At 41.1% G+C, this 72,089-nt stretch overlaps 1 protein-coding gene and 2 long non-coding RNA genes across 3 annotated transcripts in view; 2 read left to right on the forward strand and 1 right to left on the reverse strand.

Annotated features, from left to right (window-relative positions):
* Positions 1-36,255: 36,255 nt before the first annotated feature.
* On the reverse strand, positions 36,256-37,468 carry LOC143136668 (uncharacterized). Its single transcript, XR_012989392.1, has 3 exons — positions 37,208-37,468; positions 36,679-36,733; positions 36,256-36,391 (listed from the first exon to the last, which is right to left on the reverse strand). It is a non-coding gene; the product is annotated as an uncharacterized LOC143136668 (long non-coding RNA).
* Positions 37,469-39,188: 1,720 nt separating this feature from the next.
* Positions 39,189-40,830, forward strand: LOC143136669 (uncharacterized). The gene is made up of 3 exons (XR_012989393.1): positions 39,189-39,577; positions 40,180-40,309; positions 40,545-40,830. It is a non-coding gene; the product is annotated as an uncharacterized LOC143136669 (long non-coding RNA).
* Positions 40,831-69,853: 29,023 nt separating this feature from the next.
* Positions 69,854-72,089, forward strand: part of LOC143136469 (lysozyme g-like) — a 23,468-nt gene continuing 21,232 nt past the window's right edge. The window contains exon 1 of the mRNA XM_076297194.1: positions 69,854-70,224. Within this exon, the coding sequence (XP_076153309.1) occupies positions 69,854-70,224 (371 nt within the window). The remainder of the gene's footprint in view (positions 70,225-72,089) is intronic.

The raw sequence follows: 72,089 nt of genomic DNA on the forward strand, positions 1-72,089 counted from the left end.
CTACCAAGCATACGCGTAGTCACAGCCGGGCCAATTAGACAGCTTTCCTTCGTTTACGTTCACCATCTAAAAAAGACGCACAATTCAACACTGCGCTGAGAGCTCAAGAATCCGTCAAATCGTGAACAGCCGGCAGCTCCGTAATTGTCAGGTGTGATGAAATGCGTCCATATTCCACTTTTTATGTCATAAACTATGGAAAGGCTTTGCAGTAGGATTGTCCGCACAGCTCGTTAGTTTCAAAAAACCAGCGCCGTGTATACGGGTCCTCATGGGGGATTCCGAAGTAAACATACTCAGAAATTTTGTTCACACATACCTGTTTAGTGTCTGGAAAATATCAGGAGTTGATTGACCCAAAGGTCAGGGAGACAGGAAGAGTGTGTTTGTGTGTGAGACAGACAGGAAGAAGGAAGGGGAGGGGTTGTACTGTTTGTTATGTTTGTACTGTTTATACAGTACAACCCTTGTTGTCCCAACCATGCGTGTGTGTGTGTGTGTCTGTGTGTGTGTCTGTGTGTGTGTGTGCAGGCGCGAATCAATGCATAGCCTAGATGGCTGCAGCCTAGGGGCCCCACATGTGCCAGCCTGCCAGGGGGGCCCCCATTGGCCATACAAAAATAAATAATTGATTCAAATTTACATAAGAGAATAAAACTAAACTAGGCTACAGTTAAAGAAGATATGAGAGCGGGGCTCAAAAACAAAAAGGCTCTACTGTAAGATCTAAAGAACAGCGAGATCAACATGTCCTGCAAAAAAAGGCTGCTGCCGTGTTTGAGTAGCCTAAACCACATGAGAAAAACAGCCTAGAGAACTGTCACACAAGGGATGCTAACAATGCCCATAAACCACATAATCACAATATCGTCAAAGTCGATATTGAACAAAGTCAATAGTCGGAACATTAAAATCCATGTAAACTTAGTGTCACAGTTGATGGAGATAATGTTAAAACTCTGACAACACTAGCCATATGCCAACGACAGCAGCAATGTTCATGCACCACATTCAGCTCGGAAGAGCACCGCAACTTTCCAGTAATGGGCTAACTTTTTTTTTTTTTGCTTCATATTTTTAATGACTTTTCCTCAATTGAAGGGTACAACAGAGTTAGCATGAAATTTGTACAATAATATGTTTTCAATGTCCTGTACAAATATTTTGTACATTGATGTTCCTTGGGGTCAGTTTGACCCCAGCTGTATGAAACATAAGATACATGAATATTTGACACATTATGGATATTATTATTGTAATAGTATGAGAACATATTGTTATTATCATTATTACATACACAAGTACATATTACATATGTCATTTTGGCAGGACTGTATAAGTCAAAAGGGGAAGCAACAGCAAGCCTTTAGGCTGCTGACACTGGATGGGCAATATTGCCAGCCAGGGTTCCAAGGTTCATAAAGGGGTGTTGGGGGGGTGGGATTGTTTTGTAGGGCTTTTGATGGTGGTTATTACACTCTTGTTAAGTACCTATTACAAAAAAAATGGGTAACAATATGAATTATAATCATTTTCTGAGGGTTTATTTAGCTGGGGTCAAATTGACCCCAAGGATAAAGCATGTCGGTAAGATTTGAGGGTAACACAAAGGTTAAATACAAGTTTATTGAAATACACATGAGATACAGTCCAATGTGAAATTGTTGTTATATTGTTGTTTGTATCTTTGAATGTGTGTATATTGAGTCTAGGGGATGTGACCAGCATATCTTATGTAAACCATTCTAAAAACACAAATATACTCAAACACAAATATCCACAACAATAACCCTTCAAGGCTGAATAAATACTAAAAATAAGTATGGCAGCCCACCTTACAAATCAGGCCAGATCGCCAAAGTGCAATTAGCAAGACAAGCACTCCACCCATGGACACGCAAATCAGTGACACATATGTGGTCATCTTCCTGGCTTCTTGAGATGGGTCCTGTGTGACTGTATACGGAAAAGATCAGACTAAATATCAGATGTGCTCCGTGGCCATGCAGCTGTTAAACACACATGGCTCTCTTTCAAAGCTTTTTGCTAATAACAAAAAACAAACCAAGCAAATAATGTTGCAAATGCTGCAATGCTGCAAACTCAGTTGTTCATTGCTATTGGTTTTTAGTGAAGGAAGAAGGTGTCAAAGGTATAAGCATCATCATGCTAGAATTGAGCACATCAGCTCAGTGAAGTAAAGAAAAAGACAGAATATTCGGCCATTTAGCCAACCCAAAACTCATGTGTATGATTAACCACTGGGGGCATGCCAAGTTTCATGGAATTTCTTCAAGGGGGGGGGGGGGAGGGTTACTGGTAGAGCATGATAAGATGAGCTACAAGGCAGGACTGTCTCACACACACACATAAACACACACATGCACGCATACACACACACGCACGCACACAGACTCACATCCACACGCAAAGACGCACACGCATGCACACACACACACATCCATACGCACAGACACACACACACACAAACACACACACTCACACACACTCATACACACACATGCACACACACGCATACACACACAGGCACGCACATACTACCGCACATACCACCGGTATCAGCAATTATAACAGCCGGTTTCACAGCTCTGTGGCTTGTGTATTCATGGTAAAAGGAGTTTCACGTGAAATCTAATTCCCATCTCTTCTTGATGGCGAAATAAACCTGAGAATGTTTAGATAGAAACTTTAATTGCCACACAAGGTATTTTTTGTAGCTCAGACCGGTGGGGGGGGGGGGGGTAGAGTTGCATGTTTATTGGACATGCTTGGGTTTTACTGCAGGTACGTTAATCTTACACCAGCTTAATGTCATATACATAAGTAAACTAATGGTAACGTTAGCTAGGGCTCCACGATTATGACCAAAATGATAATCACGATTATTTTGATCAATATTGAGATCACGATTATTTATCACGATTATTAATTAATTTTAGTGACAAAAATATTTTTTTCCCTAAACATATTGGACTTGCTATCTGGCTCACCCAAATTCTTCCCCTCACATTTACTACTGCAACTTCCAAACTTCCAAACAACTTCCAAACAAATGTTTTGTGCGTGCTACTTTGTTAATATTTGGGAAAACGCCCACCGGGAATCCTCCCAACGCTCCCCATTAGCCACTTAAGCTCTGCTTGTTCATGAGTTTACTGTAATCGTTAGTCCAGGGGTGTCCAAACTTTTTGACTGAAGGGCCACATTGGGTTTTGAAAATTGGCCAGCGGGCCACACACAAATAATAATAATAATAATAATAATAATAATGTTTTGTATTATTTAAATGACAAAATAATTTTGTTGTAGAAAATTAATTTCTTAAGAAATACTGTTCATTTGATGCTGTTTAATTAATTTATAAATGGTGCACTGTCACTTTAAGACTCTTTGCCAGCTACACTCAAATATAGCCTATGGCTAGTGCTGTGCCTATGGCTGTGCCCTCTCACAGTTTATAAATGGTTATAGTCGGGTCATAATGTGAGGTTCTGTGACCATCCTCTGGCAACAATGTTTTGATGATTGATTTGACCTCTATGGACCCTTTAGAAAAGATTTAGCCCCCATGTCCCTCCCAAAAATCCCGGCATTTTTTGCTAGAGAGCCAAATTCAAAATGGCTCCTGGCGCCATCTCTAAAAAATAACTTTTGATCTGGATGACCTAGAATCATGTATGAAGGCACTTTTTCATACAAGTCAACCATGAGGATTTCAAATCTGACATCATTTTAATCATCAAACCTAGTTTTGACATTGAAATTCAAAGATGACCGGCATTCAGTAGAGTGAAAATAGCCAGATAGCCAGCTGGGGGGACTGCCCCCTTAGGGCCTGCCGTCCTGCCCTGAACCATTCTTCGTCAGGCCCCTCACCAGAGACCAGTTTGTCATGGGAGGCCCTACCAGGAGAACAAGGCTCCAGACAACATAGCTCTCGGGTCATAGGGACACACAAACCCCTCCACCACGGTAAGGTGACGGTTCCCGGAGAGTTTTTTTTTTTGTTTTGTTTTGTTTTTAATGCACATCGGAGGTACCACCTGCTGCATTATGTGGAGAGGTAGTTATCGTCACCAATAACGGCAACACCCGAAACAACACAAAACACGTATCAGTCTGAATCAGAGCAGTCTGAGTCACTGCTTTCTGAATCATCGGATTCAGATGACTCCACCCTCCTCTGTACAACATCATCCTCCTCTCTCTCAACTTCCTCGTCCTCTTCAACCGGCCCTGGTGCAGGTAGGTGTGTGGGGAGAGCAGGCCGAGTGTGGCGGACAGGACGACAGCGACCACCCACCAACTCCCAACCATGTCCGAGTGCCGACGGGTGGTCCTTCAGTGTGGGGTGGCGCACTAGATACGCCAAGTAGTTGGCACGGAGGCAGTGTTGGTGTAAGCTGTCTGCATCTGGAGGGAGACGGATAAAAGACTTTCTCTTCATGGTCTTCCACTTGGAAGCACGGGCTTCAGCCATGGTGCTACTCTTCTTGTCTCCATAGATCACCTGTCTCGTGAACGCAAAGAGCTCTTGTACTACCTCCTCTTCAAGGTGAAGGCTGTCTCCACACCGGGAGAGTTGCTGCCGTGCCACAGAGCTCTTTGCCACCTTCTCATACACTGATGATTTTCCTTTTCCATAGAACCCTGAGTTGCCTGTAAAACAGTGTAACTGCACAATGCAGTCTGCCATCTCTTCTGTCAACAGGTCACGACAGAGGACTGTCTCTTTGTTTCTCTTTATGCATAGCATGCCAGGAAGCTGCCGTGAGATGTCTGATGCTGCGAAGTAGACATCGGTATCAGCAGCATCAATAACAACAGGGCCACTATAACCTGACTGCCGTAGACCATCATAAACAGTGAAGAGGATGGTGTCAGCTTCAGACTGCTCAATGGTGTAGTCTTCCATCAGTTGTTGGGTTGACAGGTTCATGCATATGGGGCCAACAGAGTAGACAATCTCTACCTTCACTCTCTGTGCCAGGTCAGTCAGGTGGCTGCATATTCATTTTTGCAACCGTTTCTTGTTGCTGACATTACACAGTAGCGTTTTGAAAGCCTTGGCAGATGGGAAGGTGTCATCCAATTTCATGTATATGTTTGGTACATGTGCATTACCCTGTTTGCGCAGGTCTCGCTCGTCATCTTTTATTGAGTATGTTGTATCGTAGGGATCATTGACACAGATGATGCGGTGAGCATGAGAATGGCGAGCAAGGATGATGGATGACACCATTTGGACATAGCCCAACCACTTGTATGGGGTGCCGTCCTGTGTCTGCTGATGGAGTTGCCATCCTCCAGATCATGCCCATGTCAATTAGAGCAACATAGGGTTCTTTAATCGCAATAGGTTGGAGGGAGAGCAACAGAACAGGTGCATGGAGGGATTTACTCTTGCTGAACACCCGGTCCTGCAAGAACATGTTCAACTTTTCCTCTCCAGCAGAATGGGCGGATTTAAAGTCCGCAACAAGCTCATCAGAGGCAGGCATGGCTGATTGTAGGGTGCGAAGTGTGGGTGAGGCCGGATTAAATGGGAATGAGTCAAACTCAAAAGAATGACTGAGGCAACAAGCAGCAGCACTAAACAAGCATCATGTGCTAGGGAAAAGGGAAACAGTTAAGTCCTGCTGACATGAATCAAGAAAACTGGGTATGATGTGCACAACATAAAATGAACAAATGTAGTTTGAGTGCATTATTCACTGGCCTTTTGTTATTATGACCGCCGCGCAGCGAAGCGGCGGTCATATAGGTTTAGTCAGATTTTTTTTTTTTTTTCTTTTTCGCATGCCCAAATTTCTGTCAATGAGTCCCGGGACACTGAAAGACCGGGGTAGACGAAACTTGGTGGGCATGTAACCCCATATGGATAGCATGGAACCATCGTTTTTCGTTTTGATCTGTAGCCCCCCCGCTGGACTGCACCCCCCGAAAGGAGGGTAGGGCAGACACAGTTTTCTGTGAATATCTCGAGAACCGTAAGGTTTAGGAGGACCATTTTTTTTTTGTAAGTTGATCTCAAGTGGCCATGTCAACCCATTCCATAACCACTCATTTCATGTATAGCGCCACCTAGTTAAACACAAAAAAGTAAAAATGAGGTGTTGTAATCGCAGGTATCTGTGACCTAACATAGTCAAAACTGCACGAAATTGGAAGTGTAGGATCATTATGACACCCTCTGAATGCACGCCAAGTTTCGTGGAATTCCGTTCATGGGGGGCCACACAATAAATTAATTTATGTTACTATACACCAACTGGCCTGTAGGTGGCCGGAGACAGTTTTCTGTGAATATCTCGAGAACCGTAGGGCCTAGGAGGTCCACCTTTTTTTTGTATGTTGATCTCAAGGGGCCATGTCAACCCATCCCATTACCACTTATTTCATGTATAGCGCCACCTAGTTAAAAATTAAAAAGCAAAAATGTAGGTGTTTTCATCACAATATCTCTGGCTGACATGGTCAAAACTGCACGAAATTGAAAGTGTAGGATCATTATGACACCCTCCGAATGCATGCCAAGTTTTGTGTACTTTCGTTCATGGGGGGCCTTACAATAAAATAATTTATGTGTACATTTAGTGACGTACACCAACAAGGATTCCCGGGACACTGAAAGACCGGGGTACACAAAACTTGGTGGGCATTTACCCCCACATGGATAGCATGGAACCGTCATTTTTCGTTTTGATCTGTAGCCCCCCCGCTGGACTGGACCCCCTGAAAGGAGGGTAGGGCAGACACAGTTCTCTGTGAATATCTTGAGAACTGTAGGGCCTAGGATGACCATTTTTTTCTGTATGTTTGCCTCCAGGGGTCATGTTAACCCATTTCATGTGCACACATGTGCACAGATACACACACACACACACATACATTCACAGTAATCATACGTATGACACATACTCACACAGTAGACATATGTACGCTTGCATGCACAGGCACATACGCAGGCACAAACACAAGCACGCACGCACACACACACACACACACACACACACACACTCACACACACACACACACACATAACATAAACATAACACAAACAATCAAGAATTTCTCAGAATTATAAACAGGCAAGATGGAGGTGGGGTTGTATAAAATGAATTTTACATGTGAAATCTATGAACTAATCATGTTTTGGTACTTGTTGTCTAGCAGATACCAGTGAGAATTGAGTGTGGATAATGCAATTTAGTGAGACAGTTAGAATCATATAGGCCTTTCAGCGTGATTTCTTTTTGTGGAAAAAATGTGTGGACTGGGCGGCGGTCATATTTTGTACCGCTCTGCGGTACATCTAGTTATTATTTTATTTGTTTTGCTTTTTAACAAAAGTTAAGTTTTCTATGTACTAGATCAGTGGTTCTCAACCTGTGGGTCGAGACCCCTTTTTTTTTTTTTGGGGGGGGGGGTGATAATGTAAGGACTCTCAAAGTAAAAGACCATCACTGCATCCAAAGTAATTATCAAAAAATAAACTAAAACATTGGCCAAATTGTCAAATAATACATTGGCCAAATTGTCAAATAATATAAGAAAAGGTAAACATTGTGAAAATAGCCCATCTACAAGCCCACTACGCCTCACAATGCGAGGCATTGTGGGCTTGTAGATCAGCTATTTTCTCAATATCTGTATTTGTGGAACGGTCACACAAATTGGGGGGTCCCCAGTCCAAATATGATTGTTTGATGAGGTTGAGAACCACTGTACTAGATGGCAGCCATCTTGAATTTCGTGGTCAAAACAATCCTTATGGTTGACTTGTATGAAAAAGTTGAAAAAGCTGGCTATCTGGCTATTTTCACTCTACTGAATGCCGGTCATCTTTGAATTTCAATGTCAAAACTAGGTTTGATGATTAAAATGATGTCAGATTTGAAATCCTCATGGTTGACTTGTATGAAAAAGTGCCTTCATACATGATTCTTGGTCATCCAGATCAAAAGTTATTTTTTAGAGATGGCGCCGGGCGCCATTTTGAATTTGGCTCTCTAGCAAAAAATGCCGGGATTTTTGGGAGGGACATGGGGACTAAATCTTTTCTAAAGGGTCCATAGAGGTCAAAACAATCATCAAAACATTGTTGCCAGAGGATGGTCACAGAACCTCACATTATGACCCGACTATTAGTAGTGGGAACTACTGTCGCCATCGCCCTCTCTCCCACGCTCAAATGCATAGACAGTAAAAGTCAAATGCGTCCCCAATTAAATGGACTAGCATAACATAGTTAGATCTGCTGCAATGGAGATACTATGTATCTCGATGTGACAAGCTGTTTTGACATTGACATTGTAAACGTTCTCTAAGAAGAGTGTAAAGCAGTTTGCAGTAGCCTAAAGTTAACCACAACGTCGTCTATCGCTGGAAAAAAATAGCGAGCGGCCTATGATAAACTAATAAATGCTCGGCGGGCCGGATTAAAGTGCATGGCTGGCCGCAGTTTGGACACCCCTGGTTTAGTCATTCGTTGATATGTAAAACACTGACGTGTAGGCTACATTTTCATTATTGTTCACTCGTTTTGAGTAGGCTGTGTCTTGAAACGCATATGCATTGTAGGTTGCACATGTAGCTTATAAAATACATGAATAAAATTCACGGATCCCGTCGTTAGCTCAACTCTTATTACAGTATAGGCTATCGGAGGAAGCAAACAAGGACTAAAAGTTAACGTTATAAAAAAGGCATGTGTGGTTTACGTCATGTGATGTGTTTCACGGTATGAGTTGAGAGCCCTGCTTTGCTTATATTTTTGGTTAACTTAACTTGCCTGAAATCCGAAATATTTTCGAACAATGGATGATCGAGGGACAAGCTCTTGGCCTTCTGCTGTGCCAAACATTTGATTTTGATCGTCGTTTATTGTATAGTCTAACTAGCCTACTAATAGTTAACATAATGTCACTAGTCCACAGTGCATCAGGCTGAGCAGTGCAGGGAACAGCTGTCATTGGTTGGCTGCATGCAGGCACATGGTCAGACAGGTTTAAGGAGCGCTTGATTTGTTTTGTAGCGGAGCGTTCTATGGGTTGCCAGGTTGGTTCTATGGGTAGAGCACGCATTTGAAATCGCTCGATCACGCAAATTTGATCGTGGGAAGCAAAAATCGTGATTGTGATTAAAATTCGATTAATTGTGCAGCCCTAACGTTAGCATTGTTTGAGTGATGGAGGTTAGTTTGATTGTTGGTGTAACATTATTTGTGAAACATAAACATGGTAATTGATGTTAATCAATAAATAATTGATAACAACACTGGAACTGGCTCTTTCGACTGTCCTCCCATTATTTTCTGACCATACTGACAGGAACTAAGTTAATTAGCCACAACACTAAAGTTTGCTAATGCGATGGTTTGCTGATGGAAGATACTTGTCTATGATGCATCTTAAACACCGGGCTGGGACATTTCTGCTTGCTAAATAGGTTTTTCTGCTGTTGACTCACTCACAGTCCTTAGTGGCCCTGTCAGTGCTTTGTAAAATGTTGCATTAAGTCCACAAAAAGTCTACACAAAATAAATGTTATGTGAGCATCTGAGTTAACGTTCATTCCCAAACACCCACTAGACTAGTATTCCCTAGTTTCAGTCTTCAATTTATTGCATTTCAAGCAAGGAAGAGCTAGCCTACAAATCTAGACGCGCCCCTAGCAAATTACATTTGCTGCCAGGGCTAGTCTAGCAACTCTCCGTTGGCTTGTGAGCTCCAGAAATCGAAACTCAATCAGGCCAATGAAATCGTGTATAGAGTCGTTAGGTGGGCTTAACATAATGATTGATGGCAGAGTTGCAACGGTTTGGCTTGAATTCCCTGCTACTTGAAAACAAATAAGATGCATGTTGCTGTTGGCGAACAGTGTGACACGAGTTAAGCTTTTATTAAGTTGGCAAACGTTTGAACTAGCCAACTAGCTCCGCTGGTGGGAAACACATGGGACTCATAGCGCTGCCGCTGTCCTATTGCGTGCAGAGGGAATTTGAAAGACAACTGATTATCCCGCCCCTCGGACTGAGCACTGCGAACGGTGAGTGCCCAGACCCTACATTTTAATGTGGGTCTGGCTCGTCAGGCTAAGGAAGAGCATGGTTTAGGCTACAAAGGCTAAAAGTAAAGTAACTGATACTTGTAAAATGTTTTGTTTGCATAAAGGGAGTCTGTGAGGGACCGGCGTGTCACCCCAAGTATGGGGATGTGTAGGCTCACTGGCTTTAGATGGTGGAGGTGGAAAACACGGAAACCAGAGCTCAACGTTGTATCCAAAACAATATCAAATTTTATTTATACTTAACTCAGAATAACTCAGAAAGAAAAATAATAAAAAATAAATCAAAATAGCACAATGCTTTTAGCTCCAAACAGTAGCCCAGCAAACAAAATACTTTGCACCTAGCCTCACAGCAAGCTAGTACTCACCCTCTCTCCCTAATGCAGAATGAGGCCCTCTTAAATAGGCCAAAGTATTAGGCTAAATTGGCCCCTTCAGGACTAATTGGACCATACCAACTATCAGGGTATTATTTTTAGGCTAAGGCCATAAATAATCTATTAACTAAATACAAAATAAACATTACATGAAAACAAACTATTCTTATTATATCAACCGTGTTATACCACATTTACACCACCTATTTACAACACATATATACATGTACACAGGGGTGTTTGGTTGCTAGTAATGTTTTGTATGTATACATACATACAAAACATTGCAAAACATTACTAGCAACCAAACACCCCTGTGTACAATGCTTTGCCCCCTCTGCCCTGGGACGGGGAGAAATACTGCCCCTACAGTGGCGCGCGCATCCGCATAGGCACAGTCAAACTGGACCGCGAACCAGGAAATGTGTGAGTAACAGTATGTATGAGTTAACCAGGACAGAAACAGGGAGTAAATGGGACATGAAATAGTGGGTACCGTACAAACACATGCACACACAGACGCACAGACACACACGCATGCACACACACAGGCACACACACTCACACACATGCAAGTTAAGTATACATGCATGCACACATGCACAAATGCACTTGTGTAGGGATGGGATGGAGTAGGAGATGGAGACAGATTGACAAGTGTGATTTATTTTCACGGAGAGGATGTACAGGACTGAGCGGCTGTCATATTGTGTACCGTTATGCAGTATATCTAGTTTTCTATGCGCCAGCTAGTAGATTGTAGCTGTCATCAACTTCAGACTGTAATGCTGTTTTCAATGTGTACAAATATTTTCAATAAACAAATACAACTACATGTTTTTGTTTTCACCGAGTGCAGCGCAAATATTAAATCACTCAGGGCAATAAGCCCTATTGAAGGCTGATACTCCTCATATTTAATCTATAATGCAGTCACACCACACAAAGAGGGTGGCCAATGATTTTAGAACATGTGTTCACAATGCTCTGGAGGTGTTTCTTATTTTTGACTGAGAGGGAGTGAAACCAGCACATGGATGAAAAGGTCAGTATACTTTCAATAAAGGAGGTGTAAAAATGCTGAGAATCTTCCTGTTCACTTCGAAGGAGTGAAGTTTCCTCAAGAATTACTGCCTGTTTTAATAATCACCTCTTTAAAAAAACGCAGTTTGTCATCAATGACAGTGCCCAAGTATTTATATTCATGTACAACTTCCACAGGTTCCCCATGGATTGTAGTTGCAGTCCTGCTTCCTCCATGCTTAGTGAAGTCTATGAACATCTCCAGTGTTTCCCATACATTGACTTATTTGTGGCAGCCCACCACAATATCAACATTGACCACCACACAATGATTTTCCAGGTTGTACTAAATTGTGCTTAAATCTGGTTAGCATCATAACCACGCTACGCTAATTTGTTAAAAACTGTTGCATTCAAGTTAATTGACTTGTCGCTAAGCGCCACCCTTAGAACGCTGATGAGCCAATGACAGTCCAGCCTCTTCGGGACACGGACATCAGCTCAGACAACTCCATAGGAAACAACAGGGAGGAGGCATAAAATGACAAATTAATGTTTATTTATGGAGTTTATTAACACAAAGAACCCCGACGGATAACCATGGTCAAACGTTTTGCATGGAGGACGTGTAATACTAATAGCCGGTACCCCGAGAGGCTAGAAAACGGGGTATATTTTCATCAACAGTAGCCTACAGGACGTCTCTCGCGTTTGCAACAGCTTGACGCAATGTAGGTTACTAAGCCAACAACGTGGGCACATATCTTAGTATCAATCTTCCACTAGCTAGCTAGCTAGCATTAACGTCAGTGGTTTTTGCACGGTGATTTGCATGGCTAGGCTACTCGCCACAACTGCTTGTCACCTTGTATGTATTTTAAAGTTTTGAATACACCCCTCCATAGCATAATTAAGTCCCTTTTGATAGCTTCTGGAGGAAAGTAAATCCTTTATCGACCAAAACGTCCTCAAAGCCTGCTTTCATATACTGTCAGTTGCCTTTGTCCACAATGTATTTCTAATCAGCGACAGGTCAATTCTGCAAACCTACCACCACAAATATAATTTAATTCTGTGGGAAACACTGATCTCCTTGGTCTTTGTAACATTTAGCTCCAAAAAGGAGCTATCACACCATTCCACAAACTCACTGAGGACAGGCCTGTGATCTTGGACAGAACCATATAGCAGGGAGAGAAGAACAGTATCGTCAGCAAACTTCACTAGATGACGATCAGCATGGTGGCTTCTACAGTCATCTGTGTACAAGATGAAAAGTAGTGGTGAGAGGACACAACGCTGGGGTGAGCCAGTGGATGTGTATCTGATGTCAGAGAACCTCTTGTTGACCAGCACCTTCTGTGTTCTTTGGGTCAGAAAGTTTGTAATCCACAGAATTAGCTGATGATCCAGGTTGAAACAGTCTATAAGTTTTTTAGCCATCATGTGAGGTTGAATGGTGTTAAAGGCAGATGAGAAATCCGTGAATAGGAGCCGGGCAAAAGAATTTGGGGCTTTCTACATGTTCATGGATGGCATTCAATATGTAGATTTTGGCATCATCCACCCCTCTTTTGGCACAATATGCAAACTGAAGAGGATCCATCTTTGAAGCTGTGGCGCTGATAATTTGAGCTTTCACAATCTTCTCAAAGGCCTTCATAACAAGGGAGGTGAGGGCTATGGGTCTTCGGTCATTCAGGACTTTAAGGCTGCTCTTCTTGGGAATGGGAATGATTGTAGAGTGTTTCCATGACTGTGGGACATTGGCAGTAGATGTCAGAGAACCTCCTGGCCTCCAGAGACCTCTGGAATATCTGCTGGAAAACTCCTCCAAGCTGCTCAGCACAGTATTTCAGTGTGTAACCGCAGATGTGATCTGGACCAGGAGCTTTCTTGATCTGTGTCCTCTTCAAACAATCCACCACAGACTCAACAGTGATGATGATGGGGTCACTCAGGGTCAAGCTACTGATGATATCCGCCAACTGAGACTGGTGATCTTTTTCAAAACTGGTGTAAAAAGAGGTAAGCTCATTGGGGAGGGATTCATCACTGTTGCCAGCCACATACACAGGTCTGAAGTCAGGCACAGTGTTGACTGCTGTCATTGTCTTAGTACCCTGCCAGGCCTCCTGGAGATTACCATGTGTGAATTTCTCTTCGATCTTGCTTTTATACGCTGCTTTAGCTTTTTTGATGGCCTGCTTCACCTCTCTGTTAACTTGTTTTTTTCTCCAACATAGATCCAGTGTAGAACAGTCGTTTATTTTTGTTCAGGATAGCCTTAAGTTATTTAGTGACCCAGGGTTTATTATTGGGAAATATGGTGATTTATTTCGTGGGGATAATATTATCTACACAAAAAGATATATAAGATGAAACACTGTCAACCTGCTCATTTAGGGTGAAATCAGGTTGTAAAAATATGTCCAAAGATGTACACTCAAAACATGCCCTTAGTTCATCAATACTTCGCTCAGTCCACTGTTTTATAGATTTAACCACTTTCTCTCTTCTCTTGACAACTGGTGCGTATTCAGGTGCAAGGAGGATAGAGTTATGATCAGCAGTTTCCAGAGGGAGGGGTAGAGATTTATAAGCCTCTGATATAGAACCATAGCACTTATCAAGTACTCTGTCAAAACGTGTGATGTATTGCTGGAATTTTTTCAATGATTTGTCTATAGGGCAGTGGTTAAAATCTCCCAAAATAAATTTGGGTGAGTCAAGGGAAATCAGCTCCATTCTATTCACAGTGTTCATGATGGCGTCAGAGGCTGTGTTCGCATTGGCTTTGGGGTGAATATAAACAAGAATAAAAAAGTTGGGGAAACTCTCTTGGTAGATAAAAAGGAGTGACACGGCCAGGAGCTCTATATCAGGCATGGACAGACTCTCGCGAATGATAGCTGTAGAGCACCAGCGGTTGTTGATATAAAGACAAACTCCGCCTCTGTGTGCTTTTCCAGTGCTACATTTGTCTCTATCGAGCCTTAACGGAGTGTTGAAGCTATGCTGATATCAAGCCATGTTTCCGTGAACACCAGGATGGAAGCATTCTTATATTCATGCGTGTAGTTAATATTTGCTTGAAGCTCGTCTATCTTATTCCTTAAGGAACGGACGTTACTAAGGATGACAGAGGGTAGCACTCTGTGTTTACTTTCTCTTTTGAGTTTAGTTCTGACACCAGCTTTCCTACCCCGTTTCCTTAGTCGTCTTCTATGATTGTCAGCTTGAGTTAACTCCGTTGGAATATCCCATAGGCTTATCCATGAACATGTCAGCAAGTCAGCTTGCAGGTTTCTCCGGTTCAATTCCCTTGTGTATCTGACACGACGTCGCCTAGCAACAATGACATATTGGGTGCGAACTTGACAGCGTATTTTGCCGACATCAGACGCACAAAGTGGGCAGAGTCAGGTTGAAGTTAATTAATATAAGATAGACAGATAGAATTTAACACTGGTTGCATGTGATTGGTTTATTCCATTTCACTTCACCAGAGAGGTCTTGCCCATTTCAGGGCCCCTTAAAGCAACACCAAAGAGTTTTTTGTACCTTAAAATAATGTTTCCAAAATCGTTTCAGTGGTTCATCAACTTGTAACAGGGTGAACGGCGATTCTGCATTCGCTTCACGGCCCTCTATCGGCTATAACCGCACTATGTAAGTTTGCCAGATTGGGTAGCGGGTATCTGTAGTTCGATGGAATGAGACATAAGAAACTACAAATTTGACTTGCATCTGATGTCGCAATACATCGTACTTTTATAAGTCATGCAAAATATTCTACCTTGTCTGTGGACATCGTTATTTGCAAAGCTGGTGCTGGATAAACAAATAGCGTGCATGCGACAGAGGGAAAGTTCTTTGGTGTTACTTTAACTTACAACATCCCACAACTTATTTGCATAACAATAAATCATTTCATTTTTTTGAGACTAACCCTGATTGCATTGTGCTGCTGCTGAGAGATAGGTCACAGGTCACTGGTCAGTTGGTAGAGACCAGTGTGGTGGTCCTCCTGACTCAGAGTGCTGTCTTTATAACACTGTCATTCATCATCCAGAGAAGTTCACCTGGGTACCCCCCTCTTGCAATAGGAGGCGATCAGACAGGATGTGGTTTTTGCAGTGAGGTGCGCCTTTTTTATGTTGTTTTGTATTGGCAGTAAGCGTTTTGCGCGTTTCGTGCTCCTGCTGCACCTTGTGTTTTCGGGGAAGCGCCCTAAGTGCCTCGAATGAAAAAATTGATCGCTCCCTTACAGTGGTACATTCCACATCTTTCATTAAAGAAGTAATCACACTGATAAGGAGCTATATTGAAAAGATATCAGAGGAACAGCATTCAGAAACATAAAGGAAACATCAGCCAAGGGGACAGCTTATCTGACAGGGCTATAACAGAAAGGGTCTCCACTCACCAGTCACGTTTAATAACACATCCACACGCTGAAGAGCAGATGCATTATAGTAGCATGTATAAACCCCTTCATCGGACAAACGGATATGGCTCAGAAGCATTGAGCAGTTCATATTATCCTTCTTCAGGTAAAGTTGACTGCGATTGAGGTATGACTCATGTATGTGGCATTTCTTGATAGTGATGCAGTTCACAACAATTAAATTGAATTGCCAAACCAGATAAAAAGGTGCTGTTCTGATGTCTGGGCAGGCACAGGGTAGGACCACGTTTTCACCAATGCTTGCCCTCACCAGCATGGTGTCAGTCTCGCTGGCTGTAAATAAAACACACAGATTTATGTATAAAACGCTTAATATAATTGTGTCAAAGACAAAACAGAGATGCTTTGTCTGTATAGGCTAAAATGTTACCAAATTCCAAGCAAAGTATACACAGATTATTATGACCGCCGCTAGCGAAGCGGTCATATAGGGATTGTCAAAGTTTTTTTTTTTTTTTTTTTCGTCATCTACTTCCTGAATTTTTGGTCAACGATACCCGGGACACCGAACCACCGGGGCACATGAAATTTGGTGGGTATGTAGCCCCACTAGACTTTTACGGAAAAATTTCGTTTCGTCCCCGGGGGCCACTCCACCCCCGTGCTGGGCCCCCCGAACCGCAAAAAAAGCAGTTTTTCCTAAATAACTACCTGAACCGTGGCACTGAGGATGAAGAATCTTTTATGGTATGTTGGTCTCAAGGGCCCACATCAACCTGGCCCATAATCACTCATTTGTGATTTGCACCCCCCCGGTAAAAAATGAAAATGCAATATTATTCTGCTTTAATCGCCCCTATCTTCAGTTAAGATGTTCAGAACTGCACCAAATTTTATGTGTATGATTGACCTGGCATTCTCTGGGGGTATGCCAAGTTTTGTAGAATTTCATCCATGGGGGGGTCTAACAAAATTAGGTTATGTGTACATTTAGTGACTGTACACTCATTGGCCTGTAGATGGCGGTGCACACATATACACATGCACACACACACAGGCACCCACATACTATCGGTATTAGAACGGCCGATACATAATTACAAATTCAGTAGGATTAAAAGAAAGCCATAATAAATATTCATCACCATCATCATGGCTGCATTTCCAGTATTGGCGATAAGTAGTCGTTTGTCCACTAGATGGCGCATCGTTGCAGTGAGACGTAATTTTGTTGGAAGTTAAAAGTGGGTTGAAAAAAACAATGGACGCTTCCTACAAGGACTGTAATTTACCGCAGAGAACGTCTAATAAGGATAGGACGATGTTCACATGAAATGTAATTCCCATTTCTTCTTGAAGCCGACATAAATCTGAGGATGTTTATCGGACATGCTTGGTTTTTACTGCAGGTACGTTAATCATATAATATCAATAAGGACCTAGGTAATGTTACAGTTAGCGTTGGTTGAGTGATGGAGGCCAATTTGATTGATTGCATTTGTAGAAAACTAGAAATGCGGATATACCAAGCAAATTGATAGCAGCACTGTAATTGTATCTTTCGACTGTCATTTGCTGCACGTGCTACAAAAATCATTCTGTGCAATGGAAGATTTACCAACGTTACTGATACAGTTTTGCCTATACATGCGTGAGACTAAGACGCCTGTTTATTTCGTTTTAAGTGCGTGCAGGGTGGGGGAAATCGATGTGCTTTGATTCCAGCTTGGTAGTTGTAGTCTGTGAAATTAAAAAGCACGTGTGTGTGAAGTATCCAAACAATGACACCTTCATTTCATTATGGTTGCTTTAGCAACACACCTTAAGCTACTGTGTAGTGGGTCCCATTTAGAAGTGGCTACTTCATTCGCGCTTTCCTTAACTCATGGAGCTGCATGAATTTTATTACAACTTTTCGCCACAATATGGCAGTTTAAAGGAATACGCCACCCCTAGGTGAAATTGGGTCTCTCCCCGCAGTCCCTAGAGTTGGATGAGTGAGCCAAAGCGTTTTATAGCCGACCCAGCCATTGTCCTAATCTAGAAACGGCCCGGTTAGCTTTATCTTAGCGTAGTCGCTGTAATCCGGCGCTGCCAGCTAGCATGTCGTTGCAAAAGTGAATCAAATAACTCAAGATTTTTTATAATTATTTCTCATAACCTGTACATTCACATCGAGTACAAATATCAATGCAAATTAACACGAAGGGATTTACTAGACCAATTTAGATTTGGAACTATTTTCGGGCATAGCACCGGCAAAGCACCGCTGCCAGGCGCAAAGACATCACGCAGCATCTGTAAACCCTCAACTTCCGGCAATACACCAGCATGACTACCAAGTTCTCTGCTACTAGGCTGACACTGACAGGTGGGCTTTCTCTAAGAGTTCTAATGCCGATGAATATGGAAGATTACACGATAGACGAAGATGATGACTTCGACTACCAAGATCCAAGACCCTACCTTTTCGAACCTGAGTTCACTGAAGAGGAGTTGCGAGCTTTGGATCTGTGAAGAGAGGACGTTGCGACTGGTCAAAGCGAGTCGGGTCAAAGCGAGTCGGATGAGCGAACGAGAGCAAACACGAACAGGTGGTGTGAGTGTGGAGTGTGCCAACCCATGCCGACTGACAGGTAACGGTAAAAGGTAAAGTCGTCATATTGTCAATAGGGTGAAACGGCAGCCTAATGAAGTTATACAATAAAACTGGAAGCGACAATGTGAGTCAGACTAACGTTTCAGTTATAACGTTAGCAACGTATAACCTAAAGAAGGATAGAAATTATACTTACAGGCATGGATGATGAACACTGTTCTGCCTCTGTACTGAAAATGGATGGGACGGCCGTATCCTTCAGATGTAACAGCATTTTTCTCGTAGCATAGGCCTACTGCATTTTCTCTTTGTAGTCCTCCGGTTTGAAATGCTCCTCGCAAACACGATACTGATTGATTTTATCCACTGGAGTTGTTGCAGGAATGCCGAGGGCAGCAAGCCAAAGATTTCTTCGTTCCACTGGGTTTGGAATTCTGTGAAACATTATGTTCGTGTCCTCTGCTTGTTACCGCAGCCCTTCACACAGCAAGTAGCCATTTTTCCCCAGTAGATGTGAAACCAAAGTCCTTCGGTGAAACTAACTTCAAAATACTAACACTGGTGTATTGCGTGAAGTTGAGGGTTTTCAGATGCTGCGTGATGTCTTTGCGCCTGGCAGCGGTGCTTTGCCGGTGCTATGCCTGAAAATAGTTCCAAATCTAAATTGGTCAAGTAAATCCCTTCGTGTTAATTTGCATTGATATTTGTACTCGATGTGAATGTACAGGTTACGAGAAATAATTATAAAAAATCTTGAGTTATTTGATTCACTTTTGCAACGACATGCTAGCTGGCAGCGCCGGATTACAGCGACTACGCTAAGCTAAAGCTAACCGGGCCGTTTCTAGATTAGGACAATGGCTGGGTCAGCTATAAAACGCTTTGGCTCACTCATCCAACTCTAGGGACTGCGGGGAGAGACCCGATTTCACCTAGGGGTGGCATATTCCTTTAAGTCCGCTTGATACTGTAAGGCGTAAGCCATTGGTTTCCAAAGGAGATTTTATTTGTGTCGCTAGCATAGCCTATTGACAATTTATGTTGTAAATAGGCCTACCTTATAAGCCTACCTGTAGCTTAGGGAAGCTAACAGCTTTCTATTAGGATCTAGTTTGTTAGTTACAGTTTTGTCATAACTCCCTGATGCATTTTTGCATTTAGAATAGCCAGAGCGTGGATATCTCAATCGGAAAATTAAACAATATCGGGTGCCATGGACTAGGCGAACCCAGCCTGATCTGCCCGCTATTTATTTTTTGATTTCTTAAAAGATTGAGCTTGGTCTGGTGAAAGCCAGACTAGCCATGGACCTCAGTTACACAATGCAAGGGAACATGAATCAGCCTATATTTGCACGAACAATAACGGACAACAGTTCTTCAACTTTGGCCCGTTAAAATGTGTATGAACAGTCTAGCGACGCATTTCATCAAGGCCCATTTGGACATGTCAGTTATTTGCACCACTGGTTACATGTAAAACAGCATTTAGTTTCAGACTACTGTTACTTAATTTGTGCATTAACAATAACGTTTCAGACTACTGTTACTTAATTTGTGCATTGACAATGAAGTATTACATGAACTAAAGATGACTAAAATCTTATGTAGAAGAAGAAACATTCACAAAAAATCCATCCATCCAAAAATGACCTTTGTTTTTGATAGCTGTTGAAAACGGCATGGAACTGACAGAGATGTTTTTGTTCATAAACAAACAAACAAACAAACAAACAAACAAACAAATAAATACATAAATAACATTATGCTGATACCTTTTGCTTTTCCCAAATACAATGTAGCCTACAGGTGTAAATGACCTTTCATCAATCAGTTGCAATGGATGAACTGTGATGAACTGCCCTACTTGTGAATGTTTAGAGATTTTAAAGGTTTTATAACAATGCTACATCTTCTTTGGCTATTCTACAATCTATTCAACTTTTCAGCACCAGTAGGCTACTTTCTGTGCAGCCGCACACACACACTCAGGCATGCCAAACAAGCATACACAAAAGTTTCAAGAGTGGGGGATGGAGTAAAATATGGAGACAAATTGAAGTGTGATTTATTTTCGCGGAACGGCTGTATAGGACTGAGCGGCGGTCATATTTTGTACCGCTATGCGGTACATCTAGTTTGTAATGAATCTCAACAGCACATGGGGAGTTACATTTCTTTTGCAGAACACCCTGTCAATAAATGAGAACCTACACTGGCCTTAAACATGCTGGCTGGATATAGGCCCTATTGGTCTACAACAAAATTAATTTTACATTCTACATTCCCTGAAGTTTTTCATTTAGCCCAGTGGTCCCCAAACTACGGCCCGCGGGCCGGACACGGCCCGCCACCTCATTTTAGGTGGCCCCCCAAAACATGTCTGTGGCATATTAGTGGGGGGCCTTAAGCACATAAATAGGTTGTTTCGCGCAATTTCTTCTAAAAGCACCAAATTTGGCACAGATGTAGCTCAAGTTATACTGAAATGATTTAGCTAGGGCGCCGGAGACAGAGACCCTCGGGGCCAAGATGGCAGCCAATCCAATATGGCCGCTGCCCGAAAAGGGTTCCGACTAGCTTTTAACCACATGAGCTACAAATACAAACTTGATATCTTTTACAACTTAATTGATCATGGGAAACACATAGGAATGTTTATATTTATGACCCAGTATATCTGGACAGCTTAATCCTCCAATTCCAATATGGCCCCAGTCCAAAAAAGCAGTTTTGACTGTAGTTATACCCCATTGTTTGCGCCAATTTATCTACAAGCACCGAATTTGGCACAGATGTAGCTCAGGTCATACTGAAATGATTCAGCGACCCTTGGGGCCAAGATGGCAGCCAAATCCAATATGGCCGCTGCCCGAAAAGGGTTCCGACTAGGGCTGTCAAAATAACTGATTAATTTCGATTAATTAATTTGAGAAAAAATAACTGATTAAAAAAATTAGTGCAGATTAATCGATTCCGTATGACCTTTGACTCCGAGCCGTTCTAGTCAGTAAAAATGAGACTGTAAAATGAAGGAGAGAGAAGAAAACGTGCTGCCTGGATCATTGATTGGAACATTTACTTTTAAAAAATGGCCTGATGGTGTTGATAAAAAATTAAGTGTTGAAAATAAAGTCCTCTGCAATGTCTGCAGCAAGGAATTTGCATATCACCGAAGTTCATCAACTCTATAGTCTCACATCAATGCAAAGAAATAAGTGTTGACATTGAGGATAGTGTTAATTCATTTTCATTGTGTCCCCTAGGTTATATCTGTGGCCTGAAATGCCTTGTATGTGGAAAAAAACTTCTTCCCGAAGCACATTTGAATTTATTTCCTCAGCATATTAGGTCATATCATAGATTATTATGGCAATTATTTGAACAGTGAAAATAATAAGAGTTTTTGAACTTTAATGTCACTAATGCTGATTATTCCATTATTCATTTGAATTTAAATATTTAAAATACCTTCACAGCAAAAATTATATATGTGATTAATTTAGATTAATTAATCACAGAGTATGTAATTAATTAGATTATTTTTTTTAATCGATTGACAGCCCTAGTTCCGACTATAACTTTTGAACCACATGAGCTGCAAATACAAACTTGATGTCTTTTTCAGCTTAATTGATCATGGGAAACACATATAAATGTTTATATGTATGACCCAGTATATCTGGACCCCTTAATCCTCCAATTCCAATATGGCCTTACACCCCATTGTTTTCGCCAATTTATCTACAAGCACAAAATTTGGCATGGATGCAGCTGAGGGCATACTGAAATGATTTAGCGAGGATGCTGGAGCCAGTGGCCCCTGGGACCAAGATGGCTGCCAAATCCAATATGGCCGCCACCTGAAAAGGGATTACTGTAGGCTGCATATTTTGAACCAGATGAGATACAAATGTAAAATTAATAAATATTTCACCTTTTCTAGCTATGGGAAACACAAAATATATATATTTATGATTGGGTATATGTGGACCCTCAAAGTCCCCAAATGCAATCTGGTGACTGTCCAAAAAAGGGTTTTGACTACAACTTTTGAACCGAATAAGCTACAGATGAAAACTATTTTTTTTTACCATGACCACACATTAAATGACCTAAGCTTTCTCAAAAAATAGAGTCTGCTCTGACCCTTCTTAGGGGCAGCCGTGGCCTACTGGTTAGCGCTTCAGACTTGTAACCGGAGGGTTGCAGGTTCGAACACCGACCAGTAGGAACAACTGAAGTGCCCTTGAGCGAGGCACCTAACTCCTCACTGCTCCCCGAGCGCCGCTGTAGCAGGCAGCTCACTGCATCGGGATTAGTCTGTGCTTCACCTCACTGTGTGTTCACTTTGTGCTGAGTGTGTTTCACTAATTCACGGATTGGGTTAAATGCAGAGTCAAATTTCCCTCACGGGATCAAAAGAGTATACGTATGTATACAGCCTCAGTAGCCTGGAAAATCCAGACCCTGATAATCTAGAAAGATTAAGGGTCTGGCAAAGAGCAATGTAATGGTCCAACTTGAGGGGCGGCAACAAGCATGCATTTAAAAATCTCACTGCACGCAATTGGATAAAACTAGACCATGTTCACTCTGAATGATTTCGGATTTCGACGCAATCGGATAACAATACGACCAATGTGTACTGTCCACCAACGTTGCAGAGCTGTCTTCATCCGTTTAGCTGGTTCCCCGGAATGTTGGGGTAAAAGTAACGTGCCTCATTGCTCTTTGCCAGAGTGTCTCGCAGAGACAATTCCATTCCAGGGTATGTACTGTATACAGCCTCAGTGTACCTCCAATCCAGTTTATTGTCTATAAGAACCCTTTCATATTTGTAGTTCTCAACAACTTCCTCACCCAGAATTGAAATGGTATTTAGCTCAGGCCTGGCCCTACGAAAGTCCACCACCATTTCCCTTGTCTTAGCCACATTCAAGACAAGGTGGTTGTTTCTGCACCATGTCACAAAGTTGTCCACCAGTTGCCTGTACTCCGTCTCCTCACCATCACTGACACACCCCACAACTGCAGTCTGTGAACTGTCTGAGAACTTCTGCAGGTGACATGACTCAGAGTTGTACTGGAAGTCTGAGGTGTACAGTGTGAAGAGAAAAGGAGACAACACAGTCCCTTGTGGTGCTCCTATGCGACTGACTATCTGTTCAGACACACACCCTTTCATTCTCACAACCTGTGGTCTGTCAGTCAAGTAATCAGTAATCCATGAAGTTGTGGAGGTGTCTACTTGCATCCTTCAAAGGTTGTCACGTAGCAGCATAGGCTGTATGGTGTTAAAAGCACTTTGAAAAATCAAAGAACATGATCCTCACAATACTGCCAGCCCCTGTCCATGTGAGAGTGTCTTCTATCAGGTAGCAGGTAGATTAAGGCATCCTCCACACCCACCTCTGGACGGTATCCAAATTGTAATGGGTCCATGTAGTGGTCACCTGTGGTCTCAGAAGATGACCAACAACAGTGTTTAGCCAACTACTTCCTTTCCTACCAACTTCCTTCCTAACCAGGTGTAATTTTTTCTATAAGTGTTTTGTTCTTATGACTACAATTGTGAGAGAGACCATGAGAATGAGAATTCATGAGAGAGCAAACAGTTATTGTGTGCACATCCCACCTTCTGGCAGGTGCAGGACAAATTAAAACGTACTCAATTGAAAAAATATAATGTCCGCAACACTGCTTTTGACTCCCCCTGAGTCCGCAACACTGCTTTTGTATTTAATGCAAAACAGGCAACGTTTCGACCCTGCTGGGTCTTCTTCAGGCAAAAATTCATGAGAGAGACCATGAGAATTCACTGTTGTTGTTTTTATGTTATTGCTGTTTTTTTGATATGCTAAGCAAACCTTTGAAGAGTTTTGGACAAATCGACTATATTATTCTTTTAACAATTTGACATTCTATAAATATTGCCTTGCAATAATAATTGTGTCTTATTCTTTCTTATATGATTACATTTTGAAATGTATTCACCTGTGGTACACTGAAAGCATTTCACTTTTATAAGGAAATTAATCCACATTGAGAATAACCTTCAAAGTTGTGGTAAAAAAAGATTTTCAACCAAAGTCTTGAAAAGAATAAAGGTTCCAGACTTACACAAGCATACATATAAATATGCCAATGGACTTCCTGTGGTCAATAAACTAAAAATAGACACAACATCCTCATTTGTAGCGCATTTGGTTCAAAATTTGAAGCCAAAACCCTTTTTCGGACAGCAGCCATATTGAATTTAGGGAATTTGGGGGGTCCTGATATACCCAATCATAAATGTAAGTATTCCTATGGGTTTCCCATCATTAAAAAAGGTAAAATAGACATCAAATTTGTATTTGTATCTCATCTGGCTCCAAAGCTATAGCCGAATCCCTTTCAGGCGACAACCATTTTGGATTTGGCTGCCATGTTGGTCTCAGGGACCATTGGCTCGGGCGGCCTGGCTAAATCATTTCATTATGCCCACAGCTGCATCCGTGCCAAATTTTGTGCTTGTAGATTAATTTGCACAAACAATGGGGTGTAAGGCCCCATACTACAGCCAAAACTGCTTTTTTGGACAGCGGCCATATTAGAATTGGAGGAATAAGGGGTCTAGATGTCCCGGGTCATAAATATTAACATTCCTATGTATTCCCCATGATCAATTAAGCTGAAAAAGATATCAAGTTTGTATTTGTAACCCATGTAGTTCAAAAGTTATAGCCGGAACCCTTTTCGCGCAGCGGCCATATTGGATTTGGCCACCATCTTGGCCCCAAGGGTCGCTGACTCCGGCGCCCTAGCTAAATCATTTCAGTATGACCTGAGCTACATCTGTGCCAAATTTGGTGCTTTTAGATGAATTTGCGCGAAAATGTGCTTAAGGCCCCCCACTATATAGGATCCGGCCCGCACGGGAGTACGACATCGTCAAACTATAACCTCCGTAATTTCCCCATTCATTCTCTATGGCGGGTCTTAACAGTACACATGTAATACTCTTTTTGTCCACTGGTGGTTGTTTTGGCGCTGTTTCGCATTTGCCATCGAAAACGGAATGAAATGTATAGTAGGCCCAGGGGCGTAGCCAGGATTATTTTATAGGGGGGGCCAGCTGGGTCCAGACTTTTTATTGGGGTGGCACTTGGGAATCAAAACTACTATTTGAAAACTACTCAAAAAGTTTTGAAGATTAGGATAGCCTATTTTAATAATGGCAATAAATTGTGCAAAGCCAACACTGATACACAGGTCAGTTTGTTGGCCACTCCAACATATTTTCCATAAATAGGTCAATGCCAATAAAAAATATTATGATAATGCACCTTACTTAATCAGTTTTATTTAAATGATGTTAACTCAAAGAACAATAATAAATACTACAAATATTGTATGCATATATTTGATCTCATACTGATGGCCAAACTATATTTCTTTCTGATATCCACTCCAAGTACTTAGCTGTAAGTAACATGGCTCTGAATTAAGAAATTAACCCTTAGAACCCTAGACTGTTTTAAGGGCTTTTTCACTACCTTAGAAACATTTATCCTGGTCAATGTAAGCAGTGTTGGGAGGGTTACTTTCAAAATGTATTCCGTTACAGAATACAGGGTACATGCCCAAAAATGTAATCTGTAACGTATTCCGTTACGTTACTCAATCTGAGTAACGTATTCTGAATACTTAGATTACTTCCGCATTGAATTGCATTTTATAAGTGTAGGAATGCGGCCATCAAATCCTGCTTAGGCCTACTACTAAACAGGCCTATTCTGGTGTGTTCTTCTGTTCCAAATGGCTGAAGTGTTAGGCCCACACAGGAGAATGTAAAGTCAACTAAGCTACCTGATACAACTTTAAAATAGCAAGGTGACCATTAAAACTACAGCAGGCGACTAGGCTAATTAAAATAAACAAATAAATAGGCTACTTTAAGGGCGTAGCCAAAAATTATCGATCTAATGTGTGTCTCAATTGTCCCCCGCTGACCACCTCACACATTTCTCTAGAACGACCTTACATGACACAATGCAATAAAAATATGCCAGTTTTTAGGACACAGAATAATGTTTGTAATGATACCAGTTACGTTTAACAGTAACATAAGTGTAATGAACTATTCATTGTCGAAGGTGCATGGTGAAGTGAAATTCTTACTTTGGAAAAAAAACATTTGCCGATATCCTTGGATGGGAGATACTTGTGTCGTTCAAATTTTCCATGATCAAAACTAATACGCATGTGCATAGCAAAAATCACAACTTGGGCTTGCTGTGCAAGCAAGATATTTAAGGTGTCTCAATTGTACACATGTCTCAACTGTACTCAGTCAACCCTAACCCTAAGGTGTGCCTGTGAGATTTTTCGGTGGCATCAACCCAGTAGGCTACAAGTGAGGGGCGCATATGACAGGTGGAACGCAAATGACCTGTAAATGTAAACACTATGGGCTAGGCTACTGTATATCAGTGCTCTCAAAATGAACGTGATCGCGTAATGACAATCAAAAACCGCACGTTAAAATATGCTAGGCCTACTCGCAAGAATAATTCTTCAGAGGCTGCACCATATAATTCATTTTAAAACGTAAATGTAGATCTAGAAAAAATAATAATCTATAGGCTAAAGCTATTTTAAGTTAGAATAAAAAACTTAGAATGCAGTGCCTATTTTAGAGATTGGTTTTATTGTAGCCTAGGTCTAAATCAACACGTGAACTAGGCTTTGTGTAACCATTTGGCCGAAGTAGCCTGAGCTATTAATACTTGGGAAAATATCCTTTGAACAGACATCAGGAACCACGATCAGTGAGGAACAGGAGTTAGCTCCACTTACTTTACTCAATTTGCTGTGCAAACAGTAATTTCAGGGTCTCCGATGACGCTTCCATAATGCGCGCTGGCTGCGTTTTGAGGCTAGTGCAAGACGGCAGGGCTTGGATTTAAACATGTAAACAATTTCATCAAAGCTTTCAGGAGCTTCTGGGAAATGGAGTTGCCTTAATTTATTTAGAGAGTGAACAAACTTATGAAACAGATAAGTATCGTCATGTAATCCATTGATTTCAACAATGTAACTGTATTCTAAATACCAACTATTTAACTTGTAACTGTATCGGAATACAGTTACTCATAATTTGTATTCTGAATACGTAACGCCGGTACATGTATTCCGTTACTCCCCAACACTGAATGTAAGTGCCATACACACATGCTATATATTGTTTTTTAACAGAGTGTAGGCTACCCAGATCTGCCACTATTTCATGTATTAATACTTGCACTGATTTAATTTTGAATTTTAAATAATAAAAATACAAATAGTGTATTCTTATTCGTATTCTTATATTTTGACATGTATCTCACCACTGCAAGCTGGCACATGTGTGCATAGGGCAGACTGTTCTGAATCTGGCAATATCATTGCCATGGTGGAGGGATTCTCTGGGCTGAGCAAATGTGAAAAATATGTGGTGTGTGCCTTATGGAAATAAATGCCATTTTTTTTATTTAGCCCTATGGCTACTCTATTTTTGGCCATTCTCACTACCTTTAGTTATAAGCAGTTATCCTGGTCATTATAAGTGCCATTGACACAGTAATGAAAAAAGCCCTTTCTGCGCTCCATATCTGTGACACGAACTGATCTGACCTGACTGAACCCGAGTTTGCATGTTCTGTGTGTACACTCATGATGATTCTAAAACAACTTTTTACTGCATTGTCATGAACAAAGTGAAGGCAAAAAGGTGTTTCTTTGTCGAATAAATTGGGATGCAATGTGAGTATCGAATTGGATGCCATGCAGGAATTTGCTAGGATCTCAAAACCGGATTATGAACATGCTTTGCCATAGAGAAACACATGATAGCGTTGGATTATGAACATGCTTTGCTACCACAACACACAAAAACGTGGGGTAAGTCGAGCTATATGAAGTTATTATTTTGATGTCATTTCGTCTGTTTTATAACCCAGACGGATGCACTTGGTATCAAATGATAGCTCTGTGTCTCCTCTTTCACCTGACATGCGTGCCATATCTATCCGATCAAGGGTTCGCGAGTAATTCAAATGAGAGTAATGGGTGCGCAGGTGAACTGTAAATATGAATCAATTTTATTTAATTACATGATATTTATTTTTATTTTCATACTTGATCGCACAGTGTTTAGTCTCGTTGGAAAGCCCCACTTCTGCTCTGTCACGCAATTAAGGTTTCATCTCGCTGCGATGAACAGTTTCGGAGCAATGTAACAAAGAATTCAGGCAAAGCAGCCTGCCTCTGCTTGACCAGCTATGGCAAGAACCACACACAGTCAGCAAATTATGTATTTATAAAGTAGCCTAGGCTAGGCCCTATTATCCTACCTGGAGCCATCTGGAGATATGTGTCTAATATGCTTGCATTTCACCCGAATTTTATCGAAATATTCTTGTAACAGCGTTCCCGTGGGCATCCGATTCTTTTTGATCAGCCCCACACATCAATGTCAGAGCCTAGGCTACCTAACAAGGACAGCCCAACGCAGCTGGCTATGATTCGTGACACATTGTAACATCTTATTAGCATTAATGTTCCAACTCATCAACTCACCTGTTACTGAGGTTAAGTAGTAGGCTAGGCTAGTCTACTGTCAAGTGTTTTTAACAGATGACTTGAATTGTCCCGCTGCTGCTGCACTAGGCCTACTCACGATGTGATCAGAACCGTAGGCTACACTTCCTGACTGGGCCAATGGTCGTAGATAGAGTGAAGTAATTGGTTCAGTCCCTGCTTTGCAAAGTGTTGTCGAAAACGGCGGCAATTCTTTTTTTTTTTACTTTTCACTGAACGGAGCTGGGGGGGCCAGCAGGGTGGCCAAGCTTTGACCAGTGGTGGCCGTGGCCCCCCCTGGCCACCACGTAGCTCCGCCCCTGAGTAGGCCTACCTGCAAACAATGTAAGAGGCCTCTGCTGACTGCATCAGTGCTCAAAGTATTCTAAAAATGTATCAATTAATTGTTAATAACTAACTAACTTCTATTCAAGTCATAATTCTGGAACTTTCTGGTATAATTATTTATATTTTTTATTCACTCGTTCAAATGTTCATACAGAGTTCACAAAGTTCTCATCAGGTGAGTGAAAGTTAGAATGGTGGTCATTTCAGATGTTTCTGCCACCACTTCATAAAACTCATAGTTTGAGAACTTTAAATTATTTGTAGGATATTGCTTGTTCACAACTTGAGCTGTGTATGCAAAGTTCAGAGTTCAAAATATACTTTTGGGACTCCCTGCTTTAAATTGCAATAGCCTATAGATTAAATGTAATGGAATATTCAACTAAGGTAGACTGCCTTTGTTCACAGCGCTAAGCTATTTATGGTTACTGATATACTCCGAGTCTCTGGCCCTCTCTTAGAGCCAGGCATAGTCAGCTGGCCCTCGGAAGAAAAAGTTTGGGGACCACTGATTTAGCCTATATCAATATAAACAGAGAGGGAAATACAAAGGAACCACCTGAAAGATAGGCCTATATAGGCTACATGGTGTGGTTAAAAATATTTGAATTTGAGAAAAGCCTTGACCTACGTGTTATCATGATTTAAAATATAACCTAATCGCAGTAGCCTAGAAATCTAGACGCACCCACCCTAGCGGCAGCAAATTAATTTGCTCAGCCTGTACGTCTAGTATCGAACCATAGGAATTTCGATTGGCTGACGCCGTGGACCTCATCCAATCACAGCGCTCTATTTTGTTAGAGTCTTAAGGCGGGCTTAACAGGATAACGACAGTCCTGCAACGGTGAACAACAAGGAAGGTGGCTATGGCGAACGAAGAGCGGTTGTTTGAATCGGCGTTGGCGTCAACTTTGGAGGAGTTGGACTTGTGCTTTTCTTTGAAAGTAGAGCAACACAATGCACTTAAGTCATTCCTTCAAAGAAGGATGTATTTGCCGTTTTGCCGACCGGATACGGATATGGTCGTAGCGCTGGCCTATTGCATGCCTAGGCAGTTTGAAAGACAATTCTCTGCCCGCCCCTTGGATTAAGCAGGTGAATGATTCGATTCCAGACTATACATGTCAATGATATAGGATGGCCCGCCAGGCTATAATCGCAGCCTATTCTGACCACCCATTTAATTTGTAACTGAATAATAGGCTACAGTTAGGTCTACTCATACTTGCATTTTAAATACGTAATCCGGAATACATGAATTCAGTTACTTCCTAACACTGGTGACAAAAGATCTCTCAAAATTTGACAAAATTTGACAGTTTATCTTCAATTACATCCACAAAAACTGGTGATATTTACACTGACGGGGTGAGAATGTAAAAAATGTAGAACAAATATTGAAAGCGACAGGTGTGTAGCAAGCATGGGGGATGTGGGTGTTATAACGCACACACTTTTGCTGGAACACGATTCTATCCCCCACACTTTTTGTCAGATTAAAATGAAAGTAAAATATGGAAATAAACGCTCCCGTAAAGAGTTGGAACCGTATCTACCATAACGCACACACAGAGAGACACAAATAGGTCTGTTGATTTAATTGAACGGTCATCCAGCCAATCACATCAAGTTAGCCAGTGAAGAACCAGAGCCGCTCTGATCAAATTCAAAGTGTGCGTCTTTCAAGGCTGTGCTGCTGCTTGGGTCTGCATTATAATGTCTGCAGTGAGCAGATTTAAGGTAGAATTGAAATGATAATTGTTACCGCATTATGCTAATTTAGTATACCAAAATTCACTGTCTGACTGACAGTTTTTGTCACAATGTAGAAATGCAGGGAGTCAAAGTGAAAGCGGGGGTGCGCGCGCAACTTGTTGTTTCTGCAGAAAGACCTTTGGCTAACTGTTCTCAGAGCATTATGCTCTCTCTGTCTATGATCTGCAGCTTTTCTCAAACTATGAGCCTCCTCAACAATTAACCTACTGGTCCACGTAAGAGAGAATAGGAAGTACCTTTCTTTACCTCTCAATTAAATTAAAAAGTGGCAGGTGGGCGGGCCTTCCGGTTGATTAAGGTGGGAAGTTGTTTGATTTCCGGTGAAGGCGGGACATCCGGGTTTTGAACTTGCCATCAATTGAGTCTGACAGGTTTTTTGAATGTGGCGGGGTGCTTTTGTATGAGTCATGTGTTTGGGGGAGGGTGTGTGTGTGTGTGCGTGTACATGGGTGTGTGTGTGTGTGTACATGGGCGTGTGTGTGTCTCATGTGCTGGGGATGCGTGGTGTTTGTCATGAGGTGATCATGGCAGTGTCATGCCTAGACAATTATCAAAAATCAAAAATGATCAAAATGGGTGCTAGCTAGAAGCCTTGAGGCTGGTCAAAAATGTTTGGATAAAAAAAGGGTTGCAAGTTTTAAATTCAAATTCATCAAGATTTTCATCAAGTCATTGAAAAGAATAAAATGTATGACAGAAGAGGAGGAAAAGACTCCCTTGAAAGAGTGGTGGAGAGAGGGTAGGGGCAGGGTCAAAGGTCTGTGTGTGTGTGTGTGTGTGTGTGTGTCTGAGAGAGGGGAGAGAGAGAGAGGAGGGGTTTGTATGCTTTAAGTTTTAGTGATATGAACTAGGGCTGGGCGATAAAACGATAGCGATATGTATCGCAATAGACATGTAATCGACATCAATAAAAAATACATTGGATAGAACATTCGATAATTAAAAGCAACACACACCTCCGGCCTTACGTTGTCCATAAATAATAGGCTAAATATATCTTGCATTGTAGCTATGTGCAACTCGACTAGAGTAGCCTAGGCGATAGAAGTAGGCCTACCACAACACAGACTCTCAATGAGTCCTTGCCCCTTGCGCACTCTCTCTCTCCCTCTCAACAGGCGCATCACACACAAGGGCAAGGGACAGAGGGGGTACCAAAATGTAGCCAATAAATAGCTTTCCTGCTGACTGTTTTTCTCTTTTCGAGAATGTTTACGATGTCAAAATGCACCAACTTCGTGTTACATGTGAGGATGATAATGCAGCAGCATCTAACTTGAACGTTACTTACTCTAATTAATTGGGAACGCATCTTGAGTGCACACCAGAGAGAGGGAGATATAGACTGGCAGGTTCCAAGTGTCATTGTTGATATCCACTTTTAATATATGAAACTTATAACTGCTTGTAACAACTTAATGTTATGCATAGTATTGTTAATATTGTGTTATGTGTAATATCGTGTCAATGTGGCACAAACAAACAAGGCTAGAGTTTATGGATTAGCCTTATATCTTACAAGAGCTGGTGAAAGGGTTTTATGAGAAACTTAGACTGAATGACCTTAAAGTGACAATACAATTATTATTATATAGCCTAAGTTGAACAGCATACAATTAGCAGCATATCTTAAAATGTCTAACTATATATATATATATATATATATACATACATACATAAATACATATATACAATATACATATATATATTGTTTTTTTTTTTTTGTTGGGGGGGTATAATAAAGTCTCCAGTCTTGTAAATTCACATTATGTAACATCCATAACGTCACATCCATAATGCACCATTAAAGGTTTTAAAAGTAAGAAAGGGGCACAATTTGGTCATCACACTTTACATTGATATAAATCAGCTTTGCACAAACACTGGACATTGTCGCATCAATACTGTATGTGTAGCATAACATTTTCCTATAAAACGTTATGGATGTGACATGGCCATGGAACTTGCTGACTTAAAAACAAAAGCCTTACAACTGTAAAGAGTTTTCCTCTTAAAGGCAAGCTAAGCATAGACATTGCTCTACCATTCCCTTGTCAATCTGGAATTTGTCAAATGACACAATTTGTTTGAACCTTTGGTCCATTTATCCACTTTTTAAATATGTATAATATTACCATGTGAAAAATTTTGTTTCTGTATGGTTGCACACCATATTGCACGTAAAAAGAGTGTAATTCTCCATCAAATTCAATCAGATCAGTTACAAACAATAAAATATAGACCTAAATGAAGATTTTAACAACAGTTCTATTTGTATATGCACAACTGTTTTTTTCCATGGTAAGGATGACCTTTGCATGGAATTGCCCTATAACAGTAGCCTATGGGTTTACATGAACAGATTTTTCGACACCCATTCCGATCAAACTTTTACATGTAGGCCTACAAGGGATTGGGAAGGTGGGTGAGAACGCTGCAGCAACCCTTGCTGGCAGTAGATTTTTATTTTATTTTCTTTAATAATTTTAAATTCGCTGTCTGACATTAGACTAGGCCTATATGTATATCAAATAATGAGGGAAATAGCAAAACAAATTATGGATAGCTTTAGATATAGCCTAGCCTACTGTTATAGAGGTCAAAGTGAAAGTGACGTGACTCGCTGAGGAGAGTCTTTGAAGTTGACTGTAGTTTCGAATTTTATTTATGTAACGTTAATGTTTCATTGTGAAATTGTACTACATTAAATTGGGGCATGTGTACAGTCTATGTACGTTGTACTGTCTAACTTACAAACTCATCCATGCTTGTTGGATCAACTATAAGTTAGTAACGTTAGGCTAGCTATCATTGTTGCTGTGACGGTGGCATTAACGTTAATGTTTTATGTTACGTTAACGTTATGGCAGTCTCATTTATATTAGGCCTACCTTAGTTCTCAGTAGGTTACAGTTTATTATATTCATATAATTTATATAAAACATTCGCTAGTAGTGCTAGGCCTAGTATGTTACTGTCACAATGTTAGGCTGAAGATGATGTGCTGCTGGTTAACGTTAACGTGGAGGTTTAGCTGCTACCAGCTAACTTATGTAACGTTAACTCCTCGTAATCATGTATGGTTTTGTGAGTTTAATAGGCTAACTTTAGCAATATTGATATAAGTTAACTTTAAGTCACATCTGACTATCATTAAAGCTACCTTGTGTAAGAACTTCTCCCATCTAGCGGTGAAATTCTATATGACAACCAACTGAATATTACTTTCTAGCCCCTCCCATTCCGAGCGCATTTTAACTCCTACGGTGGCCGTTTCATGCCAAAGTTAACATTGCTTCCAGTACTACGACTTCGTCCGGTGTTCCTTCCAGTTATAAGGTTACTTTAGAAAACAATTACACATTGCATTTAGTTATATAGCCAGTAAACATGTTGGGTATGACCTCTATGTAAAGTGAATAGCCTAGTTTTACGTTTTCATTATTTTGGTAGGCTACTATTTCATTGCTAGCATCAGCTATCAGGTTCCCAAACGAATGCATGCTAATGTTATAGTATTCAGTGCTATCGTTATTCTGTATGTGCGAGATTAATAGTGTAAAGGCAATGTTTACAGCGTAGCCTACTATTTTTCTCAGTGAGCAGAGTCAGAGATCAGTCGATGCAACGGAGGTGCAAGGGAAAGGTAAAGGAAGAGGGAAAGGTAAAGAAAAGCCAAGAGCCGGTGGCAGAGGATCGATGAGACCTCCTAGGCAAAGAAAAAGTAAGACTCCAAAAGATGACGAGGAGAGACTGGAAGAACTTCAAAGACAAAGGAGAGAAGCAACGGAGGTTTGTGTTTTTAATATATTTCTCTGAACAGTATCAATGTCAATGACACCGAAATTAGCTCGGAAGCTGCACCAGGCACGTTCGTTTGCGTTGCGTCTGCTGCCACTACACCAGAAAAAAAATAGACCATTCATCTAAAATTGATTTTACGCGTTGTGAACGGAACGCTTCAGTTACGCGCTTGGTGTAGCTTCCCTGCCTGTTTGTATCTCAATTGTTTGTAGCAATTTCTAGCTGTTGCCAGTCAACTGCATGATGCGAGTTGTCTCCCAGTGAAATCACGACACACAATTACGTTATGGTCTATAGAAAATGTTACACAACATTTTCACCTTTTCATTGTCCATACACATACATAGTATTCATCATTTTGTGTGAACACTTGAAAAATGACACAGAGTAGGCTACTATTACTACTACTCTGCTAACAATCTAACTTTGCTACCTAAACAAGCCTATCTGATCTTATTTCTTGTGTCTTATTTCTTCAGACTTGTGGATGGAATGAGCCTGCAAGAGCACAGGAACCTCACCACACAGTTGCTATAGTGAGGCAGCCAGGTCTGGTGTTTGATGCATCAGTGCAGACATGTCGTCCCCCCACCTGTGCCAGGGATGCCTTGGTGTAGTTGTACACACTGCAGAGACATGCCAATCGATCAGAAGAGAAAATGCTGTGGACAAAACCCTGCCACCTGTGTGAGCCTTCTGCCTCACTACACACAGCACTGCCTAGATGAAGGTTTTCTCCAGATTCACAGGCAGTACATCACAGACATCACAGCATTAGGCCATGTAAGAGAGCCAGGTGATGACAATAGAGTTCAGATATGCTACCTACAGACATTTCATTTTCTGGCAGCATGGGTCTCTAGGACAGGGTAATAGAAGAGTGATCCCAAGCTGTGTGTGTAGGATAAGGGATAAATTCCCTGACCCTCAGGGACATCTTTGGAATTTATTTCACCTTCCTATAATGTTGTAATGTTGTGTTGTTGTAAATAGTTTTGTATTAGTGTTCTTGTACTGCCGGTTCCTTTTAAAACTGTATTTAATTTATTTTACACCGGTACATCGCTATATTTTGCTTTCATGAAAATAAAAACTTTTAGAATTGATAAGAGACTGTTCATGCTGTACCTCATACATTACATCCACAAACTTATAATTAAAAAAGGAGTTGTGGTAATTTACCATTTTGAAACACCAAATGACAGTAACATGGTCAACAATGTTATTTGCAATATATTTATTTACAGAAATTAACTAATTATGGTATTTACACATGAACCCTTCCTTTTTGTATGGTGCCTTTGAAGCAACGTGGGCCATCATTCTAAATTTGCAGTCTCCTGGAAAGCTGATCCTGTGGAAGACATGCAGTGTCGTTAGACATACACGCCATTTTATATAGTTCAACATATTGTTACTAATCTGTATAGTGCTATTTTGCCTAGACTGAGTTACAGGCAAGGTTACAATGAAGGCATGCACGTGCATCACATAACAAAACCATTGAATTTCGTCCACATCCTCCTCCACAATGCTCATGTCATGTAGGCTTTGTAAAAAATATATATAAATGCTTATATCATGAAAATATACAATAGAGAATGTCATTGGGTATAGACATTATGAGCATTGATGGGTTACCTCTGTTCAAGGTTCTCAATTTCAGGGGCTTCTGCAATTGCGCCAAGATGCTCATCTGAAATGAATAAGCAGAGCGTTTCACAACATATAACAGTACATAAAATGGTAAACACCAAGATATTAAAAATATACTTTCAGTTATCAAACAACAATCACATAGAATCAACAATTGTTTTCATGCAGTGAAAAACGTTCAGACAATTTAGTAGGCTACGTCTACAATTAATAAGACTACAGGACAGGCCTCAGGATGTGAACGTCACCCTTGGAATTGGCTACACTAGCATTATCAGATTAGGATATATTTAGGCTACAAAGCAAAAGCAATGAAAAATAACTACAATTTAGTGCCCTTTGCCTGTGATCCGTCATAGCAGATTTATGTTACAATCCTTTTTCATCGACGCGAGGAAAAGTATCCCAGACGTCATTCTAGCGTTATGGACAACCATGCTATACTAAGCCAAGCAACTATAAAAATTCGAATTTACACCATAGACTGTATGTTTACACGAATAGGCCGAATTACCTGTCGAGGAGAAAGCAGGCAATTTCGGCGTCCCTTTTAAAATCCTTGCTCCTCCTCACGAGCTCTTTCCATCTTAGAAAAGCCACTCCAATATTGACTTTGGTCTGTTGTTTTTCCGGTCGCGTTGGCGTTTTAATTATCTTTTTCGCTTCCTTGGCGACTCCTTTTCATGTCCTCGAGAATAGGTGTAATCCTCCATTTTCAACAGACTTTCAAATCTGCCGGCAGTCGCGAGTAGACTGATCATGCAATGAGTGTTGCCTACAAGCGCGAAAGGCGGAGCTGAATTTCCAGGAATGTCCCTCGTTGGCGAATGTATTTCAAAGATGGAGGCGCAACATGGATTCAGCCATTTGCGCGACTCGCGCGTATGTATTTGGAATAGCAGATTCTACACTTACGAGAATACTTTGATTAGTAAGTGGAAATAATTACACATGAATGAGCACGTATTTTTGAAAGAACAAATGGGTTTTTGCTAAGAATTAACTCAAAAAAGTACACAATGTAGCTTTAACCGTTGTTCGGACGAACAGCGTGAATGGCTGTTGCTGCAAGCAAACATCATCAATGAGCTCACCCAGCTGGCTAGCTAACGTTAAATATACCTTGCGAAACTGAGTTATGCTAACACCATCTTCAGCCTGGCATTTTGACAGTGTCATGTCCATGTGTAACACACCCTATCAGGTCCGTGTAACGCTTTGCAGTGCTATGTTCTATTTGCAGAATTCACATGAAAAAATATATAAATAGGTCTAAAAATCCGTTATCCATTCTTTAGGACGGCACAGTAAATGGGTTATTGTTGCATATTTAGATTTTCAATTGAGCACAGTTACAGTTTTCTGTTCAGAAGTTAAACATTTAAATGATGCGTCAATTGTCTAATTTTCCTTTTTTGAGCTTTTGGTTGCACTGAACCACGAGCACCGGGGGGAGAACACCATCTAGCTGGGCCAGGCTAGATGGTGGAAGAGAGCGCCGCCTGAAGTTGTGCGTTTGACTCATTACAGAGATTAATAACTAAAACTTCGCCGATTTTTGGGAGATGGCACGTTAAACATAACTTTCAGCCTATGTTGAACATATCTACAGTATATTTGAATACCATGGCCATGCCATACCATAGCAAATAATTCCCCAAAGCAGAATGCTTTGCCATCGACGTCAGTCTATATAGGCTACTACGGCTCAAGTCCATTGGATCATGTAGGCTAGGTCTCCAAAGCCTCCCAGAACATGAACATTTACACACGTACTGTCAGGATGCAGCAATGTCTCTCTCTGCATCTGAGGTTCTGATCTCGAGCTGACATTATCAATCGCTTGGCACCTTGATGCAAGCTGAACTGTGTTTGATAGCCCTCCATCTCTACATCCGCTGATAAAATGTGATCATCAACACCGCGCGCCAATATGTATCAGGTCACCCCCCTACGCTTGTGGTTCACCCCAACAAAAACGGTTAAAAAAAGGCAAAAATCCAATATTAACTGAATTTTACTTTTGTTTCCAATCCAGTTTCTGTTTTTTTCTTTATCTTGCGTGACTAATGACACATTTAGAAAATAGCAGCAATTATCTATTTGCTGACCAGTTAAAAAAATTGAAAATTGGATTATTGAACACATTTTTTATTTGGATCAGATGGATGGAGCAAATAGAACAAAGCACTGCAAAGCGTTACACGGACCCTATCAGAATGTTCATGGGTATTATGGGTAGAGCGGAGGAGGTGGAGTTCATTAAATTCGTGCTCAGTAAGCAACAGACGTGTCTATGTGTGGTCCATATTATTAAGATTAAATTCTGCAATATCTCCTTAATTTATAAGTAAAGTTGAGATATAACAGACAGTAAACTCAAAAAACATACAGTATATATATAAATGATTATTCTAAAGTTTCACTTGTAAGTAGCCTTCAGTTTCAGTTGAAAATTGTTATCTAACACTGTTTATCTTTTTTTCTGCTACACTGTAAAATCTAACACTTGTGTAAACTTGCATTAACCTTGTTTCCTTTACTTTCAGCAACAAATGTGTGCATCTTAATGATTTGAGTAAAGTAACAGTTACTTCCATGTTGAAAAAAGCATGTTACTTCATAATAAGACTGAGGTCAACTTGTCTGAGACAAGTAACCTCAACAGTGACAAATTTCTACCATTAGGAGGCGAACTTGCGCGTATTTCTGCAGGGAAGAAGAAGAAGAAGAAGTGGGAGCATGCAAGGAAGACGTTAACGTTACTGTGCTGGAGTGATTTGAATTTTCGCCCTCTCAGTTTGCTCTTCCGAAGAGTCCTTGTTGAAAGCATTCAGAAGATAAAAAATAAACATCAGACCTTTTCCTTTCGGAAGACTTTGTGGTAAGCTGTAAGGATATACATGTTGGTGAACTGTTTTTATTTTGCCCATGTTTTTGGTTCGAAGGAGCTAACATTAGATCGATGGCCCCCCTTCCCCCCACCACACCACAGATGTTTTGCATTAACAGTTGGATAAATTAATGTGTAACTTTAACTACTAGTAAATTACTGTCCAATTCAAAGTTGGCAGCTAATTTAGAATTTTAAAGCAGGAGGTAGTGAATACAGAATCAAAGTTAAGGTTAGCAGGTTAGAAGATGGTAGTGTAAGCAAGCAGTGGAAATGTAAGCATTGCATTTTTTCGGCAGACAAAAGAGGTCAGTTATTTAAGCATTATCGTCTAAGACATGGCGGGTTTATTCGGCAACAACCAATACCTTGTCTTCATATGGATTGTTTATGCACTTTTCAGTCATATGGGGAGCCCTGCACTGAAGCAGATTTTTTCACACATGTGCGTAGTCATTTGAAATTAACATTCCATGCCCATATGAAGGCTGTGATTTTCATACTAGTGTGTATTCAACATTTAAAGGAGAAGTTCGGTATGATATTGATCTAAAGTGTGTTGAAACATGATACCTTGAACTTTTGTCTCATAGCTCATCTCGGCTTGTCCCCTGCACTCCGAAATCTGGCGCTATTAGCCGATGCTACCAACAGGTTTCCGATGGGGGTGCCTCGGGCATCGGCCTAGCCATGCAAATAAATCACTGGTTTGCACCATTTACGGTAAGTGGTAAGTTTCCATGGATGTAATACAATGCTGAAAATTGCTTGTATGTTTCTAAATCTTTTGTATCATTTCATGCTGATGACATCCTCAAGAGATCAACACAAAGCTTGGATTACTTGCAGCAGCATTACCGTTAATTTATTTTATATTTCAGCAAGGTACAGTTTGGACGCTAATAACTAATTAGTCATATATTTAACTGTTGTCTTTGTGTTTCTATTTGTTTTACAGGTTACTGATGGTGAGGATGTGTGGGCACAAGTCTCCTTAGGGCTATTGACGGTCATTGATGATGACACACTGGTTGATCCAACTCTTATCCACCTGGAGCCAGTGTCTACAGCCATCATCATTGAGGGGAGGCTGGTAATGGATGGTCTCAAAAGTTTGCCTGAGGCACTCTGCATCTTGTTTGGGTTATCATATGCCTTACACCTTGATTACCCCAAGTCAATGAAAAATACATTGAATTTCATTCAAAAGGTGATGCTTGGTTTGGGTCAGAACAAGCTACCACCAAAATTCTGCTGAGATGTTTTCTATTTTTTGAGCTTATATGGTTCTAAACTGAAAGGAGAATTCTGGTGTGATATTGACCTAAAGTGTGTCTCAAAGTGTGTCTCATAGCTCATTTCGGCTTGTCCCCTGCACTCCGAAATCTGGCGCTAGCTAACCGATGCTACCAACAGCTTTTTCAATGGGGGTGCCTCAGCATCGGTCTAGCCAAGCAAATAAATCACTGTTTTACACCATTTACGATGCTCAAAGTATCTCCACACTTAATTGGTAAACTTAATTCTGTGGAAATGCATGGATTCCAGTTGCTGCTACTGGAAGCAACTGGAATACATGCATTTCCACGGAATTATTTTTGGAATCTGATCCCTTATCATACCTGTTCATTCGTACTCGTCGCTCGACTTATCGTGACTAAATTCAAGATGGCTGCGAACGGTAAACTTCCTTAAGGTACTGTCTGTATAAATCGTCTTGTAAATAAACTACCAGTGCTTTTTCCAAGTTCTCAATGTCTCGTTTTAAATGTCAGGGCCCTCGGAAGTCTACCAATGAAGTGTGGAGATATTTTGAGCCTCGTAAATGCTGTGAAACAGTGATTTATTTGCATGGCTAGGCCGATGCCGAGGCAACCCCATTGAAAAAGCTGTTGGTAGCATCGGCTAACTAGTGCCAGAATTCGGAGTGCAGGGGACAAGCCGAGATGAGCTATGAGACATACGTTCATATTCTGCATCATGTTTCAACACACTTTAGGTCAATATCATACCGGAATTCCCCTTTAAGTCTGTGGTGGTAAGTCATTTAGAATTTGGCCCTATAAATTGGTGGCCCGATTAAGTTTTAAGAGATGTTTAAAGGGATATTCCACCATTTTAGGAATTACACTCATTTTTTCCATTTCCCCTTGAGTTAAACGATTGATTTTTACCTTTTTCTCCAGTTCATCCAGCCGTTCTCCGAGTCTGGAGATACTAGTTTTAGCTCCATCCTAGCATAGATCATTGAATCTGACTAGACCATTAGCCTATCACGTTTAAAAGTGACTAAGATTTCCAGGAATTTTCCTATTTAAAACTTGTCTCCTTTCAAGTTAGAAAGTGTAATAAGACTGAATGAGAGTATAGTTCCATGTCAAATCAGCCTAGAAAATCTCTACATTTGATTTTCCATTGGTCTTATTACACTTTCTTACTTGAAAGGAGACAAGTTTTAAATAGGAAAATTACCGGGAATCTTAGTCACTTTTAAACGTGATGCTAGCAGGCGAGATGCTAATGGACTAATTCGATTCAATGATCTATGCTAGGCTGGAGCTAAAAGTGGTATCGCCAGTCTCAGAGAACGGCTGGATGAACTGGAGAAAGGTAAAAATCAATTGTTTAACTCAAGGAGAGGTGGAAAATGAGTGTAATTCTCCAAATGGTGGAATATCCCTTTAAGAAGACAGTATTTTTCATGTATTGTGTTAATTTACGTTAGACTACTGTGTTGATTTTTATATGGTACAGGCTACTGAGATACTTAAAGATTTTTATAAAATGTTCAAGGAGAAAAAAGGAAGATGTAGGTTGTTGCTACAGCTAAATTGTGCCATTTAAGACATTTTAAGATGTTTTTTTTTTTTATTAAAACAACACAATTTTGTTGTTTTTACAAGAATAATAAATAATTCAAAGCCGTATTTGTACCTGATGCAGTTGTAAATGTCATTATTTTAGAATAGAGCCAATTTTTATTCAAACTTGTGTATATGAGTAATATTTACTTGCTAAATTGAAGGCAATCGGTTTCCATGGTTTCACCAAGTAAGATTAACTTGCTGTTCAAGTAACTGTTACTACATATTCCAGATATGAGGAATTGGTTGATTAGTTACCTCAACTTCAGAACATGAGTTTTATGAATGAAAACTAAAGTACACTTCACTTCACAATACCTAGGTAGGTTAAAGAGGAATTTGCTGTAGTGTTAATACACTACACTAAGGAATTGCTTGTAAGCTCAGTTTTAGAATCCCAGTCCACTTTAGTCTGATTTTTCAAGGCAATCGGTTTCCATGGTTTTTTTAAGTAAGGTTTACTTATTGGATTTTACAGTGGGTGCTGCTTCACTCTGCTACTGGTGGTGGATCAGGCTGACTGCAACCGTTGGTCTAATGTTAGGATGCAGCACACGAGAATTTCTAAACGGAAAAAAGTGAATAAATGTACTTGCTTTTCAAACTGATAACAAGTTGTCAATGGTTATTTATGCAAGTTTGTGTAGCCTAAACCATACCTAGGCCTAGCCAATTTTATCCTGGCTGTAGATAAAGCAGGATTTGAATTTCCCAAACTTACTGTATATAATATTACAGCACTGGTATTACTTAGTTACAGTATGAGCTATAAGTACTGTGATTAAAAATACGGTAGACAATTCAATACTGTAGCCTATACATTACAGCACTGGTAGTACTACTGTAGTTTGCATTTACAGTATCAGGCATAGGTACTGTGATTTCATATACATTAGGTGTACTAGAGTGAAATACAGCACTGCTGGTTATTTGCTGCCAGCAAGTTGCTGTAAATTTTACGTTAAACTTTTTACAGTGCGTCTTCAGCTGTGCTTCATATTTGCCTCTCGCCTCGCCTAATCACTTTTATCCCTCATACCAATTTGCAAATTATGGTGAATAATTACTCATTGTGAGATGTATTTCGTAATATATTTATTCTAATTATGTTTCCCATCGTAATAGTGCAATTTGTAATGTTTTGCATGAATGTGCGCTGGTGCGTGTTTGTGGATGAGAGAAGCATGCGTTGTACACCCGCCCATATGATGTATGTTGATAATGCGCTCTTAAAATAACATAGGCTATAAACAACTCGCCTCCCTGGTGTGGTTTTGACAATCAGAAAAGTAATTTACCTATAGGGTATAAGCTAATGATGTCAAATACGATTGTGGGTCTGTTATATATATTTTTAAATAATTACTAATTCGCTGTCTGACATTATTTATATTTGTGAAATTATGAGTCAAATAGCAGAAAATGGTTATGGATTGGTTGGAATATAGGCTACTAAAAATTAACAGTTATATAGATCAACGTGAACGTGAGTCAGTTACTGTAAGAACCGTAGCGTGGTTTCAGCGTGATAGCAAGAGAATGTCTAATCCGTAAACGGGCTCTGGTGATAGCGATCAAGTGTGTAGGCCTACGATTTATATAGGCCTACATATTCTATGCGACTTTAATTGTGTTGTACAGTTTTGCAAAATTAATAACTAGTCGCTAAGATAGAAATTATTAGGACGATCTTGCTGTGAAGACGATCACACTTTAGGCTATTCAGGAATTATTTGCGAGATCATTGCAGCCTGATTATTAGCCTATATTTAAAGCCAAACATCTCTGGTGTGGTTTTGACGATCAGAAAAGTAATTTTCCTTAGCTATACTGAAATAGGCTAATGATGTCAAGTGCGCTTCTGTGGGGTTAGGGTGGGTGCAGTGGAGTCGGAGTTTATCCCTAAAACTTCTCTCTATCACGCGCACACCGCACTAAAATTATGTATATAGGCTAGTCAAAATCCTAAACATGTCCAGGAGGGGAGAAATCGTCGGACATCCATTATTTTTGTTATTCAGCACTCCTGGTCAAAAATAGGTTCCCGCGCGCCTGCTGTTCAGTCGAAACAGGAACGGAATCCACCACCTCTTCCATTCCGAGTAAAATTCTGATAGGATCGGCAGTTTTATATCGGCAGGATCCATCCACGTAAACCCACCTAATGACTCAATACGTTGTTCTAAATCGGAAGATAAGTTAAAGACATCCTGAGGTGCGTTCAAATTCGCAAACATTTGCGAACTCATTTGCGTCAACTTACCTGTTAGACCCATGATGGAAGCCAATGGTAAAACGATCCACAACCTTGAAGGAAGGCAAAATATAGATTAAGTTAGGCCTGTTGTTTTTAGGTGTGCATGGATTAAAAAGTAGCCTAGGTCATTAGGTCGTTGTCCGTCGATTACGCACGCACCAGTTTGGCTCCATTCTAGATATCTGCTCCAGTTGAGTGTTGGAGTATAGCCTACCTATAGGCAGAGCCATAGAGAGAAAGAGTTGCGACACTCTTTGATGTCACCGCCAGTGCAGTCACGTGGTTCGTGTAAACCGCTATAGTTCCAAAACATACGCTGGCTGTCATGTTCTTCTATGGGACAGACAGCAGCGATTGCGTTATTTAACGGTAAATATATTATAAACATACACCCTACTACTTTTTCAGCTGTTATTGCATGATTACATATTTGTTAATGTCAGTTTTGCATTTTGAGAGGCAGGGTGACAACGAAAAAGCTGTATATTACTTAGATACGTTTTACATTTTTGGAGGGAAAAGCTTATGTTCATGTTCGCATGGACAGAAGTAGAGGCTAGAACGGCTCTAACTTAAGTTTTCTTTTCCATATCATTCATGTGATGACAGATGTCTCATGATTTTCATTTTATCGCAACTGGGCTGTATTATTGATTACCGTGATTTTGCTTATAAATTCCGATTCAGCCATTAGCTTACCTTCGTGGTAGCGTTAGGTCTGCCGTGGTCCATTCAGCATTCGCCTAGCAGCTAGTGATAAGTGGTCACCCCCAGACCACAACGTGAAACATGATCATGTTAAGACTAAGAATATAATTGTAAGATTAAGCCATTCACATATTATCAAAAGCATTATGCTTATATGTTTGGGTCTATAGGTAAGTGCAGAGCTATTAAGATTTTTCTCTACGGCTCTGGGTTAATGCACAGAGTAAGAGTAAGGTTAGCTGCAGAGTGATAGAGTGACAGGTGACACTCCCATTGGACTCCGTTGTACCTTTTTGCTTTTTTGAGAAAGAACAGTCCATTCAGCATTTACACCCACTTCTTCTGATGAGGCAGGAGTTGACCACACAACCATGATAATTTTAATACTAAGCCATGCACAAAGAATATATTAAAGAATAACAACTCATTAAGCTTGGATGAATGAATCAAATATTGTTTAATAAAAAATACTGAGTGAGACAACAAGATGTGTGTGTGTGTGTGTGTGTGTAAATGTGTGTATCTAACTGGAAAAACAAGAACAAAGTGAAGGAACAGGGAGGAATATTATAAGTGATTAATACATTAAAAAAAATCCTCCACATACATCAGGCTTCAGAGTGCATCAGGGCTGAAAGGAAGGACAACATTCATAATAAAGGTACCTGGCATAAGATAAAAATGAACAGTGTGGAACCAAAAAAAATGGGAACAAGCATGAACAAGGAACAAGCATGAATAATATCAACAAACATACGTACAGTGGCCACAACAACGATACTGGTGGTCCAGCAAGATCTGTTGAGACAGGGGCACAAATATATTCTAACAAGCCAGTTCACTCTAGCCTGGCGGGCCATCCTATATCATTGACATGTATAGTCTGGCATCGAATCATTCACCTCGCTTAATCCAAGGGGCGGGCAGAGAATTGTCTTTCAAACTGCCTAGGCATGCAATAGGCCAGCGCTACGACCATATCTGTATCCGGTCGGCAAAACGGCAAATACATCCTTCTTCGAAAGGAATGACTTAAGTGCATTGTGTTGATCTACTTTCAAAGAAAAGCACAAGTCCAACTCCTCCAAAGTTGACGCCAACGCCGATTCAAACAACCGCTCTTCGTTTGCCATAGCCACCTTCCTTGTTGTTCACCGTCGCAGGATGTCGTTATCCTGTTAAGCCCGCCTTAAGACTCTCTAACGAAATAGAGCGCTGTGATTGGCCGTCATCCACGGTGTTAAGCCAATAGAAATTCCTATGGTTCGATACTAGACGTACAAGCTGAGCAAATTAATTTGCCGCCGCTAGGGTGCGTCTAGATTTCTAGGCTAAGTTCACTCAGGACTGCCTAGAAAATACTTTCTCTTGCATACATCAGACTCACACCTGTGGAGTTCCACTATGCACTATGGCCAGTCACTGTAGGGCAGTTCCTCTCGACAACGCATATTAACATCCTCTTCATCTGTGTCCTGGACACTAAAAAGCAGATGAAGCGAAATAGGGCGACAATAGATTCAACAATGGACACAGCAGGTAACACTATATATAGGGCAAACCATTCACAACATATTATAACGTCGCAAATATACTATACTTTACCACACTTATAATAGCCCTGAGCAAATTCAAAAGTGGTTGAGGAGAGAGAGGGAGGGAGGATCCTTGGATGTATTCGGCCTCTCCATTCCCGGCACACCGTCAGCAGTCGCCACCAGCAGCCACTACCTGCAGACACCACCAGCCACCATTACCAGCAACCGGCACCAGCAGCAGCAGCCGCCAGCAGCAGCCACCACCAGCAGTAGCCGCCACCAGCAGCAGCCACCAGCAGCAGCCGCCACCACCATCAGCCGCCACCAGCATCCGCCACCAGCAGTAGCAGCTACCAGCAGCAGCCGCCACCTGCAGCAACAGCCACCATTACCTGCAGCCGCCACCATTACCAGCAGCAGCTGCCATCACCATCCTTCGCCAACACCAGCCAGCTCAAGCAGACATCGCTCCAGCAGCAGCCGCCTGCAGCAGCAGTGTTTGGGAAACAAATTAGTCACACTACTGTCTGAGTAATAAACATTTTAAAGCTCATTATGGCTTATGATCATTTTTTGTGTAAAATAATTTGTATTCCTACATGCAATCCAACAGCCCTTTCAAGGGTGTAATTAAACAAACCTTATTTCTACTAGCATCAGATACACAGTACTCAGCTGACTAGCTAACACCGCCAGGTTCAGCAGATACAACCTAAAAAAAAAACGTCCTTAATCAACCTTAATGATCCTAGTAATCTAACATCAATAATTTACTAAATAAAATATGTCAGAGATTCACTACTGAACTTCGTAATTTTTGGTGTAGCGATACCTTCTTCACAGCTCGCAAAATCGAGATAACTAAGTAGCAGGCAATGACTGAAAATCGGTTGTCTACCAAGTTAAGAAAATATATATAAATTGCACTGTGCACATACAAATAAATATAAGCATATGCACCATAAAGGGCCTATTTATATAATATACAGAGTTGACAATTCAAAAGAGGCAGCTATTTAATGAATTTACGCCTGGATATAACGTTAACGTTACCTTTACAGAGGGTGAAGTCAAGCTAACAAACTAGCAGGCAATCGGTGGTCTACCAAGATAAAACATATATAATTACGCTGTGTACATACAAATAAAGATCAGTATATGCATCATAAAGGGCCTCTGATAAAATATAAACACTTGACAGTTCAAAAGAGGTAGCTATTTAATCAATTTACCCCTGGATATAACGTTACCTTCACAGAAGGCAAGTCAAGCTAACAAACTAGCAGGCAATCGGTCGTCTACCAAGATAAAAAAAAATATATATATAATTACGTTGTGTACATACAACAAAAGATCAGTATATGCATTATAAAGGGCCTATGCTAAAATATAGACACTTGACAATTCAAAACAGGTAGCTATTTAATCAACTTACCTCAGAAGTTACTCGACAGTCAGCAATGGAAGTGAATGATGTCCAACGCCATAGAATGGCTTTTTGGAACTACGTGAGGCTGCATACCCAGGAAGTAGGCGGCAAAAAGCGTACAACGGAGTCCAATAGAGCTGCACAGTCCCGCCCACAGCCAAAACGCGGTTAGGTGTCGGATGTAAGCTTCCCATTCATTTGTCCCATTGACGTTTGGAAAAATCCGTATCTAAAGAGTTTTACAGCATGTCTTAGGCATAACCAGCTACGGCATAACTCATACGCATACAACATATCATTTCGAGTGAAAAAACGAAGAGAAAATCCAAAAAAAGTTAAAGGTACAAGACTGTGTACATATTTTCATTTCCGAGCGAAGGAACTACTCATCCCATAAACCACCGGGCCTCACTGAAAAATATATGCAGCACGAACCAGCGCGAAATATTTCATTTCCAACCGGCGACAGCAGCGAACCCTTTCCTCCAAACAGTGATATTTATATAGTGATTGTGCAGTTAATAGCAGTTATTTCAGGAGTAATCGTGTAAATAATAGTGTTTTGATATTGAATTTTATATTTATCATCGTGTATTTTATATCGTGTGTGTGAAAGCGGTTAACGTTAACGGCAGTGCTTCATAACGTTACCTGACTCATCCTATGCTGTCATCACTGCTCAGTCGGGCTGATGCATGGTCTGCTCTTGGACCACCATATTCAGTGTATTAATTTGCCGTGAATTATTACACAAAATGTTCATTAAATGCACGAAGTATTCCTAGGTTAATGATTAATATGAATCATACAGTATGAAGGCTACAGTAGCCTAGCTAATGTTAACTAGCACTGCTAGCAGCATTAACATTACAACCTCCCTGCTTAGCTAACTCACCACAACTTTGTAGGTCTTGTCCCTCATGCTGCTGACCCTTACAAAACCCACAAACTGACTCTCGGACACACAATAGTCAATAATGTGACCCGATTTAAAGTGGCTTTCACCCCTTTGGACACTCACTAAAACATAATATTCATACCTGTGTTGCAGCATGTAGGCTAATGTTAGCTGCATTATGTAATTTAAACTAACATTTACAGTGGTCTATTTGATAGTGTATTGGCCCTGACTAAGTTCGTGTGATGTATAAACCCCAATCCTTGTTGATACAAGTACCAATATTCGTCAAGAAAGTTTTTAATCACATTAAGATTTTCGCCAAAGGCAGTAAAAAACTCCTCCATCTTTGTCAATATTTTTCCGCTGAGAAAGTTTCAAACTATGACCATAACGGCCTTTCCACCAATCAGAGGCATCACTGTGGGATTGTTCAGAATTGTGGGTAATGAAGTACTTATCCAAGAGATCGCGAATAAAAGGCATTTATCTCAAAACAAGGTTAGTGCCCCACGAACTCTTGGTGTCTATAGGAGCATATACAATCGCTTAGTACAACCGTAGCTGGTTTTAAGTCTACCACGTGCAGTTAAGTTTTTACATCCGGCATCGGCTGTGGGCGGGACTGTGCAGCTCTATGGGAGTGTCGCAACTCTTTCTCTCTATGGCTCTGCCTATAGGCTACTAGCCCAAGCATGCTTAAGATGAAAAGTGAAACCGCTCCGTCTTCATCTCGTCTGTTTAACTCTTTCCAGTCGCCAATGCAAATATCATTACGATGACGCAGAGGCTGGTCCTCTGCTTTGAAAACACTTGGCATTTTCTTTAAAAGGCAAAAAGGTCTCATGCATGATACCAAAACATAGTGTGTGTCATATACTGATGAAGTCAGTAGCCACGTTGTAACGTAGGTGGATGACTGGGACACCATGCAAGTTCAGTAAAACTTAGCTCTCAGGATGTGCATGATTTAATTTGTTTTTTCTCAGTTATGCAGTTAGAAGTATAACATTGGCAACGAGGAAACTAAGTTTGGTATTAGTTAAATCTGAAGTGAGTTTAGTTCGTCTACATGATGGAGAACAATATCAGCGTGCCGAAGTTTGATTGCTAAGGAGCCTGCTGCACTAGGTCCTCGCTGGACGCGGTGGCTAACAGCATTTGAGCTGTTCGCAGGTGGCAAAGTAGCCTACGGAGCCCTAGAGGTGTCATCGCAAAATGTTTTGCATGTTGAGAGAATGTGCGCTCGTTTTACTACATTGTGTGCTCATTTTACTAAATTGTGCTCTCGTTTTACTATATTGTGCACTCGTTTTACTAAATCGTACGCTCGTTTTACTAAATTGTGCGCTCGGTTTACTAAATCGTGTGCACAATTTACTATATTGTGCTCTCGTTTTACTATAGTGTGCGCTCATTTTACTAAATTGAGCTCTCATTTTAAGCATAGTAAAACGAGGGCACAATTTATTAAACGAGTGCACTATTTACTAAAACGAGCGCACGATTTACTAAAAAGAGGGCATATAAAAACGAGAGCACAATTTGTGAACATGGTTATAGAACATTGTGTGCACGATCTACTTAAATGTGGCCACAATTTGTAAAACGTGCACTCAATATTGTCTTGACGCATGTAAGCATGAGCACGTTATAGTATATTCGAGATCTCGATCTACTAAAACGCACCCACGAATAATTAAAACGTGGGCTTGAATAAATTAAATTGTGTGCACAAAAACGTAGTGTGGTGTCAAGGGGTATCCCCGGGAATGACGTCGGGAGGTGTGACGCTTGTAGTGACGTAGGGGGAATCTCTTTGATTGCAGTGCACCTGGATATAGCCCAGTTAGGTAGGCTATAGGTGGAAGAGGAGATGATTGTGTGTGTTTGCACAGGCCCCTTGCCATCTTCATCCAGCTGAATAAGTTTTGAGTGTTTGTTGAGGTCCAAGTTTATGCAGAGCTGTGGTGTTTATCGCGAACGGTGTGAGCTAGCGTGATAAGCTGAGCATCGTGTACGCCACTGTTTATGTCTCCCGTTTCATAGTCGGTATCAAAGCTTACTGCATTGTGTGCATCATATTGGTGTGCGGGTGGCAGGGCCGTTTCAAGGAATTTGGGGGCCCCAAGCAAAATGGACATGGAGCCCCCCCCCCACCCCACCGCACGCAAAGCATACAGGAACCACCGCATAGCCATACAGTTCACCCACAGTTTATATAAATGCAAAATTTTGACAGTGCAATACTGCAGTTGCATATATATACTGTGCATTAGTTTTGAACATTTGCAAAAACACCACCGTACCATAAAATCCAATATAAATGCAAAAAAGTGCACAATAACTAAATCCAACATACTTGCACACACACACACACACTCTCATTAACATTTTTCAGTTCTCACAACGTGAGAAAATAAAACACTGCCATCTTATGCAGAAAAAGGATGCATTGTTCAAACAATAAAGAGTGCAGGTTGTATAGCAATTTAAAAATCCAACATAAATACAAGTACACACACACACACACACACACACACAGACATAAGATTAACCTTTCAGGTCATCTTCATCAGTGGAGGTATCCTTATGTTGGATTCACGATCGTTTTGCGTTGTGTTTTAGTTCTGATGTCTGTATTGAAGATGGTCAATAAAGCTTGACGGCTGGATCAGGATCGGTGATCAAAAGAATTTATTGTAGATGGTACATCACTCACTAACCGAGCACAGGCTAAGTCTCAAACAGTAAAACTGCACAGAGTCTAACAGGTGTGGTAGTTAGTAGAAGCGGGCTGCTGCTGAGCGTCTTGGCATACGATGCTCCCCGAGTCGCTTCCTCGATCCGTCTCGAAGTCCAAACCTGAGACAAAGCCTGTTATACTAAAATCATATCAACGTAAATCATGCCAACGTGGAAGGTACCAACCACTGTACAAAACCCGGCCCTGGCCAGATGGAGATACTAGCCCGAATAGGCAGACATGCTGTCTCCCTCGGCCCATGTTATCACTGATGTTCCTCAGATGTTCCTAAACATCGGCCTGTATGACCTTCCTGCTGGTACACAGGCCTAAGGCACAGTTATGTACAATAATATGAACCTCTCCCTGTTGTATACTACACACAGTAACACAAAAGTAACACAGACGAACACATCAGAATACATACAGAAATACCCCAGATTTCTACAGTCCCCCCTTTTGATCAATTAAAAAACACAGATTTTTATAGATCATACAAAACAAATAAAAGGAGTCTTTAGACTCTGGTCTAAAGAACAGAGGACAAACCAAGACAAGATTACTTCTCTAGCACTTTGAAAAAGGAAAAAGTGCCGGTGTCTTAAAAGAAAACATAATAACTGATTTCGTTCCGGAGGATTGTCTCACACATAAAAAGAAATTAAAAAGGAAAGGAATCAAACCCACATCCCCGGTTCATCCCGAGGCTGGGCAGGAGGTACTCTAACAGGGGCCAATCTTGGAGTGGTAGTGGTGGCACGCTTGATGATACACAACACCACTTGGATAGCTAAGTAGATGACAAAGATGGGAATGAGCAGGGGCAAAATGAACTGGACAATCTGAGCAAACAGGGACCCACCCCAGCTACTCAACCAACCTCCCAGGGACCAGCTACCATTATCCCGCTTAAGCTGCTGCACATTGGTGTAAATATCTTTGATGTAATTGGAGACATTAACGGTCGAGTCAGGCACATAAGTACAGCATTCCTGTCCAATCAGAGCACAAGCACCTCCCTTACTGGCCAAAACCACGTCCAGGCAGAGCCTATTCTGAAGGGCAACCTGTCTTACTGCATACAGTTCCCGTTCAATGTCTGAAAGAGCGCGTGCAGTGTCATTAGCTACTACATCAACAATGTGTACCAGATCTCTAATCTCATCAAGCGCCACAGTTAGGCCATAAATTGGAATTAAAGCGGCAAAGAATCTCTGTGTCGGGGTTGCAACAATACTGTGACCCCCAAAAGCGTCACGCTTAGTCCTAGGGTGTATGGATGTTGACTCACCCACCAAATGTTCCCTCTCCACAATCCTCACAGCTGGAACAACATAAGCTAAATAACAGGAGCCTTGCCAATTAGGGGGAAGATAGGAATATGTATACTGTCCACACACAAACATGGAACCACGTACAGGGGCTAGTGCATTAGTGACGACCGTGCTTCCTGGTGTTACACCTGGAACACGCATCATCGGGGGAAGGGGAATAAGGACCACTTCACCTGACTGTTCAATGGAAACCTCAGTCTGTCCAACCTGGACTTCATATGGGCAGATGCTCTGACCTACCACCGACCGTCCACTATTGTCGGCCACCCAACAGATCACACCACGTGGGGCATAACTCAATTTAAGCTTAGTGGGGGGCCCTTCGACCCATGGAGGATTTGGAAAGATGTCATCAGGGGAACCATTTGTAGTACTGTTAAAGGCTGCTACATACTCTGGGATGGTAAAGGGGATGGCTATGTAAGGATACACTTCAGAGGCAGATGGCATTAACCCGCATACCCAACACGAATGCTTACGCTTGGCCTGGGCTTTTAGCTCAATTGTTAGCGCGCTCAACCTATGATCCGGGTCACGGCACCAAATGTTGGATTCACGATCGTTTTGCGTTGTGTTTTAGTTCTGATGTCTGTATTGAAGATGGTCAATAAAGCTTGACGGCTGGATCAGGATCGGTGATCAAAAGAATTTATTGTAGATGGTACATCACTCACTAACCGAGCACAGGCTAAGTCTCAAACAGTAAAACTGCACAGAGTCTAACAGGTGTGGTAGTTAGTAGAAGCGGGCTGCTGCTGAGCGTCTTGGCATACGATGCTCCCCGAGTCGCTTCCTCGATCCGTCTCGAAGTCCAAACCTGAGACAAAGCCTGTTATACTAAAATCATATCAACGTAAATCATGCCAACGTGGAAGGTACCAACCACTGTACAAAACCCGGCCCTGGCCAGATGGAGATACTAGCCCGAATAGGCAGACATGCTGTCTCCCTCGGCCCATGTTATCACTGATGTTCCTCAGATGTTCCTAAACATCGGCCTGTATGACCTTCCTGCTGGTACACAGGCCTAAGGCACAGTTATGTACAATAATATGAACCTCTCCCTGTTGTATACTACACACAGTAACACAAAAGTAACACAGACGAACACATCAGAATACATACAGAAATACCCCAGATTTCTACACTTAGGAAGAGCCTGAGGGCTGAGAAATGTAAGCAAAGCACCTTGAGGGAGAAAGAAAATATATGTTAGCATTTCCATATTTTGATATTTAGAAGGGAGGCAGCTGCTTTCACAACTACCAATGCTTTACTGTAAAAACATCCCAAGCTAATGTTATACATTGACCTAGGCCTACTTGTAGCTTAACATAGCATTTAAGCATTCTGCTGTTTGAGAATTAGACAGACGCACCTGATGCTTTAAAGACAGTAAACAGCTGGCGTGCATGGATACTAGTCCTATACTAGATATGAATGTTCCAGTCTGCTTTGATGCACAGAATTTATCGTGTGGTTTTCCTAACCCCCATTTGGTAAATAGATTATCACGGTCGAATAAGTATAGCAGAGAAGCTATGCCACTTTCATCAAAACCTATTACAAAGCTATAGCAATGTTATGTCATTAAATACGATAAACAGTGATTCTGGAACAGATCTGCGTCTTCCTTATCCCGTTAATAAACATATTACAGTATGTAACCATATTCCGTCCGTTCGAAAAAAAAGACATTTAGTAATTCCCGACATTTTCTCACCGCTCGCTGTGCTGTGGTGGCAACTTTGTGTTACCTTGGCATGGACTAGGCCTACAGCTGTCTGTAACATTACAGTTCATATTGATAATGTGATGATAACCGTAGGCAGCTAATTAAAGCCTTTAGGTGGTCAGGATGGTTTATAGTGGACTTCTACTCTTTGTAGCAGGGTCACCTGTGGTGTCAACCGCCAGCTATGGAGACCCATAATGGGGAAATTCTACTAGGCTACATAGGCTACTCGGGCTCTGTTGTAATGACCGGTTTCCACTACCTCCTGGATTGTTGACTAAAGCCTACATTAGCTGTGAGGTCTAGAAGGCAATCGAAGCACACACAGCGACAAGCTCCCAAACAATTACAACACGTAGACCTACTGCTGTTGGTACAAATAGGCTACTGCGTATTAGTAGTAATACCCACCCAATACAATAAGGTTCCCTCTAGCGCCCAATGGGCCTCACCATATAATCCACCCGCCAGGCCCGTCGCTAGAAGGCAAGCAAACCAAGCAATTGCTTGGGGCCCCGAGCTGGCCAGGGGCCCCAAGACAACGACTGGTTAAAAATAAAATGCAACGACAAACTGTGAGCGCCTCTTTGATAGTCAATGCAGTGAAGTGCAACGACACTGTTACCGGCAATACCGGGATCGATCCCCCTCAAGGGGGCCCCTCTCAGTAGTCGCTGACAGCAGCCAGCCAGCCAGATTTGTGGTCTCTGCTGCTGCCGCGAAAATATAAAACCTCGGCAGTCATAATGAAGCGGAGTTATGTGTCCGGAAGCCAGAAGAGAAAGGAAGAGGATGACAAGAAAAAACAAGATAGTGGTAAGTGATAAATTACACTGGATAAAATATCTCTACTTGTCTTGTACAAATGGTGTAATGTCGCAGCAGGAAGGCTAGCCTAGCAAAACATGTTTATGTTAACTACCTGCCTGACGGCCCATGCTGCTTGTAACAAACTAGAACAGTTAGCACAACTTTTTTTTCGAACGGACAGAATATGGTTACATACTGTAATATGTTTATTAACAGGATAAGGAAGACGCAGATCTGTTCCAGAATCACTGTTTATCGTATTTAATGACATAACATTGCTATAGCTTTGTAATAGGTTTTGATGAAAGTGGCATAGCTTCTCTGCTATACTTATTCGACCGTGATAATCTATTTACCAAATGGGGGTTAGGAAAACCACACGATAAATTCTGTGCATCAAAGCAGACTGGAACATTCATATCTAGTAGGACTAGTATCCATGCACGCCAGCTGTTTACTGTCTTTAAAGCATCAGGTGCGTCTGTCTAATTCTCAAACAGCAGAATGCTTAAATGCTATGTTAAGCTACAAGTAGGCCTAGGTCAATGTATAACATTAGCTTGGGATGTTTTTACAGTAAAGCATTGGTAGTTGTGAAAGCAGCTGCATCCCTTCTAAATATCAAAATATGGAAATGCTAACATATATTTTCTTTCTCCCTCAAGGTGCTTTGCTTACATTTCTCAGCCCTCAGGCTCTTCCTAAGGATACCTCGACTGATGAAGATGACCTGAAAGGTTAATCTTATGTCTGTGTGTGTGTGTGTACTTGTATTTATGTTGGATTTTTTAATTGCTATACAACCTGCACTCTTTATTGTTTGAACAATGCATCCTTTTTCTGCATAAGATGGCAGTGTTTTATTTTCTCACGTTGTGAGAACTGAAAAATGTTAATGAGAGTGTGTGTGTGTGTGTGCAAGTATGTTGGATTTAGTTATTGTGCACTTTTTTGCATTTATATTGGATTTTATGGTACGGTGGTGTTTTTGCAAATGTTCAAAACTAATGCACAGTATATATATGCAACTGCAGTATTGCACTGTCAAAATTTTGCATTTATATAAACTGTGGGTGAACTGTATGGCTATGCGGTGGTTCCTGTATGCTTTGCGTGCGGTGGGGGGGGGGCTCCATGTCCATTTTGCTTGGGGCCCCCAAATTCCTTGAAACGGCCCTGACTGCATCAAGTTGCTTCAATTTAAGTGTCAGCAACTCCGGGGTGAGGCCTTCGCTCTGAAAGACAAGCTGAAGCCGATCTGAAACAAAGCACATTTCAAAACGCTGACAAACTTAAAGGGGTCATAGAATGCAAAACCGAGTTTACTTTGTCATAGATGAATAGCGATAGTTCAGTGGGTGAAATGGAGATACAGAGAACTTCAAAACCCCACCGATACCTCCTTCCTATGCAAATCTCACAATTCGAAACTCCCGCCATAAAACGGGCGAATCCAAACGAAGCTGCGAGTTTACGCAAACCCGCAGGTGGTACCCTATTTGGCTCTGGCCTGTACATTTGTCACGCCTCAAAATTTACATACAGACCAGCCCACTGGTGCTCTGAGCCCAGGAACGTGAATGGAGAGCGAAGATGAGACAAACACTAGTTTAGCTGCCTGCTCGTTTACTTCCACAGGAATTATAAAGCAGACAGTTCTTCAAGGACATCGAAAATGAGCCACGGTCGTAAATGCAGTGTTCCAGGCTGAAACTTAGGCTACAAAGAAAGCTTAGACTTTCCATAGTCCTCCCAAGGATTCAAAAGTTCGAGGGGCATGGATAATGTTTTTCTACCAGAAAATCCCTGCAAAGTTCGACACTCCGTTATTAATTTGCAACATTTCACCGAAGTCAGTTTTCAGAACCTTGGACAGTTAAGCAGGACTTGCTAAGCTGCTGTTACTGAAACGAGGGGCTGTTCCATAAGGTCATCACAACCGCATGCTGTAAGTATTATTTTGTCGCTAAGCAGTTATTAGCCATGTGTGATTTCATTGGCAAGGCTATTTAATTTTCCTGTGTGTCATTCGGATAAAACCTGTGTTGTCATGTTAACCTACATTTTACTATGCATGTCTGTCGAGGTCTCTGATATGTTCTCAGCAAGATAGCTAACTGAAGCTGAGTAACACGATTTGCTTGCTAGCTGTAATATAACCCATACCCATATAACACATACGTTTTTGATGACAGAAGTGTAAACAACTTCATGTTATCAATTCAAGTGATATCTAGTCGATATGTTGAAATCCGTGTTGTCTAGATACAATGGATTTATATGCACGTTCTTATTTTATAACATTACAAGAACGGCAACATGACAAACGCAGCATGCCAAACAGATGCTCCAAGTGTGGCATCTTGCGGTTCTTAGAATATTAGCAAATGCTTTTGCTGTGAGTTACAGCTTGGTATGTGCATGCAAAAGTGACTTTCACTTGTGTTAAAACCTAAACCAAACAACAGAAATGTTGTATCTTGCAGCCATGCACTTCAATGAGAATGCCCCACAACGGAAGACAGCCAAGGAGAAACAGACTTGCCAAACAATTTGTAAGTTTAATAAAATATATATTTTTTATTACAAACAACAAATCAAAATGTGCAACAGTATAGGCACTAAAAAGAACTTATCGATTCACACACAACAGGCTGTCTTAGACCTGATGCTACTGGTGTCGAAATCATCATCATCATCAGTACTGTAAACAAAGCACAATGTTCAGGGCCATACAATTTGTTTATTGTACAGTATACAGCCTACAATCCACTGTATTACAGTATCCAATATAAGTCCTCTTTCTTGTCCTCTTCGAGATCATCAAAGACCTTCTTCCTTATTGGGATGCCGTCCAGCGGATTCCTGTGCCCCAGGACTTGTGTGCTCAGCTTGACAGACCTTCCATGGAGGATGCTGTTGCTGAACATGTGTCATGGTTCAGTCGAAAAAGGGTCTGAATACTGCCCTGAATACTGCTCCTTTCACTACAGCATAGCCTGAACTGCCCACGACTGGCTACGAACTTTTCAGCTAGCTTCTAACTGGACATCTTGACAAAAATTGCACAAGAGTACAAGTTGTAAAACATTTGTTTGTGTGCAAATTATTAACTTCTGTTGCTTACAATGCTAAAAACGAACCTAATATGTTTAGCTTAGTCTACGACAACGTGCGAATATTACAGCTAGCTAACTGGGCTACGTGTGGCAAACTCAAGTAAATGACAAAACTTACCACTCTGAAGTAGTAATTTCCAATCTATGGGCGACTGGTTGCTCCTCTATTTCAGATTCTTCCTCTGATTCAGGCTCAAATATGCTGTTCAACACCTGTCTCCATAGTATTTCCACCTTGGCTGTTTCAGTGAGTGCTGTCGGCCATGTTTGCGTCTCTGCTCCGGAGCTTCGCTCGTTGAGCATACCATAAAAGGAAGAAAACCTCTCGTTTCATTCTAAGGCTTTTAACCAGGCTTGCATTAGGGCGCATAGAACAGCAAATATGCCATTTTCAGCCCAACCAATGTTACACACCCTATTCAGAGACCTTAAGGACCAGCACAAAATACCCTATATCATCATTCTATCACCCCTTTAAAACATTTACAGGACTGCCGAACTACATAGTAGGCTATGAATCTGATTGAATTTAGTATTGGCCATCCCCAAAATGCACCAGAATACAGGAAATCACATCAAACAAATAAAAAAAGATCACAAGATCAAAACATAGACGCCAAATTGCATAATCGTACACTTACTCGACCACCAGTGGTCGTCGAAACTCTCACGTTTTTCCACAATAACCCATATCAACATTCAAAAACGTGTTAAAATTGTTGTTAGTCTTCTAGTTTCTTTACTAACATTTTCAGTTCCATTTGAGTCACGCTTTATGAATGATCTCTAGGCGCGCGCGCACGACAACCGCACGCTAAACTCCACCCGACTCCACCCATGGAAACTCAGAAACCGTATATCTGGTAACACCGGCGGGCCGACGGCCTCAGTGTCAGGAAGTATAACGAGTGTAACGTATTGCTTTACTGCATTCAATTACACGCCAGGTACCGGTTACAAAAAGGTAGCGATGGAGTTTCTCAGACATTCGTCATGACAGAGCCAGCGAAAAAGAAGCAAAAACCGAGAAAACAGTAAGGAAATTGCCAATACTGCATAGTTTACCTTTAAAATGTACAACCATTTTATGTCGCGCTTCTGGGTGGATATAGGCAGTAGTATGCTGGGGAGGAAGCACAAGGAAGAAGGATGTGGGGCGAATTGACAGGCTGGTAAGGAAAGCTGGCTCTGTAGTGGGAGCTGAACTGGAGTGCATCACTTCACTATCTGACAAAAGGACCCTGAACAAACTGATCAACATCTTGGACAATGAGTGTCACCCACTCCACAGCACTATTGTTAAGCAGAAGAGCCTGATCAGCTGGAGACTTCGCTCACTGCCTTGCACAACTGACAGACTGAGAAAGTCATTTGTCCCCAGGGCCATTGAACTGTTCAATGCCTCACTTAAGGGAAGAGGAGAGATAGACTTCTCTGCATAGTCTGTCTGCCTCTTCACCCCCTCCATGTTTGGTACTGTCTGTCCACTAGCCACTTGTACCACTGTCTTTATGCCTCACTGTTTGCGTGCTATATTAGCACATTAGCACATATGCATAACCCCCCCCTCCATGCCACAGCCGAACTGTGGCCACATTTTCTTAAATAGTTAAATATATAGATATATAGACTTTACTTTACTTATTTCTGCATTGTTGCACTGTTGACTTACTTATTTGCACTATCACCATGACCACTATCACCATTGCACTACCACCATGACACTCATTCACACTCATTCACACAGAGCACCTTAGAGCACCTTACCATACCTTACCATGCACAGAGAATCACAGGCTCAGTCCCTGCCTCAGTCATTGCAAGCGCCTCTGATTTATTAATCACCACTATGTGGATACTGTTTTTTTTTAATTGATTTAGATTAAGTGTTAGTATAATTTGTATTTTGTAATTTGTATTTTAGTATATTTTTATATATTGTAATTTGTATTTTAGTATATTTTTATATATTGTATTAAGTGTTAGTATAATTTGTATTTTAGTATATTTAGCATATTCTTTATCTTCTACTGTCCTTACTGCTTAGTTGTGTTTTTATATTATATACTTTAATTACTCTTTCTGCTGTTAAAGAAAGAATGTGTTGTGTTGTATGTATGCTGCTGAGACCTTGAATTTCCCCTGGGGATCAATAAAGTATCTATCTATCTATCTAGGCTATCTCGTTTTTTTTAACGGCGTGATGTCAACACGAAATATAATTTCTGTTTATAAAAACAAAGCAAAGTGTTTTTCCTTTAGTTTGAATTAACGCAATTAACCTTCTGAGTTACGTAAACCGTTCAGGAGTCAAACGACGGATCATGCATGATTTAGGCGTAGGTGACTGAAAGTTCACAAAAATTGTGCCTTTACTTAAATGTCCTCGGGGGTGACGCCCATGGACTCCCCCAAACTGTTGGCTATTGGCATTTTGTGTGTCGGCCGCTGCACTCTAAAAAACTATTCATGAGGTTAGTAGATTTAACTTAAAATTAATAACATTTTCGACATAAAAAAATTATTTTGTTACTTGTAGCCTAGATGTATAGGTGAGTTGACAACTTATTTTAAGGAGTTTGTCATACTGAAAAAGAAAGAAAGCCGTCTCAACTTATTAATATATGGATTTTCAACAAACAGTCTTGCTTGCACCTAACAAATAAGTAGGCTATTAAGTTAGTGAAACTTGTAAATCTCGTGACCAAACTTATAAAGCTGAGTACAGTTATAAAGCTGAGTACAGTTTGGAGTTAGTAAAGGTAACTTTTAGCTGTCTGGTGTCTTCAAACTTCTGTTACGTTTTAGCATTGCTAGCTCTAACACTGCACATATGTTTGTGGATAATATTTGGTCGTCCTCCTAGTTAAGCGTAACATTGTCATTATTTATGAAGGTTTGTGGGCCATTTGACATTCTTAGCTAAACCTGAACATAATAGGTTAGGCCAACATTTATTTATTTTTTTACTGTGGAGAAGTTTGAGGAATATTCTGTGTCAATCCCTGCAAACCACATTGTAGATTTTGTTCATTTTGTTGTTTGTTTTGAGGTCAATTTTCTAACATTGTGCCTTTCTTTTATACAGATAAATTAAGAATTCAGACGGATCTCTACATTCATTCATTGCAAAACTGGACCAGTTGCCATTGCTTTAAAATTGCTGTGTGCTTTTATTCAGACAGAAGTGAAGTAAGTTACTATAACTTAAAAAGATACATTGCAAATTGTTACCTTAATTTTTTAAAGTCATTACAACTCAAGCGTTTTTTTGAGTAAATATTGTGAGACTTTTATAGTTAGAAGAACTCAATTAGTTTAGCACAATCAACCTGATTTGTCCTCTAAAATCTTAAATAAGTTGAACCAACTTAATTATATTAATTTGATCCTATAATATAATTCAGTTGTTCTATATAAGTCTCACAATATTTACTAAAAAACAGCTTGGGAGTTGAAATTAGAAAGATCGACGCAAATTGTTACCTCATTTTTTTAAAGCGATGGTTCGGAGTAATTTCACCTATGACCCCGAGCCAAACACCCTCCCAGAACCTGTTTTCCCTGTTTCCCTTGGTCGAACCCTGGTCGAGTAGCGCTGTCAGAAACTAATGAGTTTCTGCAGTCCTAATGGTACCAACTTTTATCTCGTAAATTAGCCCACTAATAATGGTAAGGGTGTGACTTTCGAAACCGACGTCTCGAATCAGTGTCGAGGCTTCGAAGCACAAGTGTTTCGAAACACTGCTTCGAAACGTGGTTCAAAACAGCTATGTGACCACTGCAAAGATTCTATAGTTAACTTTATCAACCGTCTCTGACCACTGCTTCGAAACATCGTTCAAAATCCCCATGTCATGTGACCAAAGTTAAGTGAACCTTCGGTGCATTCAGAGAGCAGGCGTGCCCGCGCGTTCAATTAACAGTGTAGACTTTTCTTAAGCTATAACCATGATGGTGTAGTGCAGTGAGGGTGTTTTTTGCACGGTAGCCCAGGCTGCTTAAATATGGTTCGATCCCCGTTTGATTTGTAAGGTAGCCTATTGAAAGTGATTTAGAGAACACTAGTGGCAGCAATAAGATTCTCTTTATTGTGACTTCATGTGTCTCCCATCCAGTAATTAACCAAGGGCATGAAAGCTTTTGACAAAGACTGAACACAGGTAACACAGTGAGCCACGAACTTTAAATCTCCAATACGAAGCATTTGACAGATTTGTTTCACCCTAAACAGCTCTTGTTTCGAAACCTCGGAAAAATTCGGCACAATTGCTTCGAACGTTTCAGTGTTTCATAAAGCCTCGCTTTGCCCATCCCTAAATAATGCCCTGGATGCAGGGATGGATTACTGCACGGGCCTACCGGGCCCAGGCCCAGGGGCCCAAGGGGTCAGGGGGCCCTGAAGCCCAAGCCTTTGCATGGAATCATTGCCTCAATATCAACAAATCAGGATGTAGGCTATGAATCTGATTGAATTTAGTATTGGCCATCCCCAAAATAGAGAGAGAAGTAGAGAAAAAAGCTGTCTCAAGAGAAGTCAAAAATGAAATAAGGAAAGCAAAAATACAGTATAGGAATAAAATTGAAAATCAATATAATAGTGGGGATCTAAAAGCAGCCTGGCAAGGTATTAAAACTATGGCAGCCATTAATCAGCCTGTAAGCAGAACAGGGCAACCAATAAAATTGAGTGGTATAGACGACGGCGATTTGCCAAACACTTTTAACCAATTCTTCTGCAGGTTTGAAAGGTCCTTCCCAGATAATATAGTCACATTGAGAGAGACGTTAATGCCCCAGAGAGGGATAAAAATTCTACAGACAAAAGTCACAACACAACTTAAAAACACAAAAATAGGAAAGGCTCCTGGCCCTGACGCCATCTGTGGGCGTACACTGCGCTATTGCGCCGAGCAGCTTAGTGAGGTCTTCACATGTATCTTTCAAAAATGTGCTGACAGTGGGGATATAACTGACTTATGGAAAACATCAACAGTAATACCCATCCCCAAAACAAAATCTCCTAAAGACCTTAATGAATTCAGACCAATTGCACTAACTTCCCTGGTAATGAAGTGCTTTGAAAAGATCCTCAAGGACACAATCATCTCCCTAACTGTAGACAAACTAGATCCACTACAATTTGCCTATCAAGCGGGCAAGGGTGTAGAGGATGCAAAACTCTTCATTCTTGACAGGGTGTATAAACATCTAGAGCAGGGGTATTCAATTTATCTTCACCGAGGTCCAGTTACGTAAAATTTCCTCAAGCAAAGGTCCGGAGCATCATAATGTTCAACGTGCGTGTTTAGGCTATGTATATGTAGGCCTATGTATGTATAATATTAGAATGGATGGATGGAGCCTAGTAGATAGATAGATAGATAGATAGATAGACAGATAGATAGATACTTTATTGATCCCCAAGGGGAAATTCAAGAAATAGAAGATTGTAGACCTAGGCCTAATGTTTAATGTGAAATAAAATAAGTGTTTAATGTGAAATAAAATAACATTCGAAATGAGGAGAAATAAGGCAAGATAGGAGTAGCCTAATTGGGGAGAAAAACTGAGTAGCCTTGGCTATTTTTAAGATCTTAACGTGAACTTAAAATAAAATTTGAGCTGAGACAAGGATGGATATTCCACAGCTGGTTCCTTGAACCCATTAATCAGCAAGTTTAATTTAATTTTTTAGTTTTTTTTATGTTGACCCGAAATCCTGGAAACCCAGGAATATCACGTTGTTGGGCATTGAATGCATGTCGGCTTAACTAGATTGTGGTGGATCAATCATATTGCCTTCTTAAATCGTAAAATATTCTGTGGTCTCAGTTCACTGTTGAATGGGCCTAGCCTACCCTACGCTTGCTCAAAATATATGTTGTCTAGTAGAGGTGCTTCAAATCGCCTGTCTCAGAATATATAGAAGAGGTCCAGGGCAATTCCGCGCAAAACGGTCACATCCATATTTAGTTGGCGTTATGGACGTGACAGTTTTGCGTGGTATTGCCCCCGTATCGTTATATAAAGCTCTGTTCTCGCTGTCTAGCTTTCTCCTCTTTGAGCAATCGATGATTTGAAAATAACTTACTTATCGTTAACTTAGATATCCATCTGATTGTTTCTCGTCCCGTCTCCTCTCCTCGCTCGTTTCAGGCTATCAGTCTCTTCTCCATAGTAGGCTACTCACTGACTCGACTTTATCAGAATTCACAGATTTCACTGGCTGAGTAGCAGCAAGCGAAATGATGGTTCCTGAAGCTCCTGAAGTAAATGCTGTTATCCTAACCAATGAAACATTTAGCGCAGCTTTGAAATCTTACGTGAAAATCTAAATTAGGCTATTATGGTCTGGGTCCGGATAGGATCACGTCACGGTCCGGACTCGGACCACGGTCCGCCATTTGGTGATGGCTGATCTAGAGAAACCTGCATCACACGCAAGACTTTTATTTGCTGACTTCAGTTCAGCTTTTAACAAAATGCAGCCTCACATTCTGATTGAACGATTAGCCTCATATTTTAAGCTACCCGAGCAGATTTTATTACTAGTCCTAAATTTTTTAACAAACAGAAGGCAGCAGGTCTATGTAAATGGAAACATGTCCTCTGTCATTGTATCCAACACAGGCTCTCCCCAGGGTTGCGTGCTGTCCCCCCTGCTTTTTATATTATACACTGACAACTGCAGGTCCTCTTGGGAAAACAGCTACTTGGTGAAGTTTTCAGACGCCTTGTTGTCTCTTCTCCAGGGCAACCAATCTGACCACAACAGAGCCCTTACAGAATTTGTCAGATGGTGCGATGACAGCATCCTTGACCTAAATGTGTCTAAAACTAAAGAATTAATCATAGACTAGGAAGCACAGTGAGGAACCAAAACCGAGCGTAATACACAATGAAGATGTTCAAATAGTCCAAACATATAAGTACTTAGGCACAGTGTTTGACCCGCAACTGAAATTCAGTGAGAACACTGACAGCATTATTAAGAGAGCAAACCAAAGAATATACTTACTGAGGAAGCTTAACTCTTTTGGTGTCTGTAGACAGATTCTATGTACATTTTATCAAGCCTTCATTGAGAGTCTATTGACATTTTCTTTTATATGTTGGTTTAATGGACTGTCTGTGAAGGACAAAAAGAGTTTGAGCGACATTGTAAAAGTATGCTCAAAAATCACTAGTACCCAGTTAGAAGATCTCTGTTCTCTCCGGATAACACGTGTGGTTCAGAAAGCAGAAAGAATATCTTGCCACCCAAATCATGTACTCAGTAATGAATTGGTTATCATGCAGTCAGGTCGGCGGTACCATGTGCCAATACGTAAAACTAACCGCTATGCCAACTCATTCATTCCCTCTGCTATTAGATTGTTAAATGAACATCATATAAGACTGTTAAAAGAATGCACATAACTACAACAATACTGGTTCTTGGACTCTGCTGCTCTGTTCCGTCACTGGTAGGCGAAGTGTGTGTGTGTGTGTGTGTGTGTGTGTGTGTGTGTGTGTGTGTGTGTGTGTGTGCGGCTGTGTGTGGCTGTAGATAGGTGATATATGACTGCTGCAGTATTTACTTATTTATTTGTCTATTTATCTTTCTTAACATTGCATACATTTATTTAGTGTATGCTAATGCACTCTTTAAACTTTAACCCCTTAATGGATGGGTTGGCTGTAAACCGAATTGCCCCTCGGGGACTAATAAAGATATCTGAACTGAACTGAACTGAAAATGCACCAGAATACAGGAAATCACATCAAACAAATAAAAAAAATTCTGGGGGAGGACCCCCAATTTCCCCCTCCCACATATACGAAAATGAGTGGGAGGCCCTTAATACATCTGGGCCCAGGGGCCTGAAAGTTCATAATCCGCCCATGCCTGGATGGTACGAAACTTCTACCGTAGCCTAGTACAACTAAGTCCTGGCAGAAAGCGATTACATCAACGTTTTTTGGTATATATCCAGTTTTTAATATTTTTTTCCTTAGTGTTTACAACTTAGTGTTAACTAATAATTGTTGCAAACTGGTACTACGAACAAAATATTAGTGCATTCCTGGATCTACATCCGCATGCTTCCTGCCAGGACTTTTACGGGCTTTACAACTGACCCGCACATGTTTTTATTTTCATTTAATTGCATTTGCTATGACTATATAAATGGCACTCATGTTAACTTGAAACAGAGTGACTGAAGATATGAATGACATGTGATTGAAGTCCACACGCTCAAATTTCACGAAGCAAACTTAAACAAACAGTTGCGGTTTAACAATACTTCAAGTTCAAATCGGCAGAATTTCTTAAAAAATAATAATGTGTAATACATTATTGGCCTTTTGTTTTACTTTATTTATTTATTTATTTATTTTTTTTTTGGGGGGGGGGCGCCAATTTGTTGTTGCATACCCCTCAAAAAATGGGTAGCTGCGCCCCTGCCTGTCAGTTTTTTGGAATATGACTCTGAAGTTGGCCGAAGATTTTCTTCAATTTTGAGCCTTAATATCTGTGAAAGTAATCATTTAAGAGATACCACATTTTGTACAGTGTTTAACCTGGTACCAGAGATGCTTACTGTAGTCTTCTATCTGAAAAACTGGGGGCTCAACAACTCTTCAAATGTGCTATTTTATTTCGCCAAGCCAAATTTTGGAAGAAGTTTAAGTACCTACTAGGTTACTTGAGCTACACACATTCCATGTCTGGATGATAATAACAGATATTGACTGTAGAAAATTTGAAGGCTACAGGTGAGAGAGTTTTCCAGATATTGCTGTTTAAAAATGGCTTTTCAGTATGATCCCAAAAAAATGCCCATAAAGACCCTCCTGTCACGGCTCGCATTATGTGTGGCCCAATTAGACGACGATTGTTTTTGAATTGGTAGATGTTCCTCTCTCCAGCAACAGTAAAACCATCCACCAAAGCCACTGTGCATGTGAGATAATGCCTCATAAAAATGACCAAAATTTAGAGAGATGAAAATTCTGCTTTCAGTGGGTCTGATAAACCCCTGGTACACCCTCTTAATTTCAATGCTCTTCAATCTTCAACTTTGGTCTGTAAAACTATAGGGAACTCTATGGAAATATAAAAGTTATGTCCATATCTTTATCAGAATTATCAGGGTAGCCTATAGGGTAATTTTCAGCCATAAATTGCCTGATTTTCGAGGGTCTCCAAGGGGGGCCCCAGAACTCAGTAACGACAAATAGCTGGAGGGTTTTACTCGTGCCAGGCCACAGGGACTTTTCAGTTGCAGTTACTGCCTTTTGCCACTAGATGTCCTCATTTGTACCTTTTTTTGTCATTTTCAGAAATTGCCTGATTTTCTCAGCTCATGTGTTTGAGTGATTACACCTGTGATTGTTAATGAATCAGGGTATTTAAGGAGCATGTGTTTGTTAGTGCCTTTGCTGAGTTCTTCTGTGTGCCACCTGTGTTGTAGTTTTGAGAATCCGCTTGAAAATACTTTTTGTTATCAATTTCTCCCTCTTTGAGGTGTTTTTTGACTTAGGCTGGCCTGTTTAAATGGACTTTGTCTACTGCCCTCTGTGGATATTTTTGCCTTTTTTGACTTGATGGTCATTGCCTATGCCTGTGATACTTTGCAACAATCTGCAAGAACTTCTGTTTGCCTGCCTGTTTTTGTGACTCAGTGAACCCTGCGTCTGACTCTCCTGCAGGAGGACTTTTAGTTCATTCATATCCAAGGGTGGTACAGGGGATTCATCTCCACCTGTCACTCCAGAGACCCGGATTCAAATCCCCGTGAGGGCCTTACTCTTGATTCATATGGCTGTTCATAGTTCCACATACCTATCACACATATAAAGTACGAGCCGATTTGGCTGACCCCCATCTTCGGACCTCTGCCTGGTTTTCTCATGGAATGACACTTAAGTAGCATTTTCAGTATTTATTTTTCTAATTTTCAGTATTTATTTTTCTGTATTTCTCATTTGCAACTAGTGGCAAACTTCTCATTATTGCCAGAAATTTGGTGGAAGTTTGCCTCTAGCGGCCTACATTGGCAAATTTCTGGCAATATTTTCTAGTGAACTCCTTTGTTTCCCACAAATCGCCCACAAGTTTGCAGCAAACATGAAATTTTTGTACGGGTGTCCCTTGTAAGAAATGATGCATGTAAGAGCAGTAGGATATAGCCATGTATAAATAGTTACAGTATGTACCTTTGTAGATAAATAAATAGAACACTATGGGTGGGATAGAGTAGTGCAATTGCCCGTAGTGCAGTAGGGTAGTGCAAATGTCCGTTGTGCGGCTGTTGTTATCCCTGTCAAGGTTGCCATGGTCATGGACACCTCAACAGGCACAGGTGAGGTACAATGAAGAGAGGGAAGGAATAGTGCAATATCTGAGGTTTAAGATTTAGATATAAATATAGTGCAAGGCAGTTCAGTGCAATGATAATGTATTAATAACAATATTGTAGTTGTAAGATTGAAGTATACATGACTAGTATACATGTAGATGAGCAGAATAGTGTTGACTGACTTTGTTCAGTGTAAGGGTGGGTACTATTTTTTAGCGTTCAACAGATTGATTTCTTGGGGGAAGAAGCTGCATCTGTATCGGCTGGTTTTGGCAAACAGTGCCCCGTATCGCCTACCAGAGGGAAGGAGGTTGAACAGTTTGTGACCAGGATGTGAGGGGCCTGCAGAGAGTTTTGCTGCCCTTTTCCTGACCCTGTACCGGTACAGGTCCTGGATGGAGGACAGCAGTATACATCACATTATATGTTTTCTCTTTCCTTCTCTCTCTCTCTTTCTCTCTCTTTCCTTCATTCCTAGACATGGAACCCATCATGTCCATCCTTCAACCCATCCTGGAAATAACACTGATGGTGTACAACCAGTGCCAAAAGGTAAAGAGCAATAAGAAGCACTGTGCACACCTCTCCAAGCGCGTGTCTCTACTGGTGGAGCTGCTGAAGGCTGCACAGGAACAGGACCTGTGCGACAAGACCGTGCTCGTGCGCAAGGCCCTGACGGAGCTGGGCGAGGTGCTGCAGACGGCCATGGAGCTGGTGCAGGCCCACGTGGATGCCTGCTGGATCGAGCGCATGTGGAACACAGAGGAAATGGGCCAACAGTTCGACCCGCTCAACATGCGACTCAGCCAGGCCGCCGACACACTGTCCCTTGCCCTGCAGGTGAAGCACAGGTACGGGAGACTCCCTCGTCTGGACCAACAACTCTCGCCCTCGTCTATTATTATGACCGCCGCGCAGCGAAGCGGAGGGTAGGGCAGACACAGTTTTCTGTGAATATCTCGAAAACCGTAGGGTTTAGGAGGACCATTTTTTTTTGTATGTTGATCTCAAGGGGCCATGTCAATCCATTTCATAACCACTCATTTCATGTATAGCGCCACCTAGTTAAACACAAAAATGTAAAAATGAGGTGTTGTAATTGAAGGTATCTGTGACCTAACATAGTCAAAACTGCACCAAATTGGAAGTGTAGGATCATTATGACACCCTCTGTATGCACGCCAAATTTTGTGGAATTCCGTTCATGGGGGGCCACACAATAAATTAATTTATGTTACTATACACCAACTGGCCTGTAGGTGGCCGGAGACAGTTTTCTGTGAATATCTCGAGAACCGTAGGGCCTAGGAGGTCCACCTTTTTTATGTATGTTGGTCTTAAGGGGGCATGTCAACCCATCCCATTACCACTTATTTCATGTATAGCGCCACCTAGTTAAAAATTAAAAAGCAAAAAATTAGGTGTTTTCATCACAATATCTCTGGCTGACAAGGTCAAAACTGCACGAAATGAAAAGTGTAGGATCATTATGACACCCTCCGAATGCATGCCAAGTTTTGTGTACTTTCGTTCATGGGGGGCCTTACAATAAAATAATTTATGTGTACATTTAGTGACGTACACCAACAAGGATTCCCGGGACACTGAAAGACTGGGGTACACAAAACTTGGTGGGCATGTACCCCCACATGGATAGCATGGAACCGTCATTTTTCGTTTTGATGTGTAGCCCCCCCGCTGAACTGGACCCCCCGAAAGGAGGGTAGGGCAGACACAGTTCTCTGTGAATATCTTGAGAACTGTAGGGCCTAGGATGACCATTTTTTCCCGTATGTTTGCCTCCAGGGGTCATGTTAACCCATTTCATGTACACACATGTGCACAAACAGATACACACACACACACATACATTCACAGTAATCATACGTATGACACATACTCACACAGTAGACATATGTACGCTTGCACAGGCACATACGCAGGCACACACACAAGCACGCACGCACACACACACACACACACACACACACACACACATAACATAAACATGAACATGCACACAATTCAAGAATTTCTCAGAATTATGAACAGGCAAGATGGAGGTGGGGTTGTATAAAATGAATTTTACATGTGAAATCTATGAACTAATCATGTTTTGGTACTTGTTGTCTAGCAGATATCAGTGAGAATTGAGTACGTGTGAATAATGCAATTTAGTGAAACAGTTAGAATCATATAGGCCTTTCAGCGTGATTTATTTTTGTGGAAAAAATGTGCTGGACTGGGCGGCGGTCATATTTTGTACCGCTCTGCGGTACATCTAGTTTATATAGCGCCTCTCTCAGACTCAAGGTCACTTTACAAAGCCAACACAAACAAAGCAAGACAACACAAAAACAAACAGAAAATTGCGATGAGTCTAAGCGGAGGCGGGAGAAGAAAAGTGTTCCTGAAACAGAAAGGTCTTGAGGTGAGGGAATTCCAGAGCTTGTGGCATGGAGCTGAAAGACCTGCCACCTAGGGTAGAGAGTCTGGTGCGGTTAGAGGATCTGAAGGAGCAGGAAGGAGTGTAAGAGATCAGAAGGTCACAGAGGTAAGGAGGAGCAAGGTCATGGAAGGCTTTGAAAGTTAGTAGTAGAATTCTGAATTTAGTGATTTAGTGGGGAGGCCAATGAATAGAGGGTTACAGTAGTCTAGGCAGGATGTAATGAAGTAGTGAAACAGGGTTTGTGCATCAGTGGTAGAAAGGAAGGGG

The sequence above is a fragment of the Alosa pseudoharengus genome, unplaced genomic scaffold (assembly GCF_046254945.1).
Source record: "Alosa pseudoharengus isolate Yale_2024_CS ecotype anadromous, Long Island Sound unplaced genomic scaffold, YU_APseudo_1.1 YU_APseudo_1.1_scf_20, whole genome shotgun sequence".
NCBI classification, from domain to species: Eukaryota; Metazoa; Chordata; class Actinopteri; order Clupeiformes; family Clupeidae; genus Alosa; species Alosa pseudoharengus.